Raw genomic sequence first — 72089 nt, forward strand, 5'->3', positions numbered from 1 at the left:
TAATTTGTTTCACTTAAGCTTACCTTGTTCAAGGCACTATGAGGAGTTGTGCGAAATGTACAATTGAATGAGAAACAATTCCTGTCATTTTAGAAGGAAAATCCCAAAATGATAAGTATACAATTATTTATAGCAATCCCAATACCCAACACACCACACACACACACCCTCTCTCCCTCACACACACACACACACACACAAAATTAATTATTCTCCAAATGCATTAAGCATTTTTATGTCTAGTGTTTCTGCATAGCCATTCTAACTCTCAAAGCACCCTTCCTCCAATTCTCTGCTCTTGAAATGCTACTTAGCCTTCAAGATTTAGTTTCCCAGGAACTTGCGGGTTTCTCCAATGAACATTAATCCCTCCTTCCCTATTTTTGCAAATGAACTATTTTACTACTTATATGTACATGTCTGCTCACCCCATCAGATTGTGAACACATTGAAGATAGGTATTGTATCTTACAATGCTTTAAATCCCCTCAGTGTCTAGCCAAGTGCCATACCCATAAGAGTGTAATATAGTTTTGTAGAACTAAATTGTTTCATTGATCATCAGCCTGAGAAAGCTCAATCAAGGACAAAAAGCCTACATAATTGTTGGGATCCTAGTAATGTTGGATAGAATTTATTAATCTATGCCAGGAACTATGCTAAGAGCTACTTATAAAGTACATCTAATCATTACTTTAAACTGTATAACATCCCTTTGGAGATATATTTTACTAAGTCTCTTTTAAAAGTGAGAAAACTGAGGCTCATCAAGATTATCAAGCATTATCAAAACCCCACATTTGCAAAGAGCAGGTCTGAATGTAGTCAAGGTCCAAATCAAACCACAGTTCAGTCTGGTTTTATGTGACCTAAAGTCTGTGTTTCTATCCACTGTACAACTTGCCCTAGCACCACCCCACAGCCATATGCTCCCTGCCATTGTGAGAAACAGGAAGAGCTTGTCATTTATTGAGTGCTTACCCTATGCCAAGCATTGTGCAATTTCTCATCACGTTTTATTTTATTAGATGCTCTCAAAACTTCATAGCATAGACTTAACGAGGCTTAGCGTATACGTTAATTATTCACAATAGCATAATCAGTAGTGGTAGAGCTGAGCTCTCAGGCCTGGACTGTGCTCCTAACCAGATGTTATCATCTACCTTTCAGATATGAAGGTCTGCTTGAGCCAGGGCCCTCAAAGCTCACTGAAACCCTTTGTCTTCCCAAGTTATTTTCATTGCTCCTGACGCCACCCCTTCATCTCTTTCTTCTTTCTGTTTCTAAGAGAAGTGAAGTTTCCAAACCGTTATATCAATAAGCTATAGCCTGTCCTTTCCACCTCCCTTCCCATAGCCCAGGATTCCTCTTTTCTGCAACAGGGAGGCTTGTCCCGCAGGGACATCCCAGGCACACAAGAGAGAACCTCTGGGAGATTCAACCCAGAGGATGTAGTCCCTCTTGGGCACATACTTCTGTCTCCTCTCTACTCCAAGTCAAAAAGAAACTGAAACTTTCTTCCCGCCTCTCTTTCCGAAAATTCCCCACCCTCTGTTTATGTTGTTCCTCCACTCTATCCATTTCCTTTATGTTGAGTATTTCAGCTTTTACTCTTGCAATATTTATCAGATCGAGTTGGCAGATGCTCCTCTCCCACTGTATGTTTTTCTTGATGAAGACAAGTGGACAACAAGAATGGGAAGTAAAGGGAAGTGAGGAATCAGTGTCCTTGACCAACATAAGAAGTGTAGTCACTTCCCATAACTGCCTAGAGAGGACGGAGAATGTGAGGGCTAATTTTGATACCTCAGATCAGGAAAGGTTGGATGAAGGGAAGGTTTGATCAGACAACAAAAGAAGAAGATTTCAGACTGGGTGATGGGGGCCTTAGAGGGTAGAGTGAGCCTGGAGTAATGAGATAACACAGGGACAAAAAAAAGGATGAGTCCCTATTTGCTACTTGTGAAGTTGATGACAGAGGCAATGGCATGATATGAATAAAGCTAAGAGAGAAATGAACAGACTGATATTAAAAAGCACTGAAGGCCAAGATGCTTGTGTTTGAGAGAGTGTTCTTTGCACCCTCTCTAGTGTCCAGACAAGGAATTTAAAACATTTTTCCAAAATAATTCACAATATCACAAAAGGAAGTTCAAAGAGCAAAACACATCTAGAACAATTTGTGTAGTTCCCAGTCATTTAATTGGTTACATTATTAAATCATACATTGACAGAGAATCACTCATTAATGAGTCTTTATAAAAACCTTTCTTGAACTGAAAACTAATTGAGGTATTTAAATATTAAGACAGAGTCTAATCAAAAGGCAAAACGCAAAACAAGTTAGCTCCAAATGACCTCATTTCAAAACGTGAACAAATGAGCAGCACATTGAGCTTCCAGGCAGGCTACATGTTAAGCAATTGTATTGCACGACTAGGTGTGGTGGTTCACGCCTGTAATACCAGCACTTTGGGAGGCCAATGTGGGCGGATCACAAGGTCAAGAGATTGCGACCATCTTGACTAACATGGTGAAACCCCGTCCCTACTAAAAACTGAGCATGGTGGTGCACTCCTGCAGTCCCAGCTACTAGGGAGGCTGAGACAGGAGAATCACTTGAACCCAGGAAGCGGAGGTTGCAGTGAGCCGAGATTGTGCCACTGTACTCCAGCCTGGCAACAGAGCTGGAGTACTCCATCTCAAGGGGGAAAAAAAAAGGAAAGAAATTATATTGCTTATCATTTATATGAAAGATTACCTTCTTTACTCCTATTCTTAATCATTTGCCTTTTTTTTTTCTTGCTTTACAGACACACAGTTTGAGCTTTCAAAAAAATTAATGATTTTCTGTAGTATGATTTCTCCTTTCAGTTAGATGAGCTTCTTTGGAATTAACATTATAGAACGTCTAGTAAGTAAGGGGTGTTTCAGTCACTGGCAACTCTTCAGACAGCACTTGCCTATATGTTTAAGGCTTAGCAGTGTTTTTCACTGTTCTTGCTTCTCACAGCTCAAAATATAATTCTCTTTCCTCTTGATCCTGTAGTTCCCTATATTTCAGTTCATTTTTTCCTGTGATGACTCAGAAATAAAATTCAGCTGTCTTTGTGCTGCTGCTATCTTTCTTCCTTTGTACTGTGCTTCAATTGCGTTGCTCAAAGTTCCATGGGGAGGTCCCTCTCTCTGAAGCACTGTAGGTTTTTCTATAAGAGCACTTAGTTTAATTATCTGCTATGTAATTTTATGTTAATTTGTGTCTTTTATCCAGTAGACCAGGAGTCCCCTAAGAGCAGAAACTGAATCTTTCATCCTTGTATACTCTATAACTAGAACAGTGCCTGTCTCACAGCAGGTACTCCATAAATACTTACAGGGTAAATGTAAGAATCTGGAGCAAGAGGACTCAGATTGAGTTGACGTCCTGCAATTTCCTCATATGTTGAATATAATAATAACTTTCTCTTCCAATAATTTTATTAACTGAGATGAAGCTGTGTAAAATGCTTTATATATTATAAGGCATACATGCATGCCTATGTTACTGTGTTAACCCAACGGTTTGCTGTAGAAAATGTTATGGAGGATGGTTCTCAATCTAGGGTAATTTTGCCCCCCAGGGAGATATTTGGCAATGTCAGGAGACATGTTTGGTTGTCACATCTGTTGGAGGAGGGGTTGGATACTGGCATCTAGTGGATAGAGACCAGCCATGCCATATGTGTACTATACGTCATTCAATGCACAGCAAAGCACCATACAACAAGGAATTATCTGGCTCAAATTGTCAGTGGTTCCAACATTGAGAAACCCTGACTCAAACTTAAAAATACATGATAGGTAAAACATTTTCATTAGTATATTTGCCACTAGACAATTATCTGAGTTTTAGCTTTTTTGTACATAAACAGGGGTCATCATAATAATTTACTTGTAACCATTAGAGTAACACCTTATCTTTCACAATATAAATGTATTTTCTTACTCTCTGTTTAGCCAGCAGAGACACTTGGTTTCCACTCCTTGCAGGCCTGCAGTAAACTTATACATCCCTATACCCCATATATGTGGACAGATCTTCATGACTAGTTTTAACCAGTGTCTTGCATATATAAATGATGTGCATTACTTATCGGCCAAAACACTTAAATGGCTGGTGCAACCTGTCCAGTCCTTTCTTGCCCTGGCCTAGTGATTATAGACACAGCAGTTGAGACAGTGACACCACAGGATGGAAGTAGCCTGGATTCCACACCATCATATGGTACACAGCTGCCTAGAGTTATGCCCAAACCTATACTAGATTTCACAAGATTGAAAATAAACCTTTTCCAGGTAAAGCAACTGTAATTTGAGGATTATTTGTTAATGAAGTTTAATGTAGATTTATCTGATTACTATATTACCTTAAAGGGACAACAATTTTGGTTTTATTGAGCACTTTATACTCTAGTTGAACAATTTGTGGGACAGAACAGGTGTTCAGAAATAGTTTAGTACCAAATTGGTAAAAGGAAAAGGGAATTAACTCAGTTTATTTTCTTTTCAGAATATATCTGTCCAGTTATGACTAGTATGCTGGGTATTGCCTCAGGGTTTTAAAACTGACCCAAGTGTCCCATGGAACTAATGGTTTATTTTGAATAAGCATAAAAATTGACCCTCCTGCTCTTGAAACTTGAGATCAAGGTACATTTGCTGTGTCTGAGTTCCTTCCTTAGGAACCAACAATCAGGCCTCCCATATAGTATCAAGAACTGAAACTTAACAGATCACTGCATCTGGACACTAAAAGGTCAGGTGCCTTACCCATCATGATTGCCTGACTACTTGATTCCTTTTAACCAACTCCTCTTCCTTACCCCTTCCTAATTCCTGTTTTCCTACACACGCTTACAATTCTTCCCTGCAATATAAACCCTAATTTTAGTCAGTCAGGGAGATGGATTTGAGATTGATCTCCCATCTCCTTAACTATAGCACCTGATTAAAGCCTTCTTTCCTGGCAATACTTGTCTCAGTGGCTACTTTTCTGTGCAGCAAGCAACAGGACCTCGACCTAGACTGACTTGGTAACAGTTTTGTTTTCCAAAGGTCAGAGTCTGGAAATTTTGACTATGGCATTTTGTGATGTATAATCCTTCAACACACATTTAAATAATGTGTATCAAATCTTGAAATGCCCTTGATATTCTCACTGACCCAAAATGCCATAACCACATACACTGGGCAATACACTGTGGACACTTCGTGTTGTTTTGCTGCAAGGAAATTCCTAGGTAAATTAGTTATGAGTTCCAGGACATTTGCTGTCACTGCTCAGCAGGCTTGCATTTGCAAAGCTTGCCCTCTTGAGGCCAAACAATTCCAATATATAAATTGTCATGCCTGGATAATAAAGATTAGTTTGCATATCTCTTTTAAGCTACTGACTGATGAAGGCCAGAATCTGCCGCATTGCAGACTGGTGAAGAGCAAGGACTCTAGAACAGGATGTCTGGGTTTGTATCCAGGATTTACCACCTCTTGTCAGTGTCATCATTAATTTCCTTTATCCATAAAATACAGATAATAAAAGTACCCATGTTACAGTGATGTTCAATTAAGTGTATTAATGCATGTATAGGGCTTAAAATAATATTTACCACTCAAGTGTTTAAATAAAATCAACTAATATTATCTACAGTGACACTAAACTAGTATCCAGACATGATTTACTCATAGGGCCATATTCATTTACTAGACAAGCAGCTGCTATTCTTTTTTTTTTTTTTTTTTTTTTTTTTTGACAGAGTCTTGCTCTGTCATCAGGCTGGAGTGCAGTGGCGTGACCTCAGCTCACTGCAACCTCCACCTCCTGGGTTTAAGCGATTCTCCTGCCTCAGCCTCCTGAGTAGCTGGGACTACAGGTGTGCACCACCACACCCAGCAGCTGCTATTCTTAAAGGGGCTACATGCTTTATCCACTAACATTTCAAAATGTATTTGAAACAGATGAAACTAAAAGTTTCAACACATGATTATAATCTGTGTTGAAATGTGCCTTCCAAGTCATATAATTCTATACAAAACTCCATAAAGCCATGAAGACATTCATACATGACAGTCTAAGATGTGTAAATATTCACATCCCAAATTATATTATTGAATGATTTAGAGAGAAAAGAGGCATTTATTAAATATTCTTTCTCCCATTTTTTCTATTTCCTTTCAAAAAGTCCAGGCAATCGAATAAACATCGCAATGACCAGTTTAGACATGAAAATCATATTGCAGATAAATAAAATACATTTATTTAAAAATGGCCTTTGGCAGATCCAAAAAGTATATTATTAAATATATAATATTAAATCAATATAAGAATAAGTTGTAAAATTGACTTTTGTGCATTCTCTGGAAGATTTGGTCAACTACCTCTGTGAATAAATAATTTAAAAAAATGCATCCTGCCTGCACACCACCATGTGGCTGCCCAAAAAGCATGCAATATAAAATATAATATCCTAAACTGAAAAGAGATTATAATCATATTTGGCTGTCTGATATCATGAATATAAAATTCTCCTGCACAATGTAGAAACATAAGGCAATAAACAGAATTGTCCATACTGGCTAGAATTTCATTTATATTTTGCCAAGCTTTTCTACATTACTTGTGGCAAATTATATGAAATGAACATAGAATTACAATGAAAATAGCTAAATAATAATACATAATCTATCAAAAATTACTGTAAAATGTAATTGCTGCCTTAAATATTTAAAAATATTTAAAATATTTAAGATATTTATAATTACTTAAAATCATGTTACTAATAGGGGCACTTTTCTGCTTTTGTTCTTAATCACATTACTATAGAAACCTAAGAAACATGAGAAGTTGATAATTCAAACAGAAGGTATTGAGAAAACACACACATACACAGCAATGAACTCTGCAGGGCACAGAGTAAGTATTCAATAGCTTCTTAAAGTAAGATTAATTTTTGCTTACTTCTTAAAGTAAGATTATATTTCACACATCTGCATGTTTACAAATATTATCTGTATATCACTTTGTGCAGAAATCAGGGCATATATTTTAACTGCAGTTAAAGCATAGACATTAAAAAAAAAAAAAAGATAAAGAAGAAAATCCTACTGTTTACAACAACATGGATGAATTTAGAGGACACCATGGTGGGTAACATAACACAGTCACAGAAGGACAAATACTGCATGATTCTACTTATATGAGGTATATGAAATAATCAAATTAATAGATTCAGAGAGTAGAATGGTGGTTGCTACAAGCTGGGGTATGGAAAAATGGAGAATTGTTGCTCAGTGAGTATAAAGTCTCAATTGTACAAGATAAATATGTCTAGAGATCTTCTGTCCTGAGAAGATTTAAACAGGGTTGAGGCACGATTTGATTTTAATTTTATAAGTATTATTCGGATTTCTGTTAAATATGGCAAGTTGAACACGTGTGTTTATCATCATTTGCTTCAAAAATTCCGGTAACATGACAAGAGATTAATTTAAAAAGTTGCAAACTCAAAGGATCAAATTAGGCCAGGAGATGGAACAACAGGAAATAAGAAATAGCTACACATACTTTGAAGGTGGAAAGCATACAGATAGTGGTAACTGACACACAGATGAGACTGCAGAAGTCTAGTCATTCTTGAGGGGGACACTTATAAGAAACAAAGGAATTGGATTTGTCTGTTATCACACTACAAATAAAGACATACCCGAGAATGGATAATTTATAAAGGAAAGAGGTTTAATTGACTCACAGTTCCACATGCCTGGGGAGGCCTCACGATGAGGAGCAAAGTCACGTCTTACATGGAAGCAGGCAAGAGAACTTGTGCACAGGAGCTCCCGTTTATAAAACCATGAGATCTCGTGAGACTTACTCACTATTATGAAAACAGCATGGGAAAAACCTGCCCCCATGATTCAATTATCTCTACCCAACCCCCACCCTTGACATGTGTGGATTACTACAATTAAAGGTGAGATTTGCATGGGGACACAGCCAAACCATATCAGGAATTTGTAGTGCAAACCTAGAAAAGCTCAGGAACTGAATATACAGATTCTAATGAAGGCAAATGGAGACTAGACTGCAAGGTGGACTCTCAACAGTTTAAAGTCACTATTATGTTCAATTACTTGCTGAGACCTTTTCTGCATTCTTGTACAACAGACTACTACCCATCCACACTCCTGAAAAATACATGAGGTTATTATTAGGGAGAATTACACTGGAGAGGACATCAAGCAGGATGCAATGAAGGGCAAAGTACCATACTGACAGAGGGTGAGTGGGTGAAAGTCTGTGTACTGAACATTGAGAATTCCATGCCCTGTAGTTAGACACCAGGCTTATTTCTCTCATATAGGAGACTGGAAGATTCTTTCCTGGAGAAATTGAGCAGCCAAAGAGAAAAGATCTATAGATGCTGACATGGAATGGGGCAACAAAGTAGCTGAGTCTCCCTTCCAATTATCCTACAGTGAAACTTACCAGTCAATAATCCCTTGCCACATTTACAGAACTTTCAGTTAATGATAGTGCTTCACTCTTGAATCAATGTAATACTGGGCATTTAAGGATAGCCTACCATATATAAGATGGAGACTTAATGAAGAGAAAAAAACTCTAAGAAACAGACAAGCATAGAAAGCAGAAAACCTGGAAAAAGAGAGAAAGAGAAAGCAATCAATGGTTCAGTTAAATATGAGAAACTATTTCTTTGTTTGAAAATAAAACACACTGTTTGAAAAAAGAACTATCAAAGAACAAAGAAGAGTTCTTAGAAATAAAAAATATGATTGCAAAAATGAAAAATCAACAGGAAATCATATAGATAGAACCCAAAAATGGGGGGAAAAAAAAAAAAGAAAAAAATGTAACACAGCTGAAATAAATTCCATAATTTTTCAGAAAATATTTTTTCCTCTTCCCTGCAAGGTGGAGGATATTTTCTTACTTCATTGAGGATGGGCTAGGGACACCAAGTCCTACTTGTGTGTAGAAAGGATAGTGTGCTGGCTCTAAACCAAAGTTGTAAGAGGCACGTGAGTTTCTGTTCGCTTAATTAAACATCTGTCATTCAAGAAGCCAGTGGTCCAAGAAAGATGACAAAGACATGGGGGAAATGTCTCCAACCAAGTTCAGCTGACTCTAGCCAATCTTTGCAGAGCTGCAACCAAGTGCAGACTGATGAGCAAGAAAATAAATGCATGTTATTGTATGATACTGAACTAGGCAGTACAATACAGCATTATTGTAACAATAACTAATTTAAGACAAAAATTAAAAATCTGAAACAAATACAAAGAAGCAACCCAGAAGTTGAAACAACTGGCTAATATAGTTTCAGAAAGAATCAAGAAAATTAAGGGGAAAAATTTATGAAAGAAATAATGTAAGAAAAACTTTCAGAATTGGGTGACATAAATTTCCATATTCAAGGAGTCCAGTGATTACAAAATGATATACACCAAGGTATATCTTATGGAATTTCAGAATATCAAGGGTAAAGAAGGACAAAAACTTATTATAGACAAAATATGATCAGACTGGCATTGGACTTATGAGAACAATGCTGAAAGTGAAAAATTAGTAAATAAATGTCTTTGAAATTAAAATTGAGAGCATAAAAATTCTGATATAATTTTATATAGCTATTCAAAAGTTAAGTCAAATGTGAGGGTGGAGTAATGGTATTTTCAAGCATATAAGGACTCAAAAATATTTACTTTCAAAGCATATTTTCTCAGGAAGTTATTAAAGAATATGGTCTAGTAAGATGAGGTAGACTGGAGATCCAAGAAGTCAGAGATTCAGAAGAGAGGTGAAGAAAAATCTAGAGTGATGGGTAAGAAAATATCCAGAACAATAGCTGTGTAAGCCAGCCTAAGAGCTTTCAGTCCCAATTAGAGTAGGACACTGAAAGGCTGTAGGAGGAATATCTCCACAAAAACATGGTATTTCATTAATTTTACCTCCTGTATATTATCTCACTATATAAATAAATCACTTTCTTCATTCCTCTTGACTGAGGAATGATCAAGTTTCTGCTTTTTCCCTATTATAATCAATAATGCAATTAATACATGACTTCTTGTGAACAATTATAAGAAGCTGGTTTTTGTTTTTAGTGTAGGTATTGAATTATTGAGTGTGATGATAATTTTGTGTTTTAACTTGGTTAGTCCAAGGTACTCGGATATTTGGTCAAACACTTTTCAGTATTGCTGTCAAGGTATTTTTAAGATGAGATTAATGTTTGTCTTAATCCTTTTGTGCTGCCATAATATAACACCTGAAACTGGGTAATTTATAATGAACAGAAATATCTTGGTTCACAGTTCTGCTGGTTGAGAAGTCCAATATCAAAGCATCTGATGAGGACCTTCTTGCTGCATTATCCCACAGCAGAAGGTGAGACAGCAAGACAGCAAGAGGGGACAATACTTATCCTTCTATAATCACATTAATCCCACTGATGAGGCCAGAGCCTTCATGCCTTAATCACCTCTTAAAGTTCCCACTCCTTAATACTGTCAATGGCAATTAAATTTCAACATGAGTTTTTGCGGGGACAAACATTCAAACTATAGTAATATTTAAATCAGTAGACTTTGAGTAAAGTAAATTACCCTTCATAATATGGTGGGCATCGTTTAATCAGCTGAAAGCCATAAGGAAAAGACTGACTTCCCATGAAGAAGAAAGATTTCTGCCAGACAACTGCCTTCAGTCTTTTGCTATAATGTCCTTTTTTTTTTTTTTTCCCTGGGTTCCAGCCTGCCAATTTACCTTGCAGATTCTGGATCTGCGGATTTTGGAGTTGCTAGCCTCTACAATTACATGAGCCAATTCCTTAAAATATCTTTCTCTACCTTCCAATAGGATGTATATATAACCAATAGGAAACACACACACACACACACACACATACACACACACACACACACACCCCCTATCGCTTCTTTCTCTAGAGATGCTAATACATCAGATATGTGCACATACAATTTCACTAGATATTGGCAAAATGTATAAAACATTCTAGAATTTTTATATTCCCATCAACAGTGATGAAAATGTTCATTTCTCCATATTGTCACCAGCATGTAATTTTGTAACAGTATAATATTTTGGACCAATGTGATAGTTGCTAAGTTTTTTCTTATTTTAATTTGTATTTTTTCATTATGATTACTAGTTGGTTTAAAAATTTTTCATGTATTCATTTGACCATTCATATACATGCTTCTAGGAAATGCCCATTTTAATATTTTTCTAAATAAACATTTTCATTAGTGTGTAATTTACATAGAGAAAAGCATACAAGTCATGAGTGTACAACTTGGTAAAGTATTACAAAATAAACACCTCCAATATAACCATCATCTAGCACCTAGATCTTACATCCAAAAATCTAACATTGCTGGAACTCTAGAATGTCCAAGCAAGTCCCCTTCCAAACACTACATCCTCTTTTTTTCCACAAAGAGAAACACTATCCTGAATGATAACACCATAGATTATTCTTGCCACTTCAAGTAAGTGGATCAAACTATACAGAATATATTGTGTCTAGTTTCTTTTCCTCTATATGTTTGTGAGAGTAGTAATTTTCACTGCTGCAAAATAGTTCATTGCATGACTATGCAATAATTTATCTACTTCGTGTTTATTAAAATATGATGCTGTTATAAACTTTTTAATGCATGTTTTTCAGTGTGCATAAGTATGTGCCTAGGAATGTAAATGTTTGTCTTCAACTTTGGAGGATAATGGCAGTTCTCCAGTTGGGTACACAGATTTATACCCCTACGTGTAGTGCACATCAACTCTAATGGCTCCACATCTTTGTCAACAATTGGTATTGTCAGCACTTTTTAATTTTAGCCAATCTAGAAAGTGTGAAAAAAACCACTGATTTGTGGCTTAAATTAGCATTTCTTTGATGACTAATGAGATTGATCATATTTACATGTTTGTGGGCAATGGGGATATCCTCTTTTGTAAAGTATCTTTTCACAACTTGTTCTCTCATTATATTTTGTTGTATGTATTTTCTTATTGAGTTTTACAAGTTATTTATATATTCCAAATTTGAGCTTTCTGTTTCTGTATGTGTTGCAGATAGATTTCCCTAGTCTGTTAACTTGGCTTCAATTCTCTTGTTGGCTTTTTTTGAGGGAGAAATGTCTAAGTTGTATTGTCTACTTTTGCATATTTCCTTTATAGTTTATGTTTTTTGTGACTGTTTTAAATATTCTAACTTATCCTAAAATCATAAAGATATCCTCCTCTGTCATGTTCTATAACAGCACTCTGTTACAAATTTCTGCAATAATAGACATATTTTATATCTGTGCTAGCCCACATAGTAGCCACTAGATACAAGTTGCTACTGAACACTTAAAGTATGGTTGGTGTGACTGAGGAGATATTTTAACATTTTTATTTGATTTTAATTAACTTAAATTTACATTGCCATATGTGGCAATTGCTAGTGGCAATTTAAATCGCTAGCGGCCAACAGATTAGATAAAAATCATTCAATTACGTTCTCAGACCACAATATAATTAAAGTAGAAATCAGTAACAGAAAGATAGCTGGGAAATTCCAAAATATTTGGAAAGTAGCACACTTCCAAATTATCCACGGTCAAAAACAATCAACATAAATTTAACATTTTTGAATCAAATAGAAGGAAAAATAAAATGTATCAAAATGTGTGTGATGCACTGATAGCAGTGCTTAGATTAAAATGTTTAGCATTAAATTCACGTGTTCAAAAAGAAGAAAAATCTAAAATTTCACCCTCCACCTTAAGAAACTAGAGTAAGAAAAGTCAATTAGGCCTGCCTGAAATAGATCAGATCCTTAAAAGAAACTGCTGAAACACACACAAGGAGAAATGGATAAACTTATTATCCATTTATTTATTATAGAAATTTGATCACTATTTAATAAACTTACAAAAATAAAGCACCATATTCAAATGGTTTCACTGGTAAATTCACTAAACATTTAAGGAGAAAATAATACCAAGTTTCCACAATTTCTTCCAGAAAATGGAAGCCGTGAAAACACTGTGTATATTATTCTATAAGGCCAGCATTACCCTAATGTCAATTCCAGAGAAGGACCTTGCAAGAAACAAAAACTACATTCCAGTCCCTCTCATTAACATAGACATAGGAATCCTTAACAAAATATTCACAAATTGAACCCAACAAGTATAACAGGAATTATACACCATGGCTGAGTAGAATTTATTTCAGGTACTCAGGGCTCGTTCAAAATTTAAAAATCAATCAGTGTAATTCATCACATCAAAACACTAAATAAGAAAAACCATATGATATATCAATTGATACAGAAAAAGCATTTAACAAAATATAGAACCCATGCATGATAAAAGCTCTCAGAGAATTAGGAATAAAGGGAAATTCTCAACCTGATAAAGAACATCTATAAATCTACAGCCAACATCTTAATTGTAAGAAACTGGACATAAAGCAAGATTGTCCTCTTATATTAAAAAGTTTATTCAAAGTCCTAGATAGTGCAATAAAACATAAAAAAGAAAAATTATGGAGATTATTTAAAAAGAAAATGATCATATTCACAGATGACGTAATTTTCTATGTAGAATGCTCCAAAATACCTATTTAAAAACTCCTAGAACTAATGCACACACACACACAGTAATACACTTAGTATACACTAATATATAATATAACCTGCTCTCAATATACAAGGTCAACATGCAAAAATCAATTGCTATATCTTTTCTATATCTCAGCAATAAACAATGGGAATTTAAATTTTAAAAAGCAGTATCATTTGCAATAACACTAACAAATTTTAAAGGTGGGGTGTAAATCTAACAAAATATGTACATAACCTTTATGTAGAATATTACAAAACACTGATGAGGAAATAAAGGAAGGTCTAAACAAAATGAATGATATTCTGGGTTTATCGATTGAAGGACTTGATATTATTAAACTGTCTGTTCTGATATATAGACTCAATGCAATCCCAACGAAAATTCCATCAAGATATGTTTTTAGATATTGATGAACAGATTCTACAATTTATATGGAAAGGCAAAAGACTCAAAATAGCCAACACAATATGAAAGAAAGAAAGTCAGAGAGCTGACACTACATAACTTCAATATTTATTATAAAGCTACAGTAATCAAGATAGCATGGTATTAGCAAAAATATAAGCATATGAATGAGAAAAGAGAATACAGAGTCCATTAATAGACCCACACAAACATAAAAAAGAATCTTTGATGAAAGAGTAAAGGCTATTCAACTGAGAAAAACAGTCCTTCACACAAATTGGACACATGCAATTTGGACATCCATGCAAAAAGAACAATTGGACATCCATGCAAAAAGTGAACTTAGACACAGACATTATGCCTTTCATAAGAAACTCAAAATAAATAATAGACATAAATAAAAATACAGAAATTATAAAACTTATTGAAGAAAACATAGGGTAAGCTATAGATGATTTTGGATTTAAGAATGAATATTTAAATACAAGAGTAGCAAAATACATGAAAAATGAATAGGTTGAATTTTATACATATTAAAATTTGTTCTACAAAAGACATTGTTAAAAGAATGAAAAGACACAGATTAGAAAAAATACTTGCAAGACAGCTATATAATAATTATATCCGAAATATGCAATACACAAAAAAATCCTTAAAAGCCAACAAGAAAACAAAATAAAAATGAGTAGACGATCTGAACAGATGCCTCGCCAAAGAATATATGTCGTACAAGTGACACATATTGACATACAAGTGAATATATGTCATACAAGTGACCAAATAAGCATATTAAAAACTGCTTATTTCCATTTTTTGTTAGGGAAATATAAATTAAAACAACATTCCATTAAAAAGTCAAAACTACAAAGAGAGTAAACAAATCAATGGTGGCTAGGGATTCTGAGGGGAGAAGTAAATAGATGAAGCACACAGGATTTTTTAGAGCAGTGACACTGTTGAGTATGATACTATACTGGCAGATATATGATTCTCTGCATTTCTGAAAACCATAGAACTTTACACCATGAAGAGTGGAGCTTAATGTTTGAAAATTAAACAAACATTTAGGAGATAAGAGGATCCTAGGATGAAATGCAGGCTATGATTTATTTTAAAAAAAAAGCAACTGTATTACAAATGTATGAAATAATCTTGCTAAAGAGGATGGAGAAAAGATACTTAGTTAGTATCTTTAGAAATAAGTAGAGTCTATAACACTGAAGATAAAAAGAACCTTACATAAGCTCTGTATTCTAGTTGATACAATTGTTTCCCACAGGGATATGGGTCAATAATTCTGAAATTACTATACCTGTATATTAGAAATGCACAATTAAGTAAATAGCTGGGTAATGACAGAAGCCAGGTTTCTCACTGTTGGAGTGAGAGGTTACACATAAACAGGTGGAGAATGCCAGAAGGATCCATGTGATCATTGATCAGAATGGGAGACAATAGTATGAACTCATGTTTAGCTTAAAATACATACTCTTAGATACATACAGAAATATTTATAAATATGCATATATACATGAGTTAGTACACACGCGTACTTCCTTCTTTCAGCTGAGAGGGTCTTGAGCAACAAGACAGTACCAGTGAGCACACCTAGCTCAAAGATATTAGTTTTTGATTCCATTCTCCAATGAAAGGATGCTAGACTCATTGCACAAATGACCAATTTGGGTCTGTGGCATGAAATAATGATCTTGCAGCATCTTGTAGTGCCAGAAAGGAAGAAAAAACTAAAATATAAAACCCACAAAACCCACAGTGACAGGAAAATATCAAAGAGACATTGGAGCCAACTGAAAGAGCTTCCAATGGCCAAAGCTGGCACAACATGAGCAACTAAATAAGGTTATATTGGGATGTAAGCCAAAGCAGAAAAGAAGTATCAATGAGTTCATACTAGCATCATAAATGTTTGGATATATAAATGAATAGGGGAGGAGATCTAAATCTACTGTGCAGAGTTCAGAACATTTTATGAGAGATTATCTCTCAGAGAGAGAGAGAGTATTAACCCAACTCCTTAAATGTTGGCTGTGGCTAGTGACTTCATTCTAAAGAAAACAATATGGAAAAGGGGAAAACTTTACAGTGCAGAAATCTGACAAACATTACCTTAGTCAAACAATCAAGATTAACATCAATAATGACAAGTCATATTGATGACATGTACCTTTGATGTAATTTATGAGAATGGCACTTCACCTGTGTAGTCTTTCTCCTCAAACCCCGAAGTTCTAGTATAATTTGGAGGAAAACATCAGACAATCCCCACTGAGGCACATTCTTCAGAATACCTAGCCTGTACTCTGAGAAACTGTCCCCGCCAAAAAGAACCTAGGGAGACATGTTGGCTAAGAGTAATGTGTATCCTGAATGGGACCCTGGAAGAGAAAAAGGTCAGTAGACCAAAACTAAGGAAATATGAATAAAGCATAGACTTTAGTTAATGGTATCAATATCAGTTCATTAATTATAACAACTGTTCCATACTAATTTAAGATGTCAACAACAGGGGAAACTAGATGTAAGTACATAGGAACTCTCTGTACTACCCTTGCAACTTTTCTGTAAACCTAACACAATTGTAAAATGAGAACTTGATTAAAATAAATTAATAGTGATATGCTGAAATTTTTACCTCTAAAACTAGCATCTCTAGTATCTCCATTTTTATTCAAAATTATATTAGAAGCCCTAGCCAGTGAAATAAGTTATGAGAAAGGAATAAAAAAGGATAGAAAAGTTTTTCTTTTTTTAAAGAAAATGTATACATAGAAAATGTAATCCTACAAGTAAACCTTTAGAATTATCAGGGTCATTGAATCAATTCATTATACACAAATTAATTTAATTTTAATGTTACATACTAGCTACAGAAATTTTAAGATGTCTTAAAAGTATTGAAATATGTTGACCTACATAAATGATGGATATACCATGTCAATATTTTTGAATACTCAATGTTGTATAATTTCCAATTCTTCTCAAATTGATCTATAGATTCACTGTAATGACAATAAATGTCCCAGCAGGTGTGTTTCTGAAAATTGAGATGCTGAGATTAAAATTATATGGAAACATAAAGGAACCAGAATGGTTAAGGGAAACTTGAAGAATTACAGAATGATAGAATTTGATTTACCAGAAAAGACTTAGAGCATAGTTACAATCACAAAATAAGAATCGGTTACAAGTAAAGACCATAGACTAATTAAGACAAGAGACAGCAGAAACAGACCCATTCCTCCAGGATCACTTGAATTACGACAAAGGTGGCACGCTGGAGGAATAGAAAAAGCATGGTTTTTCAGTGAATAGTCCTGAGTCAATAGTCCTGAGTCAATTAGTTGTCCATCTGGGAACCAAATGAAACCTGACATTTGCTTTTCCTATTTCTTTTGGGGTAGGCCTGCTGGTTTGTGTGGTTTGTATTCATCATTCAATGAGTCTCGTTAAATACCATTTTCCTATTTTATTTTTCATGAACTGTATAACTATATCAAATTATCTCATTTATTTGATTGCTTTTTTTCCTGTTCCCACTACAATATAAAGTCCCTGAGAACAATAATTTATCTATGCTGCTAATCATTGTAGGTAAAATATCTAAAATATTTCAAGGTATAATTATAAGCTTTTGAATAAATAAATGAATATATAAATCTGCCAGGAAAATGAGGAGTGAAAATAACATAATCCTTTGATCTAGCACAGGAAGGATGAGGACAGCTTGAGAGCCTGGGATGGGGTAATGGTTTGGAACATTCTAAATCAAAGGCATAGCAAATGCAGAAAGCATAATACATGTTTAGGGGAACATCACAGGGTGACTTTCTGAGTGGGCTATTTTTATATGTAGTAAATGGAAATGTCTGTTTAAAATAAAGGCAGTTGTATTTATTCAGTGACAAGTCTCAGATTACTTGTATTATGTTCTCTTTATTTCATGTGTAGAAAGAAAACTTGTTTTCCTCTAAAATACCAGCTCAGGATTCTAACACTTATCCATTCTCCTGCAACCTTCTCCAGTTCAGGGCTGTACAAGCAGATATTGTCCAACACTTACGTATAGTACTTGGTATTATGTACGTCTGGTTTCTTAAGTGTGTGCATCATACTTATCTAGGTTTGTTTATGTTTTAATACAGATTCCTGGGATCCTCTTCTAAAACATTAAAACAGAAGGTCTGGGCTAATTAACTAGCTAGCTCCCTAAGTGAGTCAGATACACAGCAGATGTGGGAACTACTGAATTCTAATCTGAACCCGTGTGTATTAGTCAGGGTTCTCTAGAGGGAGAACGATAGATGTATATATAAAAGGGAGTTCATTAAGGAGTATTCATTCACAAGCTCACAAGGTGAAGCCTCACAGTAGGCCATCTGCAAGACGAAGAGCAAGGAAGCCAGTCTGAGTCCTTGAACCTCAAAAGTAGGGAAGCCAACAGCACAGCTGCTAGTCTGTGGTTGAAGGCCCAAGAGCCCCTGGCAAACCACTGGTGTAAATCCAAAAGTGCAAAAGCTGAAGAACTTGGAGTCTGATGTTGGAGGGCAGGAAGTACTCAGCACAGGAAAAAGATGAAGACTGGAAGACTAGTCCTTTCACATTCCTCTGCCTGCTTTAATTCTAGCCACGCTGGCAGCTGAATAGATGGTGCTCACTGAGGTTGAGGGTGGGTCTGCCTCTCCCAGTCCACTGACTCAAATGTTAATCTCCTCTGATAACACCCTCACAGACACACCCAGGAACAACACCTTGCATCCTTCAATCCAATCAAGTTGACACTCAGTATTAACCATCACACCCTGCTAACCAAAGTGTGGTCTACCAACAGCATTGACATCACCTAGAAACTTGTTAGAAAATTTGAATTTCAGGTTCCATCCCAGATATGCTGAATCAGAATCTAAACTTTTATAAGATCCTACATAATTTATATGAGCTTTAATAATTGTAGTAAGAACACAACATAAAATTTACTTTCTTAAATGTTTAAGTGTGCAAGACTATTGTTAACTGTAGGCACAATGTGGTGCAGATCTCTAGAACTTATTCCTCTGGCATAATTGAAACTTACATCCATTCATTGGCAATTTCCCTTTTCTCCCTGACTCCAGACCCTGAAAATCACCATTCTCCTTCCTGATTTTCTGAGTTTGGCTGTTTTAGATACCTTACGTAATTGGAATCATGCAGAATTCATCCTATTATGACTGGCTTATTTCACTCGGCATAACGTCTTTGAGGTTCATCCATGTTGTTGCATATTATGGGAATTCCTTATATTTAAGGTGGAATAATATTCCATTGTATGAAGATGGCTATTGTGTTTTTAAAAAGACAACAAGTGTTGGTAGAGATGTAGAGAAAATTGAATTCTTGTATACTGGTGATGAGAATGCAAAATGGTGCAGCCACTATAGAAAACAGTATGGAGATTTCTCAAAAAATTAAAAATGGAACCACCATATAATCCAGCAATCCCACTTCCAGGTGTTTCTCCAAAAGAATGGAAATCAGAATCTTGAAGAGATATTAGCACCCAAATGTTCAATACAGCACAACTGACAATAGTCAAAGTGTGGAAGCAATCTAAATATCTATGGAAGGATAAATGGATACAAAAAAATGTGGTATATATTACTAGACACATATGAACTTTTAAATTCGAGAAGTGAATTCTGATCCAAACCACTGTGCTCCTAGATCCTTAGCAGCAACATCTCCTGGGAACTTTTTAGAAATGCAAATTATTTGCCTCACCCTAGATCTGAATCAGAACACCTCTGTTTTAACAAACCTTGAACACTCAAGTTTGAAAAACATTCATCTAAACTATTATCCTGTCTTTGAATCATTGATCCACAACTTTACCCTGCGTTTAGCATTGACCTTTTCTAATTTTAAACACCACCCCAGTTCTACTTCTAAAGTCAGTGGAAATTCGGGAGGGCCAGAGAAGGACGAATAATAATAATAATAAATCTATTGTATTACATACATACGGAACAAAATGCTACACTTTGTCCAATTTTGGAGGATTTCCATTTTTTTTCTCCCAAACTGTACATGGGTTTGGAAGGGCTAATTGGGTAGATATAAAAGCCATGTACTGGTTGGCCATACTTCCTTAGAGGCACATCTGTGGTTTTTCAATAGCTATTCTAGAAAAAGGTTTTACTCCCACCTTGACTTCTAAATTTTAAAATGCCTCCATCTCTGAAAAACACTTTTCAATAATTGTCAATTAGAGTGAGGATAGTACAGTAAGCAGCTGCTTTAGTTTATTCAAGGAAGCGGCCAGAGGATGTCAGGTCCAGGTGTTTCTAAATATTAAAGGTAATGGGGTGCATCCCTCAACTTTATAAATGGAGAAAGCAATGGGCCGTCCTCCATGTTTCTTCTTTAAAATAAAAACCCACAAGGCTACTACTTTCCAATTGATTTCCTAGGATTTATCTTAGAACATTTACATCTAATCCAAACACTACCAGATGAAGGCTGAAAAGGATTGTTAGGGAAGTAAAATAAGATGGCTTCAGAGTCCCTGTGTCTTCTTTCTCAAACTCCTTCCATATTTTAAATGCTAAAGCATGATTAGCTTTTAAATAGACTATTGTGTGCCTGTGTGTATGTGTTTGTGTATCTAAGGTATACAACATGATGTTTTAATATAGTGAAATAGTTACTAGGGTTAAGCAAATTAACATGTCCATCATCTCACATAGTTACACAACTCTTTTTCTTTTTTTCTTTTTCTTTTTTTTTTTGAGATGATCTTGCTCTGTCGCCCATGTGGAATACAGTGGTGCGACTAAGCTCCCTGAAGCCTGGACCTCCCAGGTTGAGGTAATCGTCCCACCTCAGCCTCCTGGGTAGTTGGGACTACAGGTGGGTGCTACCACACCGAGCTGCAATTTTTTTTTTTTTTTTAATGGTAACAGCACTTATAGTCTACTCTCTTAGCAAATTTCTAGTCTACAATACAATTGTTTTTTTTTGTTTTGTTTTGTTTTTTTTGTGTGTGCGTGTGACGGAGTCTTGCAAGCTCCGCCTCCCGGGTTCCCGCCATTCTCCTGCCTCAGCCTCCAGAGTAGCTGGGACTACAGGCGCCCGCCACCTCACCCGGCTAGTTTTTTGTATTTTTTAGTAGAGACGGGGTTTCACCGTGTTAGCCAGGATGGTCTCGATCTCCTGACCTCGTGATCCGCCCATCTCGGCCTCCCAAAGTGCTGGGATTACAGGCTTGAGCCACCGCTCCCGGCCCAATATTTTTAACTATAACGGTCATGCTACATTAGATCTTTAGGACTTACTCATCCTATATAACTGCAACTTTGTACACTTTGACCTGAATCATTCCGTTTCTTCCCTGCCCCTGGTAACCACCACTGTTTCCATGTATTCTCTCTCTCTCTCTCTCTCTCTCTGTGTGTGTATGTGTAAGATTCCACATATAAGTGATATGGCACAGTAGTTTTCTTTTTGTGTCTGGCTTATTTCGCTTAGCATAATGTCTTCCAGGTTTATACATGTTGTTGCAAATGTCAGGGTCGCCTTCTAAAGGCTGACATTCCATTGTGTGTGTGTCTGTGCGTCCATGAATACGCACACGTGCATGCATATGTATATATCACAATTTATTTATCCATTAATCGTTAACAGACACTTTGGTTGTTTCCAAATCTTCACAACTGTGAATAATGCTGCATGAACTTGAAAGTGATTTCTATGAGATCCTGATTTCATTTCCTTTGGGTATACACCCAGAAGACGGATGGCTGGGTCACTGGCTTTAGCAACGATTTTTGCGATATCACACCAAAAGCCCAGGCAACCAAAGCAAACCTAGATAAATGGGACTTCATCCAACTAAAATACTTCTGCACCGCATAGGAAATAATCAACAAAATGAAAAAAAAAAAAAAAAAAAAAAAAAAAAAAACAGCCTAGAGATTGGGAGAAAATATTTGTGAGCCATATATCTGATAAGGGGTTAATATTCAAAATACATTAAGTTCACACAACTTAGCCAAAATAAATAAATTAATTAATAAAACACCTAATTAACTAGTGGGCAAAGGATCTGAATGGACATTTTCAGACGAAGTACAAATGACCAACAGGTATAAGAAAAGGTGCTCAAAATCACTAATGAACAGGGAAATGCAAACCAGAGCCACTAGGTATCTCCTCACATCTGCTAGGATGACTTATAAAAAAGATAAGCGATAAGTGTCGGTGATGCGCGGAGCAAAGGGAACCCTATACACTGGTGATGGGAATGTGCTCTGGAACAGCCATTACGGAAAACCCTACAGAGGTTCACTCAAAAAGTTAAAAACAGAACTACCAGGCCAGTGTTACCCGTCCTTTGTTAAGTTCAAAGTCACGGTGCCACTTCCTTTCCCATCTAAAGGGGACTGCTGGTGACCCAAGGCAAGGCCCGCAGGTGTGGCTCTCCCTGCGGGGACAGTAGGACAGGATGTGGATTTCCAGGCCAGCGGCTTCCAGGTTGGGGCCAGACCCCAGGCCGACCCAGGCCCCGGGTGGGCTCAGCGGCCTCCGCTCCTCCTCAGGTCCCCAGTGAACCTCCGACGCCCACGAAGGCTCCAGGCTGGCTCCCTGGAGGCCCACCAGCGGGCGGCTGGGGCCTCCCTCCGCGCCGCGACCGCCAGGAGGCGCCGCCCGGGAGAGGAAGTCCAGTTGGGCCTGGCCGGGCTTGGGGGGCGCAGGGAGTGGCAGGAGTCACCTCGCGCAGGGTCCTCCCCAGGCTGGCGCCAGGCCCTTCCCCCGTCCGGACCCGTCCGGCCCCTCCCAGGTCGCGAGCACTGGCAGGTTCCGGGTCCTGTGACTGGTCAGGCGGCGTCAGCGGGCGCGGCGGAGGGCGGGCCGGCCTCGGGGGAGTTTCCGCGGCCGCCGGGGGCGGGGCGGGAGAGCGCGAGGCCGGGCGGGAGGCCAGACTCGGAGCCCTGGCGCGCCGGACAGCCGCAGGGCTCATGGCGGGCGGGGGAGCTGGGGACCCTGGCCTGGGGGCGGCTGCCGCCCCGGCGCCCGAGACCCGCGAGCACCTCTTCAAGGTGCTGGTGATCGGCGAGCTTGGAGTGGGCAAGACCAGCATCATCAAGCGCTACGTCCACCAGCTCTTCTCCCAGCACTACCGGGCCACCATTGGGGTGGACTTCGCCCTCAAGGTCCTCAACTGGGACAGCAGGACTCTGGTGCGCCTGCAGCTGTGGGACATCGCGGGTAAGCGCGGCTGCTAGTTTCCCACTCCAGAGCCCAGCCGGGCCGTCCGGCTCCTATCTGCCTCTTTACTTTTTCTTCTCTGCCTGAACTCGTCTGCCTGGGTACATTTAGAAGAGAGAGGCCGAATCCAAGGGCGAGATGCGATGGACGCGGTCGGCTGGACTCGGTGGGGCCCGGAGGATGGGATGGGCAGTAGGAGCTGGAGCAGGTCCTGCACGCCAGAGGGAGGCGAGGAGGCCAGGGGGCCTTTTCCAGAAGTTTGAACTCTGAATAATGCAAGTGTATCATAGATACACCAGGACTAGTTGGGAAGGCTGCCTTGAAGCGGGCCGCGGCCTCCTCAGCCTCAACTCAAGTTCAGAGGGATTGGGTGACTTACCTGAAGCTGCACTCCTAGTTAGTGACACCACCAAGACCAAAAGTCAGGTTCCTTTCCAGATCATTTTCCACCACCCGCCTTGGCTCTGAGACTGGCCTTTGTGAGGAAAACTCCATTCCTCAAATACTTTGCTCTCATCGGAAGCCCAGGACAGACACTCCGTGAAGATTTGGGAAACCTTTTCTGAAACTTTACACTCACCCCTTCCTCTCGTCCTAAACCAACACCTAGTCCCATCCCTGGTGCCCTCGCCTCCCTCACTCCTTAGTACACTGTTTCTCTGCCATTTGCTTTCACTTGTTCTGTTTGAGGGGGTACATTTCCCTCTGCTCTGATTTATGAACACTGGAACTTTGCCTGGTGTAGTGGTTGGGAGTAGGGGTTTTAAGATGATGTTAACTATTGGAAAGTTCATAGAAATGGTACCAATCCAAGCGCCAGTGGCTCACGCCTGCAATCCCAGCACTTTGGAAGGCCTAGGCTGGAGGATCACTTGAACACAGGAGTTCGAGACCAGCCTGAGCTGTTAGTGAGACCCTATCTCTACAAAATACATACATACATACATACATACAAAAAATTAACCAGGCGTGGTCATGCGTGCCTGTAGTCCCAGCTACTCAGGAGCCTGAGGCAGGAGGATCACTTGAACCTAAGAGAGGTCAAGGCTTTGGTGAGCTGTGTTCTCGGCACTGTACCCCAGCCTGGTCAACAGAGTGAGACCCTATCTCAGAAATAAATAAGTAAATAAATAAAGTGCCAAAATTACTCTGTTCAATCATTATAGGTGTTAAGAAACTCAGTATGCAATAGAGCATTAGAATGGGAGCTCCTTTAGGGTTAGAGGATGCCTGAGGCGACCCTTCATTCTATAGTCCATAGAAGCCCATACAGGGTACAGCTACCTGGTTGATAGCAGAGTTGGGGGGTGCAGATCACAGGTCTGTCTGTCTGCCAGGTATAGCTTGTTACTTAAGAAAAAGTATTAAATAATTGTAACCTATAACTCATTCATTTAAGAGCACATTTCTCTCCCTCAGATAGAATACATGTATGCATCTCAGTCCCTCAGAGAAAAGGAGTAATCAGCCGGGGACTCAACTTTTTGTTGTTGTTTGTTACCAAAAGCCAAAAGTTCGTTTGAAAAGTCATCTTTGAAGCCAGAGACTTTTTCGAAACACTTCCTGCTGTTGCACAGAACCCTAATGAGCAGTATTTCTGCTTCTTGACAAAGTCATGGATTCTAAAGGTTGCCTTACCATGTGACGGTCATTCTCCAGGAATCTGCAGCATAGCTGAGGATTTTCACAAAGATGGTTTTAAAACTTTGCTTAGAAGGGTGATTGAACTTGCCTTACTCTTTATGTAAATTATGGCATTTTGTTATTAAATGATAATTGGGTCCTACTGCTAGTAAATTAGTATGAGTAACTAGATTTTTAAGAGTTTATAGTTAGAGACTTGAGAAAGTAAAAGCAGGAGTAAGATATAAATTTTCTTTCTGGTGTCACCTCTTCTTTTTTTTATTAGTCACAGACCTCGAATGACAGGAAGGGGTCATATCCAGTTTTTGTCACACTCTGATACGTCTGCCTAGATGGGATATCCTTGCACTTTTCACTAAATCCAAAGCTTGAGTTTTACCAGGAAGGAAAACAGAAGTTTAAGATCTCCAAAAGGGATTTCTGGATGTTAGATATTGTTTCAACAGGTATTGTAGTTCCATACAGCAAGTACAGACCAGCAATTTACAAAATTAGAGGTAAATTTATAGAAATGATTAGGCTCACATTATAAGTAAGATTTTCAGAGATAGAATTTTAATATAAGGAAAGTGAGGGAGAAAAATAGCTTAGTGAGAGACCAAAAAACAAACAAAAAAACTGTTTTAGAGACCAAAAAAAGCAAAACAAAAAAACTTAAGCCTAAAGTTTGGAGAACTATATTACTAACTGTTTGGTTTGAATATTTGAGCTACTAGTGAATCTCAGCTCATACCATTTGAATTAAGTAATGATGATGTCATGAAGGCAAAGTGAAGGCTGCTCCACAAACTTCCCCCATGGCTAAGCATACTTGCCTTATGTAGTAACAAAGTTGGATCATATTTAATTCTCAAATAATAGAAATATTCTTTGATTGCAAAATAGTAGGTAGAACCAGTTACTTGCCATAACTAAGTTAAGGTGTGGTGTTTTTACTAGTTATGTCTTTTTTTTTTTTTTTTTTTTTTTTTTTTTTTTTTTTTGGTTGCTTTAGTGAGAGGGCAAGATAGTAAAGAAATGACAAATCTCTATCCTTGAAAGCTTTGGCAAGTACGATAGGTTGGAATTATCAAATGTTTTCTATACATGTAGCCAAGCAAGTTCAGATGAACTCTTCAAGTTAAGAACCATCGTGATCCTCAGATACATGAATCTGTTCTTACGGCATTGAAGGAATCTGGCTTTAAAATACAGATGCAGTTTAGTGCAGTTTTTGTGTAAGACCATTGCAGTCTCTTAACTCACACATGCTTTGGGACTGCTGCTCAAAGCATAACTGAAATACACTGAAATCTTGAAGTCTTTGATAACACTTTGCAGAGATCTTAATAAATGCACACTCAAGATATAGCAAGAGATGTCTCTGATCTTCTTTTAATTCCCAGTATAGGTAAAGTAGTATTTGGTTTACTATTATATGGTTATTGCTTATTAATCACTATAGAATTTTTCAGGCAAATTGAATGACTGGTCTAGGTTAAATCTTAAAAGAACAAGTTTGTCCATTTAGATCTAGTGTACTTTAGCCTTCATGTATTGACTGAGTGATTTGCTTTTTAGGATCAACATTTTTTAGTAAAAATCTGAATGAGTAACTCTCCTTTGGGACAAAGGACAAATTGGGAACAGTATGCTCTGAAGTTCATATAAATGATATTTACCCAAGCATAAAATGCATGCTTGGAAGATATAAACTGTATAATCTATGCCTAAACTTATTTTCCATCGTTTTGATTCCCATCCAAAATAGAACGTGGATCCTGATTGCCTTGCTCTATCTTATACTTTGTCAGTTAGTATACCTAGTAATCTCCCTTTGTCTTTTTTTTCATAACTCTCTTATAATCCTTCATGAGCAAGAATCTGGAATATTACCTCTTGACACTTTACTGATTTTAAAGGTAGTTTTCAGTCACATATACACATATTTCTAATTATAAAGAAGCCGTGCTTTGAGGAATTAGTCTGTGTAATTATTTGTAGTCTCCATCTTAAACAGATACTGCAGTTAAGTTTCCAGTGTTTATTGGTGGCTGATTACATACCAAGTCATTTACAAGGCTTTTTAAAATCTTTGTTACATATGGGTAATCTGGCTCTTGTACAATCTTGCCATCCTCAGCCTTGTTCAAGCCCAATTGTTGTGCTGAATTATAAGCGAAGCCAACTGGCCCATTTACATCTGTAAATCTTTCACTGTTCCTGAGTCCTGAGACACCTGTGAGTGCCGCAGTCTGGGCTATCCATTCACAATTGTCCAGGCAGGCAGCTGGTCAGCATAATAACATATTTGTATTACTGCACATGGAAATTCCCCTCATAATGGCAGTCCTGTTGCCCTTCCCTTTTGAATGTGTTACCATCCTTCATTGCCTCAATTAGCCCTCATAAGCTAAAAGATGCTCAGGTTATTAGTAGAGATAGTAGAGCACTGATAGGAAGTTCTACAACTTTCCTTTGCTCTCAGCCATTTGCCATTCTACCTTTTGAGTTGAATGAATTATAGGTTTTAGTGGTCCTGTAATCTAAACACAGAAAGGTATAGTAACTTGTATGGAGACAGGTTTCATGACTCACATATGAAAGCAATACACTTTTAAAAGGATAGCAGAATTTTGGTTTATTGGTGTCAAAACAGCAGCACAAATACTTTTCAAAATTTCCAAATGTTCTGGTTATCATGAAATTAGTCATGTATATGTTATCTTGACCTTCCAATTTTCTTAAGCTTTTGATATGAAATTTTCAGCGAGTCTCATTCTGTAATAAATATACCCAGGATTTTGTTTTTAGTCAGATATGATGGGGACATCAGATCAGGAGATGGATTGCCATTGGAAAGATAGTTTATTATAGTTCCCAAGAGTGGGGGCACATTATGCCACACCACATGAGGCCACAGGGAAAAGCAGCAGGGTTGGTCATGAGAAAGAAGGAGCAAGGAAAATGCATGGGCTGGAGCTTTTACTGTGGCTTTTGCAGGAAGGAACCAGTGAGGTAGGGTAGGCAAGCTGAGCAAGTTGAGGATTGGCTAGTTTGAATAATTTTAGTGTACTCTGGGTGATAGGAGTGGTTTCTAGTTGTCCAGTATTGGTCTATGGGGTGATTTGGGACAGGGGATAGTGTCCCAGACTGCAGGATCCTGGTGCAAGGAGGCAGGTGGTATGGATTTAGGATTGATGGGCTGACTGATATGGTGTGCATGTCAGAGGTGTGCTCCAAGATAGCTCCTTTGCTGTCTCTAGAAATTAGCTAACTGTGGGAGAATCAGTCCCTCTCCAGGCCTGCAATGCCCCAAGTTGTCAAAATGTCATAAAGTATAGAAAAAACACCATTAATACATATTCCTAGGCACTTACTAAAGATTGAGAGATTAAAGTACTCTTCCAAAGAAGGAAAATTTGAAGGTCTCAGATTAAGTATTTCCTTAAAATAATGAGGATTTCACACTAAATCAACACTTAAGTAACAGAGAGTGGGCCACGTCCACAAGTTTAAGTTGTCTTAGGTTTGTAGAGATCTTCTCTTGGATGGTGAAAGAAGTGCATAGATATAAATTTGGGGAGACTTCTGGATGGTGAGACAAAAGAGCAAGGTAAAGTTGCTTTAGAATTCTATTCAATTATATTTTCAAAAGTTTTTTGTGCTTTTTAATAGTTGAGTAGGCTACAAACATCTAGTCTTTTCACTGTTCTTTCACTGACCTTGAGAAAGACTGACTAACGTGAAAATAAATGGATGGCAAGGGTTTAGTTTAAGGCTCCAACAAAGTCTTTCTAACTAACAGATGCCCATGTATTCTCCTCTTCCCCATGATTTTCACTCACTGTTATCCCGATATTTTTCTTAAGCATCATCTGCAGTGGTTTTCCTATTTTTTTCTTCATTCAGTTTTGTTACTCTTTTACTTTACAGATTTATTTAATCTAGGTTTCAAAAGGTGGTAGATGAGCAAAAAAGATACTTTGTACATGATTTAAGTTAGTTTTACAACTGGAGGAACTTAGCTTATCTATGTGTTATAAATCTTTGAAGCAACATAGTTAAATATAAATATAGGTTACACCTACTTAGGTTTTTGGAGAGCAACCCTTAATTTTATGTTACAATTATTATTTTAAATTCATCTTATCTTTTCCCACTCCCTAATTAAACCTCATGTGTTTTGGAAATTTTTGTTTTTTAACTTGCTTTACCATTTCTGAAGCATTAATGGATTAATTAAGAATTTATTAAAAAGAGATTGCAAATTCATTAAAATAGAAAGTATATTTTGCTATTATTTTAGAAAACAAACTGTTTCCCTACATACATGGTATTGGCCTTTTGATGCTGGGTTATTTACATTTTATTCCCATTGCTGTCTGGATTCAGTGATTGTAGAATATATAGAAAATCGGTATAACATTCAAATTATAATATGGGAACCTAAAATATCAATGTTAGAGCCAGGAGGACTTAGTGATCCCTACAGATCCCTGAGACCAGTTGGCATAGTTAAGCCAAAAAAGTTTCTTGCTTGAGGTTGCTTGAATGTTAGGTGCTTGGCATTTTGAATCCCTGGCATAGTTGGAATTTTATCAAGTTTGTTTTTCTCTGCAAACCATTTTTACAATTACAAGATAGAGCACATAATGAGCTAATAGTTTAAAGCTTTCACGTGTTTAATTGGCACCATTTTTAAAAAGAATACTCAGGCTTTCATCGTGCGGTAAACTTGTGGAGCACTCAATAATAGCTGACATTTATGCAGGGCTTACCTGGCATTTTACACTGTCTTGAACTTGAAGTATAACTTAACATGCATAGACCACCTCCACTTCAAGATATAGAATATTCTTAGCCTTCTAAAACAGAAATCAGCTACGTTTTCTATAAAGGGCCTGACAAATATTTTAGGTTTTGTAGGCCATTTCATGTATGTGGCCACTATTCAACTCTGCTATCGTAGGAAAAAAACAGGCATTGATAACATGTAAACAAATAAGGGTAACTGAATTCCAGAAAAAACTTTTTTAGCTGGATTAGGTCATTGGCTGTAGTTCATCAAACTGCCCTGGAAGACTTAGGCAGGGACTAAGTTTAACCCTCTCAGTTACCCTCGAAGGGAGGTATTATTTTGTATACTTTTATGGTGGTATAATTGACATACAATAAGCAGTACAATTTGAAAAGTTTTTACATCACTATAGTCAATATTTCAAATATTTTCATCATCGCAAAAGTGTTTTTCTCTTGCCCCTTTGGAATATATACCCTGCGTTTCCCAAGGCAACCATTTATCTGCTTTCCCTTACTGTATTGTCATAGTTTGCACTTTTTACAATTTGATATGAATGAACTCATGTAACATTACCCACCTGCACTCTGACCTGGCTTCTTTTACAAAGCATAATGATTTTGAGATACATTCATGTTTTTGCTTGTATCCATGGTTTTGTTCCTTTCCTTTCTATTGTTGAGCTGTTATTTCGTTGTATAACTAGATGATAGTTTATCCATTAATCTGTTGATTGACATTTGATTTGGCATCTGTGAACATATGAAAGTGACTTTGAGAGTTCAAGTTGTCCACATCCTGGTCAACACTTGGTGTATTCAGACTTCTTAATTTTAGCCATTCCTGTGGGAGTGAAGTGTCAGGTTGTGATTTAAATTTGCATTTCTCCAGTGACTAATGATGTTGAACATCTTTTCCTGTGCTTATTTTTTTTTCATCACATACATTTTCTGGCAAACTGTTCCAATCTTTTGCTTACATTATTAAGTTTTTTTTCTTTTCTTCTTTGGGAGTCTTGAGAGTTTATATATTCTGGGTATAAGCCCTTTGTCAGATAAACAGTTTGCATTTTTTCTCCCAGCCATTGCCTTTTGTTTTCATTTACTTAACCAAGTAATTGACACTTTTGATTTGCCATATAGTGTGGTTGTTTAAAAAGTACACTCTGGGCCGGGCGCGGTGGCTCAAGCCTGTAATCCCAGCACTTTGGGAGGCCGAGACGGGCGGATCACGAGGTCAGGAGATCGAGACCATCCTTGCTAACATGGTGAAACCCCGTCTCTACTAAAAAAATACAAAAAAAAAAACTAGCCGGGCGAGGTGGTGGGCGCCTGTAGTCCCAGCTACTCGGGAGGCTGAGGCAGGAGAATGGCGTAAACCCAGGAGGTGGAGCTTGCAGTGAGCTGAGATCCGGCCACTGCACTCCAGCCCGGGCGACAGAGTGAGACTCCGTCTCAAAAAAAAAAAAGTACACTCTGATGTCAGGACTGCCACCAAATTTTGAATCCTAATCTTGGGAACTAAAGAAAATTAATATTTTTAAGCCACAGAATCTTCTTCTAAATTACTTGTCATAAACATTTCTGATTTTCTTATGCTTTACCAGAAAGGTTATATGAGTAAATATTTAAATAAGACTCACTAGTAAAAGGAAATACTTGAAATTTAAAGATCATTCCCCTCCCCCCCAAAAAAGATAGTCACTAAAGTTTAACAGCTCTTTGTTAACTTCTAGGTTTCTGACTGCTCTTTTACTAGTTTGACACCCCACTCTCTTTTCTAAGTTAAAGATATAGCCCAAAAGAATACTTTATTACCATGTAATTATCTTGAAATCTTACTTTTTCAATTTCCTAATTTAAGACTATCTTATCTTGTTGCTTAGTCCTTTCATATTCAATAACTAAAATATATGAAAATGGAAGTGGTTGGTAATGTGTGCACTGCATTTGAAATTGGAATCTGAATCATTTCAATGCATATGTAGTATTTCTGCAGAATAGTGATTTTGAACAGTTGGCATATCATCTAAGTTTTTATAAATGTCAGCTTTATAAGCCAATGAACTATATAGTTCGTCAGATTTACATTACAATAATATCTGAACATAATAGTAGGGTTTTTTATGTGACCATTTGTTACAGTAAAATTTAGACCTTTGGACTATTACAATACAGCTTCAGTTAAACCATATGAGGAGTCATCACAAAACAAACCTTAACTTTATCCATTCACATTTGACCATTTTTTTATTCTTCCATTATTCCCTAAAACAATATATAAAATTATATTTCATTGTAGGGTTTGGAGAAGGAAGAATTTTATATTTTGGGGTATCTTTGCATCTGTGCACATGAAATGTATCAATAAAATGTAGATAAAGCCGGTTGCTCATTTGTTTCAAGAGGAAAGTGTCTTCATCATAGAACAGAGTGATACATCTCTGATGTGCATTGATTGCCAATCATTTTTCCTTCACACTGCAGTCAGTAACTAAGTCAAGGCAACTGCAAGATAGTTCAGAAAGGCTAGCATCCCACTTCTATAGGTGTGGGGGAGTCAGAAGACCTGGATTCTAGTCCTGTCTTCTTTAGTCAGTGACACTGTAATCCTGGCCAAGCATCCGTTTGCCTGTTGTTACATCTGTCAGATGAAAAGAAGGATCTTTCCTATTCCAAAAATTAATACAACAGCAGCTAGTAAGAGAACGCTTTGCAAAGTCCTATATAATGTACAAAGCAGATTTTTCCCAAAGTGTTTGGCATAAGTTAAATTATTTTAAAAGTACAATGATATTTGAAGAACCCTGGGATTGATTCTTCTTGTAACAACACAACCAGTTGTGCTTTTTGTTCTGAAATAGATTTTCATGTGTCTGCTACTTACAGGGGTGAAATCTTGCATATTGCATCAGAAGTGGGTATGAGCTAGAGATATGAAGGAGAGATGAGCCAAGAACATGAGCTACTTTATCTCATGTCGAGCCTTAATCTATTGGACTAGCATGTTACCCACTGCACTTATCTCCTTCCTACAGGCTTCATTTCTTCTATTCTTGTCTCTTCTTCCTCTACTTCCAGCTTTGTGTTTTCCTTTAGTGCCTCTCTTCTCTTAAACTAAGGGGAGAGGAGTTGGAATAAATGACAGACTTTGTAGCTTTAAATATTATTATATTGGTTTTATGGAGAATATGTCGTACAGAACATAAAACTAATTCATTATGTACTTAAACCAAATTATCAGACACATCTGCTGTGTGGGTCATCGTCTGTATGGATAGCCTTAATCACACCAGGTTATGCTGCTATGGAATGGAAGATACTTGTTCATAGTATTGCTGTTGGGGTAAAAGGAGTTATACTTAAATGTAAACTCTGTCTGAATTACAAGTTTTTATTTTTTTCCTATATTTATGTCTAGGGCAGGAGCGATTTGGCAACATGACCCGAGTATATTACAAGGAAGCTGTTGGTGCTTTTGTAGTCTTTGATATATCAAGAAGTTCTACATTTGAGGCAGTCTTAAAATGGAAAAGTGATCTGGATAGTAAAGTTCATCTTCCAAATGGCAGCCCTATCCCTGCCGTCCTCTTGGCTAACAAATGTGACCAGAACAAGGACAGTAGCCAGAGTCCTTCCCAGATGGACCAGTTCTGCAAAGAACATGGCTTCGCCGGATGGTTTGAAACCTCTGCAAAGGTGAGATCTGCTTTGCTTATGCGTCTTTTGCTTTCTAGCTCATAAATCTGAGCTGTAACTCTAAAGTATTTAGATGTATTTATGTGAGTGGTGTTTGAAAGTCTGGAAAATGAGAAGTGTAGCATGGATGTGTTATAGCTTCTTTCAATCCACAACAGTACTGCTTTCCAAATTGACTAATGGCTAATAGAAGGGCAGATTTTCCATAAAAACAAAAAGTTATTTAGAGCAAAAAGCAAATGACATTTTCTGTGAGTTTGAGTTTTTAACTGAGGTACTTCTCATGCAACTGGAGTGGATGGGGGTATTGTCAAGCACAAGAATTTTTGATTTTTGCAAAAGGCTAAATGAATAGGAAGATGCCTCTGGTGAAGATGTGTGTCACATGCAGGACCATGTGAAAAGATCAGAGAGGAGATTTATTCAGATGATGTTTGAAGAGTTTTAGGTTAACTGTGTATGAAAGATTTGAAACAGTCGGAAAGTATCAACATTTGTGGTATGCTTCATAAATAGAGTGAGAATTTTTTCTTTTGTCTATTATGGAAAGCTGAATAAAATATTTTCTGAAGGAAAAAATAAAACAGTAAGTTGGCTTTCAAAAATTTTAACAGTCTAGTGACCGGGCATGCTGGCTCATGCCTGTTTCCTAGCACTCTGGGAGGCCGAGGCAGGCGGATCGGGCAGATGACTCGAACTGGGAGTTCGAGACCAGCCTGGGCAACATGGCAAAACCCCGTCTCTACCAAAAAATACAAAAAGTAGCTGAGCATGGTGGTGCATGCCTATGGTCCTAGCTTCTCGGGAGGCTGAGGCGGGATGATCACTTGAGTCTGGGAGGCAGAGTTTGCAGTGAGCCGAGATCACACCACTGCATTCCAGCCTGGGTGACAAAGTGAGACCCCATCTCAAAAAAAAATAATAATAATTCTTAACAGTCTGGATATAGAAAAAAGGTGAAAATAATACATATATGAAATGTTTGGAGGGGAGTTGCGTGCATTGGAAGTTTCACATAAGGGGGTTAGTGACAGTCCGATTTATGTAAGAATGATGAAATGTTTGAAAAATTCTGTGATGACAGATAAACATTATACCATAAATTTGTTGAAATCTTAACACAGTTTAGCTTTTAGTTTATGTTCTGTGGATTTCATGTATGTGTTTATGTGTGTTTTTATATACGTTTGTACGTATGTATGTATCATTGTTCCTCCAAATCACTCACCTCATTCTGGGTATTTATTATCAGATTAGGTTTAGCTCTACTAGAAACTTACCCTTAGAGTAAAAAAACTACTTGATGCCCATCATGATCTGTGGGATAAAAGCAAAGCAATGAGAGACTGTGCAAGAGAGAGACTGCTCCAAAAATATTGAGCAATGATCGAGTCACTGGGAAGAAAAAAAGACTGTCTACTGGAGGCAGAAATGTATACTCCTAAGCTAGAGGCTAATTGTTTGAATAAATATAGCATCTTAAAATTTCCTTTTATAAATAAAACAGTGATAGAAGAAAAATGAAACCCAGGGGTGCGATGTGAACACTTAACCTGACATGAAGAAGAAAATCACAGAAAGACAGCCTTGTTACAGAGAAGGTACCTCAGCCTCCCAAGAAGCTAGGACCACAGGCATGTGCCACCATGCCCAGCTACTTTTTGTATTTTTGGTAGAGACAGAGTTTTGCCATGTTGCCCAGGCTGGACTCGAACTACTGAGCTGGAGCAGTCTGCCCACCTCAGCCCCGCAAAGCGCTAGGATTACAGATATGTTCTTCTGGACACGCATGCCCTCTGTCTGCTCTGTATGCGTATTGGGTGATTTGCTCTGCTTCCCAGCTTTGCTGTAAAAAGACCAAAAAAAAAAAAAAAACAGCAGTAAATGTAACTGCTTATGCGAGTGTGCATTTTGGTAGAGGAGTTTTATAACTTATAGACAAAATTCTCCTTTAGGCTTTATTTAATCTTTCGGGTAATAAATCCAGATTTGCCCCCAGATGTAAGACGTCATGTGACTAGTAGCTTGTGACTGTGTAAGTCATCGGTTTCATTTTATTTATGGATAGGATTACACACAGAGGTGAAAGGTGAAGCACTGTTTAAGAGTAAAAGTTTCGGCCGGGCGCGGTGGCTCAAGCCTGTAATCCCAGCACTTTGGGAGGCCAACACGGGCGGATCACGAGGTCAGGAGATCGAGACCATCCTGGCTAACACGGTGAAACCCCGTCTCTACTAAAAAATACAAAAAACTAGCCGGGCGAGGTGGCAGGCGCCTGTAGTCCCAGCCACTCGGGAGGCTGAGGCAGGAGAATGGCGTAAACCTGGGAGGTGGAGCTTGCAGTGAGCTGAGATCCGGCCACTGCACTCCAGCCTGGGCGACAGACCAAGACTCCGTCTCAGGAAAAAAAAAAAAAAAGAGTAAAAGTTTCAAATTTGCTCTGTGTTTCCCTACAAATATAGTAGAAGCAGCTTCTGTAGAATTTCTTTAGCAGTAAACCAGGGGTGTTCCAAGAGAGTAACAGTAATAAAAAAATTTAGGTTAAAAATCTTAGATTTAAGGCTTATAGTACTGCCTAAATGTCACTAGTAGGTACACTTCTGAGCTGGCCAGCAGCTGACTTCAGATCTGACTTTTGCTTGAATTGCAGTCATCTGAATTTCACTAGGAACAGAGGCAAAAGATAACTTTTGCAAATACATTTCATCAGTTCACCTTTATGGAAAATAATGGATTTCTAATATAAAACTTTAATAATGTTAACATATAGGAATTACATTAACGTGACTACACTGACATTGGAATTTTAACCAGTTGCTTCCACATACAGTTAGAGAATTTTATAATTATTTGCTATAATGGGGATAGCTGAGACTGAATGTCACTTAGACATTCAAAAGATCAATACTTGAATTAAAGTTAACACTTATCTTGGGGCTGAAGGCAAAAAATAACTAAAAAGCTGGTTTCAGTGCTGTGAAAGGTGCCTGTACGTAGCACAGCTCTTTTAGGTTCCTTGTTGTCTGATGAAGGCTTTACAAATAAGGGAAAAGGCTGCAGTGAACCTTGTAGCATTGGATGGGATTAGACATTAATATGAGCTTCAGGTTTCATATGTGTATGTGTGTGTGTGTGTGTAAGAGTATCTGCATATATATGTGAGTGGGTGTAGGTGTATGTATGTACACACACATATGTGTAAACAGATGAAGTTGATATAGATGCATGTGTGTACCATACTAGCTAGCCATACCTGCTGAGAGGGCTTAAAAGCAATGACACCACGGAACCAATTAACTTACCGAGTGCTCAAAATTCGGTTTTTAAATATCATTCTCCAGTAAAAAGAATGGGAATCCCTGGAGTAATGCCTGATTTCAGGGCGGGTGGGACAAGGAAAGTAAAGATGTGCCTGTGATATTTTGTTGTGCAAGAAACTAAGGAAGTGCTCACGAAATGATGGAGACATGTCACAAAGATACAGGATACTTCCATAGAAGCTCCAAACATGTAAGACAATTTGAGCAACAAAGTAAATACTTTCTGTAATTGGTTCAACTTACAGAGTAAACTAATAATCCATGATAGAAATGAACAAATGAATAAATAAATGAGGGAGAAGGGAACCTCTTTTTAACAGAATTCCAGCTAATAAATGTAGAAGGAATGGCAGAAATAAGAAGTCACCATTTAACACCACAGTGATGACTGGTGTAGGGAGGAATTAATTGATGCTAACATTAATGGGGGAAAGTGTGGTGAGAAACAGGATATTGACATATTTGCACTAAGTACAAAGGGAAAAATAGTAACTTTTCTGTGGAGAAACCTGGCAAAAACAACTTTAAGCAGTGTGCTTCCTGATAAACTGTGCAGGGTACATCACTTGTGTTTTATTTCTGCCAAAAATATATAAGTTGAATTTAATGATAAGGAAACATCAAACATCGCAGATGGAGGTATATTCACCAGTCAGTGCTCTCTGAGAGTGTCAAGGTCATGAAAAGCAAGGAGACTGAGGAACTGTTCCAGAGTAAAAGAGACCCCGGGGTGACAACAGTGAAGTACAGCCTGTGATCCTGCATCTGAAATAGGGCATTGAAATAATTTACACAATTTGAGTAAGCTTGTTAGACTAACACTGATACTACACTATTGTATAATTTCCTGATTTTGATAGTTGTATTCTGGTTATCTAAGATGTTAACATTTAAGAAATATGTGTGAATGGTAGGAATGTTCACTATTTTTGCAATGTTTTTGTAAATCCAAAATTATTTAAAAATGAACAGTTAAATATTTTTAAAAATAAGCACAGTTTTTTCAATGTGTTACTACTTACTGTGTGTTTAATGATAACTTATAATTCAGTCACACAAATGCTGTGACAGCTAATAATTCCTTAGGGTGTCCTTAGCGGACGTTGCACTGACAACATTGTTTCAGGCTAATTTATACATGACAACAAAAAGGAATAATTTGTACTTAGAGATGGAGAAGTGACATGATACATTTATCATATTTTAATGTGGTTTGAGCCCTTTCAATTTTTTTTCACAGTGTATCCTGACTGCTTGAATTAGATATTCAAGGGCCGGAATTTTTTTTATTTGGAATGGCTTCATTATATGAATTGCAGCCCAGAGCAAAGATTCATTTTCAACTATCGAGATAGCTCATTGAACCTCAGTGGCAAAGGTTTAAGATAGGAACATCAAAAAAGGTGTCCTTCATAAAAATAAGGGAATTCTTTCCATCACCACATTATTCTTTAACATTCTGCTCTAAATGGGCACACACTTTAGTTTTAAAGGAAAGTAGCTGTGCACTTGCAATGCCACCTCTAACAAATTTTTCTGGTCCCATTCATACTGTTAATGCTTTACTCTAAGAATTAATCCTAAAATTTAATCCCGTTCTTCCTTTCTGCATTACAGGATAACATAAACATAGAGGAAGCTGCCCGGTTCCTAGTGGAGAAGATTCTTGCAAACCACCAAAGCTTTCCTAATGAAGAAAACGATGTGGGCAAAATTAAGCTAGATCAAGAGACCTTGAGAGCAGAGAGCAAATCCCAGTGTTGTTGATAGGGCTTCTGCTTCTCTTGTGTGTGCCTCAGCTCTGAAGAAGTTCCTGAGAATGGGTTACGGATGTCATGTTAGCTGTGAGTCTTCCCACAGGTGGCACTTCAAAAGGCAGCACCACTGGGTGCCTGCACTTATTTGAAAATGGAACTTTGGGAGAAGTATCCCTGCCAATGGCTCTGTAACTTAACAGATGACAATTAGGCTTTTGTCATTGTCGCCATCATATGGAAGATAATGTTTACATCCTTTTAAACATCTTTTTATATGACAGTTCCTTAGGATTTGGTAAGCCTTCCAAGTTGTAGCTTTTAATGTAAGTGCTGGGGTGGTAATAAAATGTTACCTCCAGTCTTACGGTCATTTTGAGTCTATATTTTTGCCATCTTATTGCATCCTCACTTTTTAGGGGTGGGGGGGTTAGATTCTATTAGCCACAAAGGCTTGAGGTTTCTCTTTAGCAATTTTCTATTCAAAACTTTGGAAAGGCCAGGTATGGTGGCTCATGCCTATAATCCCAGCACTTTAAGAAGGTGAGGCAGGAAGATCACTTGAGCCCAGGAGTTTGAGGTCACAGTGAGCTATGATTGTACCATGGCACTCCAGCCTGAGCAACAGAGTGAGAACCTCTTTCTTAAAACAAGACAAACCTTTTGAAACTTTGTGTAAAATTATTTTCCTTACATATAATTTAACCATTCATAGCTGGTGTGGCATGTGGTCACTCTTCTTAAATACATTAAAATGACCTTCTTAATGACTGAAAAAGTACTCACAGCACATCTGTATTATGGATGTTTCCTTCTGGATATGGTTACTACCCCTTGGAAACTATATAAATGAGCATTTCTTCTTTTCTCTCCCTAGTCCTTTCTCTCTTCTCTTTTTCCTGTGTGTTTATGTTCATAACTGAAGGCCTATGTGATATGATGGTTGCAATTCTTTCTCAAGTTTGTGATAGCAATAGTCAAGGACAGAATGTATTTCAAAGCATATACAATTAAATCTGAGCTTCTATAGTATGAATTGTGAAAGACACTAGGTCGTGTATGGTTTTGTATAAGGGTTGGGACATTTAAAGTATAATATCTAAGAAACTTAAGGCAGACTCACAATATTTGCATTACCATTTAAGCTAATTAAGGAAAATAATAAATATTTTGACTGAAGTCTTACTTTTGAATTACTATAGTTCTATAATAGAAAGGTAATATGGGATGTACTTTTCTGCCTTAGAAAACTTTGTTCACTTTTGCCTTTTATTTTTAAGGGACTTACTTCTATCATGTCCAACTTACTGATTTAAGAAAGGTCCAAACTTACTTCTTTCAAAGAAAATGTTAAGAGTTTTGTGGCACAATCCAAAGCTAATGCAAAATGAGACCTTGACCAAATTTGTTTTATACACTAAGTGAACTTGGATGGGAAAGACTCATTCATTTATTGCAAACGAAACAAAACAAAGGCCTAGGCTTGGCAAGATCTAATCCCAACACTTTGGGAGGTCAAGGAGGGAGAATCTCTTGAGCCCAGGAGTTCAAGACCAGCCCTAGCAACATAGAGGGACCTTGTCTCTACAAAAATCAAAAACAAAAACAAAACACCAAAAAACACAGCAAGAAGTGCATTTGCTTTGACAGCTATGTTCTGGGAATAAATAATAGTTGTCATGAACCATAAAAAATGTAGCTCTCTTTTCATTAAACCTGACTTTTGCCTAGAAATCACATCTATTTTTATACACTATATATTTAAGTAAGAAAAAAAAACCCTTTTGACCTCTTTGGATATGTATTCTACATATCTGCATAGCACCAGATTTTCTGAAGTGAAAAAGTAAAAGACCCTGATTTAAGTAATATATATCATTTAATGACTTATAACACCTGTTTTTTTTTTAATGTTGAATTAAATCTATCTTTCTAAAACATGTTTCATACTCCTTTTTTTCTACTCTAGGTACAACTTTTCAACCTTTTTTATATTTCAAAGTCCAATAGTATTAAGTATGAAATGGTGCTTAACCTCAAATGTTAGAAATATAAAGCTTATGCTAAGTAGTTTCTGAAAAAGATTGCAGTCTGCTTGGAATTTTCTTTTTTATATATTAATTTTCATTTTTACAAGAAATCCATTGTGCTTAAATTCCCCCAACAGTACATTCAAAATCAGGAGTATTACACTCTCATTGCCCATCTTTACAATTGTTAATAACTTCTCAGGGTAATTTTAACATTGGTAATACCTTAAGTAAATTCTTTTTTGTGAACACTTAGGATTCTTTTTCGTGTGAGATAGTTTATTGTATGTTTACCATTTCCTATGGTTTAGAAATAAAACTGAGTAACTATTTCACGTTACTTTTAAAGTCTTGCCACTATTTGTTTTTATAACTTAAACATAAAATTTGAATTTAGGGTGAGCTGCATAAATAGCCAAAAGAAAGAAGAGAATACTCTTACTTTGAAAAATCAATTGCATACACGTGTGTATATATACATACACACACACAGATATACATAAACACACACACACTGGATGAGACACGGGCAAGAAGTACAGAATACCTCATTAAAGGGATTTTTTTTGCATGTGCCTCAGCTATCAAAAATGTACCAATATTCTAATCATGTAATTTATATATGTACGTATAAATTGAGTTACATTATATTTTATATGTGTATATGTATACATATATGTGTACTTATGTGTCCGGAATTGGTGGGTTCTTGGTCTCACTGACTTCAAGAATGAAGCCGCAGACCCTCGTGGTGAGTGTTACAGCTCTTAAAGGCAGTGAGTCTGGAGTTGTTCCTTTTTCCCCTGTGGGTTCCTGGTCTTGCTGGCTTCAGGAGTGAAGCTGCAGACCTTGGGTTCGTGGTCTCGCTGGCTTCAGGAGTGAAGCTGCAGACTTGTGCAGTGAGTGTTACAGCTCATAACTGCAGCGTGGACCCAAAGACTGAGCAGCAGCAAGATTTATTGCAAAGAGCAAAACAACTAAGCTTCCACAGTGTCAAAGGAGACCCCAGAGGGTTGCTGCTGGCTGGCTGGGCAGCCTGCTTTTATTCCCTTATCTGGCCCCACCCACATCCTGCTGATTGGTCCATTTTACAGAGAGCTGATTGGTCCGTTTTGACAGAGTGTGGATTGGTACCTTTAGAATCCTTGAGCTAGACACAGAGTCACAGAGTGTTAGTTAGCTAGATACAGAGTTAGCTAGATACAGAGTACCAATTGGTACATTTACAAACCTTGAGCTAGATACAGAGTACTGATTGGTGTATTTACAAACCTTCAGCTAGACACAGAGTGCTTATTGGTGCATTTACAATCCTTGAGCTAGACACAGAGTCACAGAGTGCTAGTCCTCCAAGTCTCCACTAGGTTAGCTAGATACAGAGTACCAATTGGTGTATTCACAAACCATGAACTAGACACAGAGTGCTGATTGGTGCATTTACAATCCTTGAGCTAGACAGAGTCACAAAGTGCTAGTCCTCCAAGTCTCCACTAGGTTAGCTAGATACAGAGTGCTGATTGGTGCACATAGGATCCTCCAGCTAGATATAAAAGTTCTCCAAGTTCCCATCCAGTTCAGGAGCCCAGCTGGCTTCACCCAGTGGATCCTGCACCAGGGCTGCAGGCGGAGCTGCCTGCCAGTCCCTAGCGTCGCCTGCACTCTTCAGCCCTTGGGCTGTAGATGGGACCAGGCGCCACGGAGCAGGGGGCAGCGGCAGGTCGGGTTCAGGCCATGAGGGAGCCCACTGCAGGGGGGGAGCTCAGACATGGCGGGCTGCAGGTCCCAAGCCCTGCCCCACGGGGAAGCAGCTAAACCTGGCGAGAATTTGAGTGCAGCGCTGGCTGGGCACTGCTGGGGGACCCAGCGCAACCTCCACAGCTGCTGGCCCCGGTGCTAAACCCCTCACTGCCCTGGGCCAGCGGCGCCGGCTGGCTGCTCCGTGTGCGGGGCCTGTGGCACCCGCGCCGGCGCCCGCTGGAACTCACTCTGCCCAGGGAGCCTGGCGCGCAGCCCTGGTTCCTGCCCAGGCAGCCCTGGTTCCCGACCGCACCTCTCCCTCCACACCTCAGGCAAGCAGAGGGAGGAGGCTCCGGCCTCAGCCAGCCCACAGAGGGGCTCCCACGGTGCAGTGGCCAGAGGCTGAGGAGGTGCTGAGAAGAGGTGCCAAGAGCAAGGGCTGCCAGCACACTGTCACTTCTCACTTATATATATGTACATATAAATATGTATATATATGTATATACAATACATATATAAATATAAGTGTATTTACAAATGTGTGTATATACATATAAATTTATATGTATAAATATGTACATATACATATGTGTAATGTGTACATATACCTGTGTAGTATGTATATACACATATATGTGACACGTGTGTATACACGTATATGCATTTTTATGTGTGTATGCATACATACTATATATACATACATAAAATACATATGTACATATATGTATATTTATAAAGTACATATATATGCATAGGTATGTAACTCAATAAGATTTCTAAAAGTGATTGTTATCATGAGCTGTGACTTTTCAAAATGTTGTTTGGTTTCCTGAAATATGTACATAAAAGCATCCAATTTGCTTACTGAAAAATTCTGAGCCTTACTTCAGACTGACTGACTTGTGTAGGGATGAGACTCAGAAATCTGCTTTTACAAAAATCTGATGTTCATTTTGGAAAACCTCCTAAATACCAGTAGTTACAGTGTTAATTCAGTTTGAAATCTATCGTATTATTCAAAACTTGAACACTCTTAAATTATAGCAGTTTTAATCCCATTTGTAAATCATTGTTATTAAAAAGACTGAATATCCGGAGCTTGTAGTGAGCCGAGATCATGCCACTGCACTCCAGTCTGGGCGACAGTGCAAGACTTGATCTTATAAAAAAAAAAAAAAAAAAAAAAAAAACCCTGAATATCTTAAACCATGGACAGACAGTATAAATTTGCTTCAATCCACTGAAGAAAACAGAAGCTAAAGGGTTCTGATAGGCTGGACTAATCTACAAATATTGTTGCTAAAGCTGGCTAGCCATTTGGAATAAAAAAATCACATTTCTATCTCACTGCTTCCCAAAATGATAAAATATGGAAAATAGCATAAATGTAAAAACAAGAAATAAAGCTACAAAAAAATTAGCATAGATGGGAAAAAATTGATATTGGGCTAAGAAAATCCAAATTATCACATGCTGGAAGCAAGGCGGAAAAGATAGATATGTTTGATTACAACAAAATATCTGGTATAGCAAGATGATATAAACAAAATTATAACAAGCAACAGACAAAATATTTGTAACCTACTTAATTTTGTGAGGGCTAAGAAGGGGTGTTAAAACATGTAAAACAAGTATTTTATAGAAGAGGCAAGTCTTAGGAAACGTTTTAAGAACTCTAAAGTAAGGTGTTATTAGATTCACAAAGAATGTATAAGGTTGATTATATCTCTGATATTCGTGAACATATATAGAAAAATAGGTATTCATAATCTACCATTAGACTAAATTTATTTTAATAATTTCTACCAAGATTCCCTGCAAAATTACTATTTGGTTTTCACTCTTAGTGCATGTCTTGCTAAGAAGAGGAACTGTTACTATGGGGAAATAGAATTTAAAATAAAATCCCTTTCCAATACATAAAACTTCTTCACAAAGACAGAATAGAAAGGAAGTGTTTTTATTATTGAATAAGTACTAAACCAGAATGTGATATGCACTACAGGGAATACTGTTAAGACACTGCAAAGATGGAAATCTTACTCTTTTAATGACACACAGATTCAATACATTACATACATGTTGTCAAGCTAATCTAGTGCTTAATCAAATAACAGTCATTTTGTATAGAGTTCATTTTAAATTCACTTGGTAATTGAGATGACGATCTATGTTAGCCAATTGGCTTTATCTAAAGGAAAACTCAACTTCTTATATCTTTATGCCAGGTAGTAGATTTGCAACTTGGTGCCAGGTGCCCAGCAAAGTTAGGCTCCTAACCTCCTACAGAAACTGGGAGATAGGGTCACTGTCTTCCTACATTTCAAAGAGATGATACTCCAAGATTCCAGAGAAAGCTAGAGAGAGGGTAATTTAGTTTTTTAAAAGATGTGCATGCATTTCAAAGAGACAAAGAACTTGAAAGGTTCTAATGTAGATATTCTCAGAAAAGGGTGAGTGAGGGTTGGGATGGGCAGCTGAGAGAATCTCTTTTCTTATTGTCACCAGAGGGAATTAAGCCTCTTATTTTTTATATGTATTTGCCCTTACTGTCAACTCTACATACATGTCTGTGTGTACAAGAAAGAGGATAGAGAAGTCTGTTCACTGCAGCATTGCTTGTATATACCTCATGCAAAACTAAAACTTAGAAAGAACTAAATGCTCATGTATAGGGGAGAAATAAAGTGAGCAATTACATATCCATACTAGGAGATACTATGCAGCAGTATAATAACATTTATATAAAAATTTGTATAAGAATTTAAAGGCTTTATAAGCCATTTGGAAAGACACATACCAAATTTCCGATGGCTATTGTAGAGGACTGGAATTGGGAATGTTGGTCAAGGCCAACTTTAGCTTTTTAGATAAAGTTTACATATTATGGCAATGTATTATAGTTGACAATTCATTTTACACTGGTCACTGTGTTTGCTACACTGTACTGAAAAGGAGAATTCCCATTTAGAACATGATGCTTTATAAAAATAACTGGTTTGAATTATCTTACATTTTATTACATTTAATGACATCAATGATTTTGTGCTTTTTCGATTTTGCATACATCAGTTTATTTAATATCAGTTAACTTCTTTAAGATAAATAGCTGGAATTATCAGCTCAGTAAAAATGTCCATCTACATTTGCATGGTTGAATTTGTTGTTGCTCACCGTAGTCATTGTTTAAGAATAGATAACTGTGCAATTTAAAGAACAGGCTTTATATACATATAAAATCATATCAGCTACCCATTTCTTCTACATAGATTTCTGTTTTGAAAAATGAGCATATAACAGCATGATTCTTCTTATTTCTAATTCATCAACTAATGTGTGTATGTGGAAGGAGGAGAAGGAATTATGAGTATGGATGATAGAGTTTACAGTTACATATAAAGTATTGCTGATACTTTTTGTATATTAGTTATTCAATCTGCTGCCTCTGAAAAGTCACTTGAACACCACCTAGTATTTTTCCACAAGCCCATCAGCATTTTCCAAATCAAATCCATTATCTTTCAATCTTTCCACTGCTAAATATGCCCTAGAGGATTAAGTGTTTATATATTATAATTTGAATAAATTATGAGTCTATTCACTCCAAGATAACATATAATGCTATATTCTAATGGTATAATTATTTTGCTGAATTTTTTGAACCACAGTAAATTTATAGCTGCCATTTCCCTCCCTTTATAAAAACTTTGATTTTGAGTCTTTGGTATATCATTAGTCATGCTGTTAAATTGTGACATGGGAGCCTACAAAACTTTGAAGGAATAAAGGAAGTGTTTTAGATAAAGTCTTTTAATAATGTTGGTGGACTCTTGCTTCAATTTTAATTCAACACACTGTTTCATTTGTCTTCTGGGGTTAAAGAACAATATCTGTGGATTTCTTTATTTTATTGATTATAAGCTTTTAGATAACCTCCAAAAACTTTTCTCTTATAGAAATTTTGTGCTATAAAGTACTACGGTGCTCTTGTGCTGGTGACTCAGAATAATTTTAATAGCTTGGAGTAGAATCCAGTTTTTCATAGCATAACACCTTTAAAAATTGAATATATACTCTAGACTGTTTGTGTGGTACCACCTGAGAATATTTCTATCCAATCCTGTTTACCAGGATGATGATTTAATGATAAATTCAATACACATTGCTAACAATGTAGAATATGTACAGTAATTGACCTTATACAGGAAGCAGTTATGGTTAAAATAAAAATTTGATGACAGGATACATATGTCAGTCACTCCTCAGGTACATACAATGCTAAGTACATGACATTATATACTTAGTAATATAATGCCATTATACTTGACCATTACTCAAGTAATGGTCACTGCTACCCCAAAATCAGCTTATGTTCAAACATTTAACAAAGCATTTCAGTAGATTAAGGTTGATTGGGCCAGGCGTGGTGGCTCACACCTGTAATCAAGCACTTTGGGAGGCTGAGGTGGGTGGATCATGAGGTCAGGAGATTGATACCATCTTGGCCAACATGGTGAAACTCCGTCTCTATTAAAAATACAAAAATTAGCCAGGCGTGGTGGCATGCACCTGTAGTCCCAGCTACTCAGGAGGCTGAAGCAGGAGAATCTCTTGAACCCAGAACCTGGGAGGCAGATGTTGCAGTGAGCAGAGATTGTGCTACTGCACTCTGGCCTGGGCGACAGAGCAAGACTCTGTCCCTGCCCCCTACCCCAAAAAAGACTAAAGCGGATTGCTGAATCAATGCTAAGTTTAATATATTCAAATATTTGTCATGCATTTATATATTAAAACATTCATTTTTTTCCACTCTACATTTTTACTACAAAGGGAGCATGAAATAAATACTTCACTCTGTAGCAGACTTTTCAGGTATTTCACAGCTTAATGAAAGTCCCCAAAGATGAATTTATTCCATGTATATTTTAAGATAGCTCTAGATGGATTGAGCTAAGCTGAATTCTGAGTACATGAAATCCATTACTATACCCAGCTCCTTTAATTCATTGTTATTTATTGCTGTCCTGACTTGTGAGTGCAGACAGAGTCTGATGTGATAACTTCTCTTCTAAGCTGTGGACATTAATGGACATGAACTACCACTGAAATATCATCACCCAAATGCTGTACTTGCAATTCAGAGAAGACAACTAAATGTTTATTTTCTCCTTTAATGCACCATGCAATAAGTGAAATCAATAGAGAAAGAGGAGAAGTTAATACCTTCTTTTCTCAGTAATGAGTTGGACAAGCTTCCAAATGACTACCTCTAGTAGTGATATTTTTGGAACTGCATATAATGAGAGTCTGTCTTTTAACCTTTACTAAATGACATATTTGTAAGTACATGTTTAAAGCTGTCTTGTTCTTCTAAAATCAAGGTTAATCATGAACTTGAAGGTAAAAAGAAACATCATCTGTCAAATGAAGTTGTCTATAAGTGTCACCCACTCAAGTTGCTTATGTTAGAGAAAAAATTTTAGTCAGATCCCGTTAAGTATTTAGATGCAATGTTTCATTCCCTTCCCAGCCCCCATGTTGTAAGTGAAATATCCAATCTGTCATGGCTGGTTAATTCTTCTCTAACCATTGTTTTAGGTGTCACTTTTAATGTAGGAATTCGGCATTTCTAAAACAGAATTTGTATCTTAGTCCATTTTCTTCTGGCTTATAACAAAATACCCCAAACTGGGTACTTTACAAGAAAAAAATTATTTCTTACAATTCTGGAGTCTGGGAAGTCCAGGGTCAAGGGGCTGCATCTGGTTCGGGTCTTCTTGCTAGCGAGGACTCTCCGTGGGGTCCTGTGGTAGTGAAGGATATCACATAGCAAGGGAGCTGAGCATGCTAGTCCAGGCCTCTCTTCCTCTTCTTATAAACCACCAGTCCCACTCCTGTGATAACTCATTAATACATTAATCCATGAATCACCTCTTAAAGGCCCATCTCTCAATACTAACACTTTGGGGATTAAGTTTCAACATGAATTTTGGAGATGACAAACATTCAAACTATAGCAATTATTATATACCTTCAATATTGGTCTGTTCAGCATACCAAAAAAAGCACAAAAACCAATACACAGGATCAAAACAAAAATTCAGTTTTTTGAAATAATAAACAAAATTGATAGATCACTAGCTAGACTGAACAAAAAGAAGATTTAAATAAGCACAATTAGAAATGATAAAAGTGACATTACAACTGATACTATAGAAATAGAAAAGATCATTGGAGACTACTGTAAGTATATCTACACACAAACTAGAAAACCTAGAGGAAATTGATAAATTCCTGGAAACCTACAACCTCTCAAGATTGAATTTTGTTAATGAAACAATTATTTAAAAAAGATATTTGCCAGAATCAGGAGCATAGAGCAGATCCACCTTGTTATGGATTGAATTGTGTTCCCCTAAAAGACATGTTGAAGTCTGATATGGTTTGGCTGTGCCTCCACCCAAAGCTCATCTTGAATTGTAGTTCCCATAATTCCTATGTGTTGCAGGAGGTACCCTGTGGGAGATAATTGAATCATGGGAGTGGCTTCCCCCATACTGTTTTTGTAGTAGTGAATAAGTCTCAAAAGATCTGATGATTTTATAAGAGGAAACCCTTTTCATTTGATTTTAATTCTGCCCTGCCTGCTGCCATGTAACAGGTGCCTTTTGCCTTTCACCATGATTGTGAGGGCTCCCCAGCCACGTGGAATTGAATCCATTATTTCTTTATAAATCACCCAGTCTTGGACTTGTCTTTCTCAGCAACACGAAAACAGACTAATAGAAAGTCCCAACCCCCTGTACCCCAGAATGTGATCTTTTTTGAATATAGGGTGGTTGCAGATGTAATTAGACAAGATGAGGTCATACTCAACGTAGCTTGGCCTGCTAATACAATATGACTGATGTCCTTACTAAAAGGTAGCTATTTGAAGACACAGATAGGGAGAACATGTGAAGACAGAGGATTAGAGTGATTCAGCGACAAACCAATGAGCACAGATTGCTGACAAACCACCAAAACCTAAGAAAAGGCAAGGATAAATTTTTCTACAGATTTTTGGGGAAGGCTAGTCTTGCTGACATCCTTTGTCTTGGACTTCTAGCCTCCAGAACTTTGAGACAATACATTTCTGTTGTGATACTTTGTTGCAGGAGCCCTAGAGAATGCATACACCGCCAACGCCAACACCAGCTCTGCTTCTTTTATAGATCAGGAAAAATGTTGAAATGGAAAAATATATCACCACAACTAAGGTTAAATTAGAAGCAGTACAAAAGAGAATAGACTATTGAAAACACAGTAAGTTATATATATGGAATGGTGCTATAGCTTGAATGTCTCCTCTAACATTCACATTGAAATTTAATTTCCAATGTAACTGTATTGGTAAGCGAGGCCTTTAAGAGGTGATTAGTTCATGATGGCTTGTCATCATCATGGGATGGGTTAGTTATTGCAACACTAAATTTGTTATAAAACAGAGTTTGTCCTGATTTATTTATTTATTTATTTATTTATTTATTTATTTATTTATTTTCTTCTTTTCTTTCTTTCTTTCTTTCTTTCTTTCTTTCTTTCTTTCTTTCTTTTCTCTTTCTCTCTCTCTCTCACACACACACACGCACACACACAAACACACACACACACACACACACCCTGACTGACTTCTGCCTTCTACCCTTTGGCCATGGGATGATGCTTCTCTCTCTTCTCTCTCTCTCTCTCTCTCTCTCTCTCTCTCTCTCTCTCACACACACACACACACACACACACACACACACACACACACTTGCTTCTGTCATCCACCCTTTGGCCATGGGATAATGCTCATCATGCTCATAGGTTTCCCACACTTTAAAACTCTGATCCAAATAAACTTCTATCGTTTATAAATTACCCAGTCTGTGGTATTCTATTGCAGCAGTAGAAAACAAACTAAAACAGATGAAAAAGGACACAGTCGTGCAATGCAAACAAACCAAAAAAAGTACAGATATTAAACAAGGAGGATAGCAAAGACTTGGAACCAACCCAAATGACCATCAATGACAGATTGGATAACAAAAATGCATCACATATATATCATGGAATACTATGCAGCCATAAAAAAGAATGAGTTCATGTCCTTTGAAGGGACATGGATGAAGCTGGAAACCATCATTCTTAACAAACTAACACAGGAACAGAAAACCAAACACTGCATGTTGTCACTCATAATTGGGAGTTGAACAATGAGAACATATGGGCACAGGGAGGGGAACATCACACATTGGGGCCTGTTGGGGATTAGGGGGTAAGGGGAGGGATAGCAATAAGAGAAATACCTAATGTAGATGACGGGTGGATGGGTGTAGCAAACCACCATGGCACATGTATACCTATGTAACAAACCTGCACATTCTGCACATGTATCCCCAGAACTTTAAGAATAATAAAAATTTTTTTTAAATTAAAAAAAAAACACTGATGAAAGAAATTTAAGCAGGCGTCAATAAATGGAAAGCTATCTCATGATCATGGAATGAAACAATATTGCTAAAATGTTCGTACTACACAAAGCAATTGACAGATTCAATGCAATCCCCATCAAAATTAAGATAGCTTTTTTTTTTTCTTTTTTTTTTTTTTTTTACAGAGGTAGAAATAACAATCCTAAAATTCATTTGGAACTCTGAAACATCCCAAATAGCCAAAGGAATCTTGAGAAATCAGAGAGCAAAGCTGGAGACAGCATCTTTTCTGATTTCAAAATTGAAACAGCATGGTACTGGGATAAAGACAGACACATAGACCAGTGGAACAGAATCAACAGCCTCAGTGAAGTCAGCAAGATGGCAACCTAGAGTTAGCCAGGACTCACCCTCCCACAAAAAGAAACTGAAGTAACAAATAAACAACTGTATTTTGACTAGACTCGCTGAAGAATTATGCTGGAGAGCACCAAGGGAGTGTCAACATTTCTGTGGAGCACAGATGCCCAGGATAGCACCAGAGAGAGGAGAGTGAGGCCTTCTGCCCCTGCCTCACTGTCTCTCCCATCAAAACCAACTTAGAGTCAGGAGGGAGTTCTTACTGGGAAAAGCTGAGCTATGGGTGTCCGGCAGCCCCTGTTGCCACCAAATGCCAGCTATCCTTGTTAGAGTAAAGTCCCCCAATCTTCACAGGCACCAAATCCATTTTGCAGATTAACCAGGAGCTCAGGCAGATACTTTGTCTCAGAGTAGAAGCCTACATTGAGCACTCATCGCCCTTGTGACCTAAGCTTCTATAGCTTGGTGCCATCCTAAAACTGCACCCATTACTAAAGTGCACCCTTTTCTAGGAGCTGCTAGCAACTGATTGTTTATCTGTCCCGGAGGCCTCACTATCATTCCACCATGTTTACACAGGTTCCTGCAGCACCATGACCCCAGCTGTCCAGAGCCTAGGCCTGAAGGAATAATCCAGACCCTGGTATCCAAACCCATTTGCCTGTCTCGAAGGAACAGGCAAATCTGCCCAGTATGGGAGCCACCAAACAGCAGGTCAGCTACTTTGTCCATACACACCCATGACCCACAGCCAGATGGCCTGCCAAGAATGTGTGCACCTGTACCTGGCCCATAATGGGTCCTATGGAAGACCTGCCCCCCAACAGATTGCCACAGAGCCTCCCAGCACTGCCATGCCTATGCATACCTAGCCTGACATCCAGTCTAGCTGCAGCCTTGCCTGTTTGGAGAAAGAACCACACAGCATCCCAGTTGGCCACACTCTTGTGCCCCCAAGCATAGCCTGACAGGTATCTGGCAGCAGCCACCAACTCTCCAGAGAGCCCGATGAAAGGCCAGTCAGTCTTCTGTGCCCACATGCAACCAGCCTGACAATGGGCCCAGAGCCTCTACCCAGCGAAACCACTCTACTGTCATCAAAAATTCCTACAGCCTAGACCACTGAGGCAGTTGCAAACATTGCTGACAGGGATTACAGCAGAAGAAAAATTGATGGAAAACACACTATCCACCCAAAAACAAAGCCATTACACCATATTAAACCAACACTCATAGTCCCATCTACAAAAAAAAAAAAAAAAAAGTTTTCCACCATGAAAACTACTATATAAAATTAATAAGAGTGACTATTCCACTAGATATGCAGATATCTACATAGGAGCATAAGAAATATAAAAAACCTTGGAAACATGACAACCCCCAAAGAAAGACATAAGTCTCAAGTAACAGGCCCCAGAGAAAACAACTTTTACCAAATGCCCGAAAAAGAATTCTAAATAATAATTTTAAGTAAGCTAAGTGAGCTATAAGAGAACACAAAAAATTCAATAAAATAAGGAAAATATGATCTGAGTGAGAAATTCAACAGAGATAGACATTTAAAAAAAGATACAAACAGAAATTTTGGGGCCAAAGAATTTAATGAATGAAATAAAAAAATACAATTGAGAGATTTAATAGACTACATCAAGCAAAAAAAAAGAATTTCTGAACTTGAAAACCATCTTTTGAAATAGAGGAACAAATTGAAGTAGAAATAAAAATAATAAAGAAAACCTATGGGACTTGTGAGACATCATTATGCAAATAAATTTTGCATAATAGCATTTCCAGAGATAGAAGAGATGGGAAAAGTCACAGAAGACCTTTTTAATGAAATAATAGCTGAAAACTTTCCAAGTATTGAGAGATATATGAACATTCATATTCAGAAATCTCAAGGGTCCCCAATTAAATTCAATTTCAAAAAAACCCTGCTAAGGCCCATTATAATAAAATTGTCAAAAGTCAAAGACAGAATTTTAAAAGCTGTAAGATAAAAGTGTCTAGTCACCTTTAAGGGAATTTTCATTGGACTATTAGCAGATTACCCAGCAGAAGAGTGAATAGGATGTTATATTCAAAGTGCTGAAAATTAAAAAAAAAAAAAAACTGTCAGCTAAGATATTATATTCAACAAAGCTATTCTTCAGAAATGGAGGAAAAATAGACATTCCCAGACAAGCAAATCTGAGGGAATTCATCACCAATAGACTGGCCTTTCAAGAAATACTTAAGGAAGTGCTACACGTGGAAACAAAAGAATGATAATTCCTATCATTAAAGCATGTGAAAGTATGTTACAGGGTAAGGAATAAAAACAAAACATAAAAGTATAAAATTCACCATGAGAGGTAAATTAATAAATCAAATTGATAATACACCAGTGATATAATGGTGCTGTGTAAATCTCTCAATCCTCTAGTATGAAGGTTTAAAGTCAAAATGGTCAAAAATAACACAAGTTACAGTTAGTGGCTAAGGAAATAATAAATTAAGATAACAAAAATATATATTGTAGGGGTAGTAAAAACTCTAGAGTATTTTTATGATAAAAAATTAAGCAGTGATCAGCTTAAAATAGTCTAGTATAACTGCAGGAGTCTTTGTGTTAACCTCATGGCGATCATAAAGAAAGAAATTACAGCAACAAACCAGACAAAGGAAAGAAAGCATAGCAGCACAGAAAACCACCAAACTTGAGAGCTAAACAAGAAAAGATGGTATAATTCATCTATAAGACAGCCAGGAAACAACTTTTAAAATGTCAGGTTAAATCCTTACCTGTCAAAAATTACCTGGGGTAAATGAATTAAATTGTATAGTTAAAAGATATAGAGTGACTGAATGGATTAAAAACAAACAGGACCCAAATACTTGCTAGCTTCAAGAGACTACTTCACCGTTAAAGACAAACATTAAAGACTTAAAGTGAAGGGATGGAAAAAGACATTCCATGCAAAAGTGAACAAAAAGTGAGAAAAGATAGGCATACCTTCATAAGATAAAACAGCCTTGAAGTCAAAACTGTAAAAAGAGACAAGGTCATTATATAAGGATAATGACCTTACATAAAGGGATCAATTCAACAAGAGGATATAACAATTATAAAAAGATATATGCACTCAATACTGGAGGATCCAGATATATAAAGCAAATATTATTAGATCTAAAAGGAGAGATAGATTGCAATACAATAATAGCAGGGGACTTTGAGACCCTACTTTAACAATGGACAAACAGATCACCTAGACAAAAAAATCGACTACAGAACGTCAGAGTTAAACTACACTCTAGATTAAATGGATCTAACAGACATTTATATAACATTTCCTCCAACTGCTGCAGAATGCACATTTTTCTCAACATTCTCCATGTTAAATAACATGTTAGGTCACAAAGCAAATCATTACAAGTTTAAGAAAATAGAGATTGTATCAAATATCTTTTATGACCACAATGACATAAAGCTGAACAATAACAATTTTGGAAAATTCACAAATACATGGAAATTAAACAACATGGCTACTAAAGAACCAATGGGTTGATGAAAAAAATTAAAGAGAAATTAAAAATTTATTTGAGACAGAAAACAATGGAAACAAATTATACCAAAACCTATGAGACAACAAAAGCAGTTTTAAGAGATAAGTTTACAGCAATAAATGCCTCTATCTATCTATCTATCTATCTATCTATCTATCTATCTATCTATCTTTTAATAAGCAACCTAACATTACACCTCAAGAAACTAGAAAAACAACAACAAACTAAATGCAACATTGGTAGAATTTTTAAAAAAAAGCTTAGAGAAGAAATAAAATAGAGACAAAAAAACAATTCAAATATCAATGAAATAAAGAGTTAGTTTTTTTTTTTTTTGAAAAGATAAAGCAATTGACAAACATTTACCTAGACTAAAAGAAAAGACAGAGAAACTCAAATAAAATCAAAGATAAAAAGGAGACATTGCAACTGATGGCACAGAAATACAGAGGATCATAAGAGACTTATATAATACTATACACCAACAAATTTGATAACATAGAAGAAACGAACAAATTCCTGGACACATACAGACTACCAAGATTAAATTATGAAGAAATAGAAAATCTGAACAAAGCAATAATGCTTAAGGAAACTGAATCATTAATAAAAAGCCTTCCATCAAAGAAAAGTCCAGGACTTAATAGCTTCACAGCTGAATTCTATCAAACATTTAAAAGAGAACTAATATCCATTCTTCTCAAACTATTCCAGATTATTTAAGAGGAGGGAATATTTCCAAACTTATTTTATGAGGTCAGAATTAACTTTATTTCAAAACTGGACGAGGACACAATGAAAAAGAAAACCTACAGGCCAATATCCCTGATGAACATAAATGCAAAAATTCTGGATAAGACCTAGCAAATTGAATATAACAGTACATTAAAAAGATCATTTATGGAGGGTGGAGCAAGATGGCTGAATAGGAACAGCTCCAGTCTCCAGCTCCCAGTGCCAGCGACAGAAAAGACAGGTGATTTCTGCATTTTCAACTGAGGTACTGGGTACATCTCACTAGGGAGTGCCAGACAATTGGTGCTGGTCAGCTGCTGCAGTCAGACCAGCAAGAGCTGAAGCAGGGTGAGGTATTGCCTCAGCTGGGAAGCGCAAGAGGAAAAGGAATCCCTTTTCCTAGCCAGGGGAACTGAGACACACAACACCTGGAAAATCGGGTAACTCCCACCCCAATACTGTGCTTTACCAAGGCTCTTAGCAAACGGGCACACCAGGAGATTTTATCCCACACCTGGCCGGGAGGGTCCCATGCCCATGGAGCCTCTCTCATTGCTAGCACAGCAATCTGCGATCTAACGGCAAGACAGCAGCGAGGCTGGGGGAGGGGCACCCGCCATTGCTGAGGCTTAAGTAGGTAAACAAAGCTGCTCAGAAGCTCCAACTGGGTGGAGCTCACAGCAGCTCAAAGAGGCCTGCCTGTCTCTGTAGACTCCACCTATAGGGACAGGGCACAGCTAAACAACAACAATAACAACAACAACAGAGCAGCAGAAACCTCTGCAGATGCAAATGACTCTGTCTGAAAGCTTTGAAGAGAGCAGTGGATCTCCCAACCGGGAGGTTGAGATCTGAGAAGGGACAGACTGCCTGCTCAAGTGGGTCCCTGATGCCTGAGTAGTCTAACTGGGAGACATCCCCCACAAGGGGCAGAACAACACCCCACACCTCACAGGGTGGAGTACACCCCTGAGAGGAAGCTTCCAAAGCAAGAATCAGACAGGTACACTCACTGTTCAGCAATATTCTATCTTCTGCAGCCTCTGCTGCTGACACCCAGGCAAACAGAGTCTGGAGTGGACCTCAAGCAATCTCCGACAGACCTACAGCTGAGGGTCCTGATTGTTAGAAGGAAAACTAACAAACAGGAAGGAAATCCACACCAAAACCCCATCAGTAAGTCACCATCATCAAAGACTAGAGGCAGATAAAAACCACAAAGATGGGGAAAAAGCAGGGCAGAAAAGCTGGAAATTAAAAAAATAAGAGCACATCTCCAGCTCCAAAGGAACACAGCTCAGCGCCAGCAACGCATCAAAGCTGGTCAGAGAATGACTTTGACGAGATGAGAGAAGAAGGATTCAGTCCATCAAACTTCTCAGAGGTAAAGGAGGAATTACGTACCCAGCACAAAGAAACTAAAAATCTTGAAAAAAGAGTGGAAGAATTGATAACTAGAATAATTAATGCAGAGAAGGCCATAAACAAAATGACAGAGATGAAAACCATGACACTAGAAATATGTGACAAATGCACAAGCTTCAGTAACCGACTCAATCAACTGGAAGAAAGAGTATCAGTGATTGAGGATCAAATGAATGAAATGAAGCGAGAAGAGAAACCAAAAGAAAAAAGAAGAAAAAGAAATGAACAAAGCCTGCAAGAAGTATGGGATTATGTAAAAAGACCAAATCTACGTCTGATTGGGGTTCCTGAAAGTGAGGGGGAAAATGAAACCATGTTGGAAAACACTCTTCAGGATATCATCCAGGAGAACTTCCCCAACCTAGTAGGGCAGGCCAACATCCAAATTCAGGAAATACAGAGAATGCCACAAAGATACTCCTCGAGAAGAGCAACTCCAAGACACATAATTGCCAGATTCACCAAAGTTGAAATGAAGGAAAAAATCTGAAGGGCGGCCAGAAAGAAAGGTTGGGTTACTCACAAAGGGAAGCCTATCAGACTAACAGCAGATCTCTCGGCAAAAACTCTACAAGCCAGAAGAGAGTGGGGGCCAATATTCAACATTCTTAAAGAAAAGAATTTTAAACCCAGAATTGCATATCCAGCCAAACTAAGTTTCATCAGTGAAGGAGAAATAAAATCATTTACAGATAAGCAAATGCTTAGCGATGTTGTTATCACCAGACCTGCCTTACAAGAGACCCTGAAAGAAGCACTAAACATGGAAAGGAACAACTGGTACCAGTCATTGCAAAAACTTGCCAAAATGTAAAGACCATCGAGGCTAGGAAGAAACTGCATCATCTAATAAGCAAAATAACCAGTTAATATCATAATGGCAGGATCAAGTTCACACATAACAATATTAACCTTAACTGTAAATGGACTAAATGGTCCAATTAAAAGACACAGACTAGCAAACTGGATAAAGAGTCAAGACCCATCAGTCTGCTGTATTCAGGAGACCCATCTCACATGCAGAGACATACATAGGCTCAAAATAAAGGGATGGAGGAAGATCTACCAAGCAAATGGAGAACAAAAAAAAGCAGGGGTTGCAATCCTAGTCTCTGATAAAACAGACTTTAAACCATCAAAGGTCAAAAGAGACAGAGAAGGCCATTACATAATGGTAAAGGGATCAATTCAACAGGAAGAGCTAACTATCCTAAATATATATGCACCCAATACAGGAACACCCAGATTCATAAAGCAAGTCCTTAGAGAGGTACACAGAGACTTAGACTCCCATAAAATAATAATGGGAGACTTCAACACCCCACTGTCAACATTAGACAGATCGACGAGACAGAAAGTTAACAAGGATATCCAGGAATTGAACTCATCTCTGCAGCAAGCAGACCTAATAGACATCTACAGAACTCCCCACCCCAAATCAACAGAATATACATTCTTCTCAGCACCACATCACACTTATTCCAAAATTGACCACATAATTGGAAGTAAAGCACTCCTCAGCAAATGTAAAAGAACAGAAATTATAACAAACTGTCTCTCTGACCACAGTGCAATCAAACTAGAACTCAGGACTAAGAAACTCAATCAAAACCGCTCAACTACATGGAAACTGAACAACCTGCTCCTGAATGACTACTGAGTACATAACGAAATGAAGGCAGAAATAAAGATGTTCTTTGAAACCAATGAGAACAAAGATACAACATACCAGAATCTCTGGGACACATTTAAAGCAGTGTGTAGAGGGAAATTTATAGCACTAAATGCTCACAAGAGAAAGCTGGAAAGATCTAAAATTGACACTCTAACATCACAATTAAAAAAAACTAGAGAAGCAAGAACAAACACATTCAAGAGCTAGCAGAAGGCAAGGAAGATCAGAGCAGAACCGAAGGAGATAGAGACACAAAAAACCCTCCAAAAAATCAATGAATCCAGGAGTTGGTTTTTTGAAAAGATCAACAAAATTGACAGACCGCTAGCAAGACTAATAAAGAAGAAAAGAGAGAAGAATCAAATAGAAGCAATAAAAAATGATAAAGGGGATATCACCACCGACCCCACAGAAATACAAACTACCATCAGAGAATACTATAAATACCTTTACGCAAATCAACTAGAAAATCTAGAAGAAATGGATAATTTCCTGGACACTTACACTCTTCCAAGACTAAACCAGGAAGAAGCTGAATCCATGAATAGACCAATAGCAGGCTCTGAAATTGAGGCAATAATTAATAGCCTACCAACCAAAGAAAGTCCAGAACCAGATGGATTCACAGCTGAATTCTACCAGAGGTACAAGGAGGAGCTGGTACCATTCCTTCTGAAACTATTCCAATCAATAGAAAAAGAGGGAATCCTCCCTAACTCATTTTATGAGGCCAACATCATCCTGATACCAAAGCCTGGCAGAGACACAACAAAAAAAGAGAATTTTAGACCAATATCCCTGATGAACATTGATGCAAAAATCCTCAATAAAATACTGACAAACCAGATCAAGCAGCACATCAAAAATCTTATCCACCATGATCAAGTGGGCTTCATCCCTGGGATGTAAGGCTGGTTCAACATATGCAAATCAATAAATATAATCCAGCATATAAACAGAACCAAAACAAAAACCACATGATTATCTCAATAGATGCAGAAAAGGCCTTTGACAAAATTCAACAGCCCTTCATGGTAAAAACTCTCAATAAATTCGGTATTGATGGAACGTATCTCAAAATAATAAGAGCTATTTATGACAAACCCACAGCCAATATCATACTGAATGGGCAAAAACTGGAAAAATTCCCTTTGAAAACTGGCACAAGACAGGGATGCCCTCTCTCACCACTCCTATTCAACATAGTGTTGGAAGTTCTGGCTAGGGCAATCAGGCAAGAGAAAGAAATCAAGGGTATTCAGTTAGGAAAAGAAGAAGTCAAATTGTCCCTGTTTGCAGATGACATGATTGAATATTTAGAAAACCCCATCGTCTCAGCCCAAAATCTCCTTAAGCTGATAAGAAACTTCAGCAAAGTTTCAGGATACAAAATTAATGTGCAAAAATCACAAGCATTCTTATACACCAGTAACAGCCAAACAGAGGGCCAAATCATGAATGAACTTCCATTCACAATTGCTTCAAAGAGAATCAAATACCTAGGAATCCAACTTACAAGGGATGTAAAGGATCTCTTCAAGGAGAACTACAAACCACTGCTCAGTGAAATAAAAGAGGACACAAACAAATGGAAGAACATACCATGCTCATGGATAGGAAGAATCAATATCGTGAAAATGGTCATATTGCCCAAGGTAATTTATGGATTCAATGCCATCCCCATCAAGCTACCAATGAGTTTCTTCACAGAATTGGAAAAAACTGCTTTAAAGTTCATATGGAATCAAAAAAGAGCCTGCATTGCCAAGACAATCCTAAGTCAAAAGAACAAAGCTGGAGGCATCACGCTACCTGACTTCAAACTATACTACAGGGCTACAGTAACCAAAACAGCATGGTACTGGTACCAAAACAGAGATATAGACCAATGGAACAGAACAGAGCCCTCAGAAATAATACCACACATCTACAGCCATCTGATCTTTGACAAACCTGAGAAAAACAAGAAATGGGGAAAGGATTCCCTATTTAATAAATGGTGCTGGGAAAATTGGCTAGCCATAAGTAGAAAGCTGAAACTGGATCCTTTCCTTACTCCTTATATGAAAATTAATTCAAGATGGATTAGAGACTTAACTGTTAGACCTAATACCATAAAAACCCTAGAAGAAAACCTAGGTAATACCATTCAGGACGTAGGCATGGGCAAGAACTTCATGTCTAAAACGCCAAAAGCAATTGCAACAGAAGCCAAAATTGACAAATGGGATCTAATTAAACTAAAGAGCTTCTGCACAGCAAAAGAAACTACCAACAGAGTAAACAGGCAACCCACAGAGTGGAAGAAAATTTTTGCAATCTACTCATCTGACAAAGGGCTAATATCCAGAACCTACAAAGAACTCAAACAAATTTACAAGAAAAAAACAAACAACCCCATCAAAAAGTGGGCAAAGGGTATGAACAGACATTTCTCAAAAGAAGACATTCATACAGCCAACAAACGCATGAGAAAATGCTTGTCATCACTGGCCATCAGAGAAATGCAAATCAAAACCACAATGAGATACCGTCTCACACCAGTTAGAGCGGCAATCATTAAAAAGTCAGGAAAAAACAGGTGCTGGAGAGGATGTGGAGAAATAGGAACACTTTTACACTGTTGGTGGGATTGTAAACTAGTTCAACCATTATGGAAAACAGTATGGCAATTCCTCAAGGATCTAGAACTAGAAGTACCATATGACCCAGCCATCCCATTACTGGGTATATACTGAAAGGATTATAAATCATGCTGCTATAAAGACACATGCACATGTATGTTTATTGCAGCACTATTCACAATAGCAAAGACTTGGAATCAATCCAAATGTCCATCAGTGACAGACTGGATTAAGAAAATGTGGCACATATACACCATGGAATACTATGCAGCCATAAAAGAAGGATGAGTTCGTGTCCTTTGTAGGGACATGGATGCAGCTGGAAACCATCATTCTCAGCAAACTATCGCAAGAACAGAAAACCACACACCGCATGTTCTCACTCATAGTTGGGAACTGAACAATGAGATCACCTGGACTCGGGAAGGGGAACATCACACATTGGGGCCTATCATGGGGAGGGGGGAGTGGGGAGGGATTGCACTGGGAGTTGTACCTGATATAAATGACGAGTTGATGGGTGCTGACGAGTTGATGGGTGCAGCACACCAACATGGCACATGTATACATATGTAACAAACCTGCACGTTATGCACATGTATGCTAGAACTTAAAGATGATTAATAATAATAATAATAATAATAATAATAATAAATTGATATGGAACCCAAAAGGGACCCTGAATAGCCAAGGCAATCCTAAACAAAAAGAACAAAGCTGGAGCCATCATATTACCCATGTCAAAATATACTACAGGGCTGTAGTCACCAAAACAGGGTGGTACTGGTACAAAAACTGACACATAGACCAATGGAACAGAGTGAAGAGCCTGGAAATAATGCCATACACTTACAACCATCTGATCTTCAGTAAGGCTGACAAAAACAAACAATAGGGAAAGGACTCCCCAGTCAATAAATGGTGCTGGAATAACTGGCTAGTCATATGCAGAAGATTGAAACTGGACCCCCTAGGTTACACTACATACAAACACCAACATAACATGGATTAAAGGCTTAAATGTAAAACCTAAAACTATAAAAACCCTGGAAGGTAACCTAGGAAATACCATTCTGGACACAGAACTTGGCAAAGATTTCATGATGAAGACAACAAAAGCAATTGCAACAAAAACAAAAATTGACAAATAGGATCTAATTAAATTGAAGAGCTTTGCACAACAAAAGAAACTATCAACAGAGTAAATAGACAGCCTACAGAATGGGAGAAAACATTTGCAAACTATGCATCCAACAAAGGTCTAATATCCAGAATCTATAAGGAACTTAAATTTATAAGCATAAACAAACAACCCCATTAAAAAGTGGGCAAAGGACATGAACAGACACTTTTCAAAAGAAGACATATATGTGGCTAGCAAGCGTATAAAAAATGCTCAACATCACTAATCATTAGAGAAATGCAAATTAAAACCCCAGTGAAACACCATCCCACACCGGTCAGAATAGCTATTATTATAAAGTTGAAAAATAATAGGTGCTAGCAAGGTTGTGGAGAAAAGGGAACACTTACACACCACTGGTAGGAATGTAAATTAGTTCAGCCACTGTGGAAAGCAGTGAGTGATTCCTTAAAGAACTTAAAACGGAGTTACTATCCAACCTAGCAATCCCATTATTGGATATAATCCAAAGGAATATAAATTGTTCTATCATAAAGACACATGCATATGTATATTCATTGCAGCACTGTTCACAATAAGAAAGATATGGAATCAACCTATATGCCCATCAGTGGTAGACTGGATAAAGAAAATGTAGTACATATACACCACGGAATACTATGCAGCTGTAAAAAAGAATGAGATCATGTCCTGTGCAGCAACATGGATGGATCTGGAAGCCATTATCCTAAGCAAACTAACACAGGAACAGAAAGCCAAATATGGCATGTTCTCACAAGTGGAAGCTAAACAACAAGAACACATGGATATTAGAAGGGTAACAGTAGATATTGGGGCCTATTTGAGGGTGGAAAGTGGGAGGAATGAGAGGATTAGAAAAATACCTATTGGGTGCTATGTTTATTACCTGGATGGCAAAATTATCTGTTCACCAAACCCCTGTGACATGCAGTTTACCTGTATAACAAACCTGCACATGTACCCCTGAGCCTAAAATAAAAGTTAAAAAAAAAAAGAAAAAAAAAAAAAAAGATCATTTACTATGATCAAATGGGATTCATTCCAGAGATGCAGGGATGTTTGAATACATACAAATCAATAAATATGATATACCACATTAACAGAAAGACCAAAACCATATGATCAATTCAATACATGAAAAAAAAAAAAAAAGCATTTCACAAAATTCAACGTCTCTTCATGATAAAAACTCTTAACAAATTAGGTATAGATGGTATGTAACTCAACACAATAAATGCCATATATGACAAACCCACAACTAACATTACACTGAACAGGAAAAAACTGAAAGCTTTTTCTCTAGGATGAGGAACAAAAGAATGCCCACTTTTACCACTTTTATTAAACATATTAATGGAAGTTCTAGCCAGAGAAGTCAGGCAAGAGAAAGAAATAAAGGCATCCAAATTGAAAATGAGGAAGTCAAATTGTCCCTGTTTGCAGATTACGCTATCTTAAATGCAGAAAACTCTAAGGAATCCACCAAAAACTGTTAAAACTAATAAACAAATTTAGTAAAGTTATAGTATACAAAATCAGCATTTAAAAATTATTAGCCAGGTGCAGCGGCTTATTCCTGTAAACCCAGCACTTTGTGAGGTCAAGGCAGGAGGATCACTTGAGGCCAGGAATTTGAGACTAGCTTGGGCAGCATAGCAATACCCTATCCCTACAGAATTGTTTTTAATTAAAAAGAATTTTAAAAACATTAATAGTATTTCTATATGCTAATAGTGAGTTATTTGAAAAAGGAATAAAAAAGATAATTATATTTATAACACGTATAAATAAGATAGCTAGGAATAAACTCAACGAAGGAGGTGAAAACTATAACATTTTGATGAAAGAAACTGAAGAGGACACAAATAAATGGAAAGATATCCCAAACTGATGGATTGAAAGAATTAACATTGTTAATATGCCCATACTAGCCAAATACATCTACAGATTTAATGTAATCTCCTTCAAAATACCAATGACATTCTTCACAGAAATAGAAAAAAAAAAATCCTAAAATTCATATGGAACCATTAAACTCTAAATATCCAAGAAATACTGAGAAAAAAGAATAAAGCTGGAGGCATCACACTACTTGACTTCAAACTATATGTCAAAGCTATAGTAACCAAAACAGTAGGGTACTGGAATAAAAACAGAAAAATAGGCCAATGGAACAGAATGGAGACCTCGGAAACAAATGTATGCACCTATAGCCAACTCATTTTTCACAAAGGTGCCAAGAGCACACATTAGGGAAAAGGCAGTCTCTTCAATAAACGTTGCTGGTAAAATTGGATATCCACATGCAGAAGCATGAGACTAGACCTCTATCTCTCACCTCATACAAAAATCAACCCAAAATGAATTAAAAACTTAAATGAGAAACTTGAAAATATGAAACTACCAGAAGAAAACTAGGTGAAACACTTCATGATATTGGGTTGGTCAACAATATTTATTTTATTTATTTATTTTTGAGACAGGATCTCACTCCTGTTGCTTAAGCTGGAGTGTAGTGGAACAATCATGGCTTGCTGCAGCCTTGACTTCTCAGGCTCAAATGATCCTCCTGCCTCAGCCTCCCAAGTATCTGAGACTACAGTTACATGCCACCACCCCTGGTTAATTTTTTTGTATTTTTATTAGAGACAAGGTTTAGTCATGTTGCTCAGGCTGGTCTCTAACTCCTGTGTTGAAGTGATTCACCTGCTGTGGCAGTGGGATTCAGTTCTGGGATTACAGGTGTGAGCCACCATGCCCAGCCAAGAATGTTTAAATAATACATATTCCTGGGCTCTGTATTCTGTTACATCGGTCTGTTTTTATGCCAGTTCCAAACCGTTTTGATTACTAGAACTTTGTACCATATTTTGAAATCAGGTAGTGCGATGCAGCTTTGTTCTTTTCGCTCAATATTGCTTTGGTATTTGAAGTTTTTAGGGGCACTCTATGAATTAAAATTGTTTTTATTTCTATTTCTGTGAAGAATATCATTGGTATTTTGACGGAGATTGCATTAAATCTGTAGATCTCTTTGTGTACTATGGCTGTTTTATAATATTAATTCTTTGAATCCATGAATATGAAGTACCTTTCCACTTATTTGTGTCCTCTTCAATTTCTTGCATCAAAGTTTTATAATTTTCAGTGTACATATCATTCACCTCCTTAGCTGAGGTTATTTCTGACTATCATTTTTTGTGCTTACAGGCAACAAAAGAAAAAATAGACAAATTGAATTACTTCAAACTGAAAAGATTTTTCATAGAAAATGAATCCATTAATCAAGTGAAGAGACAACTTACATCTTTGCCAACTATACATCTGACAAGAGATTAATATCTAGAATATATAAAGAACTTAACAACAATGACAACAAAATAGCCTGATTTTAGAAATAAATGGAATACATTATTACATATTTTGGAGATGACATATAAATGGCCAACAGGTATATGAAAAATTGTTCAACATTGCTAATTATCAGAAAGATCTAAATCAAAACCATGAGGAGATACAACCTCACCCCAATTACAATGGCTATTTTCAAAAAGACAAAAGGAAACAATGTGGGTGAAGATGCAGTGAAAAAGGAACCCTTACACACTGCTAGTGGGATTGTAAGCTAGTAAAACCACTATGGAAACCAGTATTGAGGTTCTTTTAGAAATTAAAGAACTACCATATCAGCCATCCCACTAATTGGTATGTATTTAAAAGAAATGAAATCAATATATAGAAGAGATAACTGCATTCCCATGTTTATTGCAGTGGTATTTACAATAAGCAATACATGGAATCAACCTGTGTCCAACAACAGATTAATGGTTACAGAAAATGTGGTATATATACACAATGGAATAGTATTCAGCTGTCAAATAATAAAAGCTCATCATTTGCAATAACATGAATGAACTTGTAGTACATATCATATGATATCACTCACATGTGGAATCTAAAAAATAATACGTTGATATAGTAGAGGCAGAGAGGAAAACAATGGTTACCAGAGACTGAAGAGAGGAGGGAGGAGGGGAGAATTGGGAGTGCTGTCAGTTGTAATTAGATAGAAATAAATTCTGGTGTTCTAGTGTTCCGTAGCATTACTATGGTTAACAGTGAAACAGTGTGTATTACAAAATAGTTAAAGGAGAGGCTTTTGAATGTTCTCACCCCAAAGAAATGATAAATGCAGGAGGTGGTGGATATACCAACTACCCTGATGGATTATTATACAGCATTAATATGTATAAAAATCACATACCCCATAAATATGTGCAGTTACAAAATGTCAATTAAAACAATAAATAAATTAATTCATTTAATAGCCCAGAAATAAACCTATGCATATACAGTCAACTAATCTTTGACAAGGGTGTCAAGAACACACAATGGAGAAAAGATAGTGTCTTCAATGCATGGTGTTGGTAAAACTGTATATTCACATGCAAAAGAATAAAATTGGACCCTTCCCTTACATCATTCTAAAAAATCAACTCAAAATCCATTAGAGACTTAAACAGAAGACATGACACTGTAAAACTACTCAAAAAATAGGGAGAAAGGGTGTTGACATTAGTGTTGGCGATAATTTCTTGAACTTGACACAAAAGCGCAGGCAACAAAACCAAAATAAGCAAGTAGGACTTGTCAAGCTAAACTACATTTTCTGCAAACAACCATTGATTATAAACAAAAGTTAGGTTATATAACAGTTAAGAATGTATGAATTGATGGGTGCTGACGAGTTGATGGGTGCAGCACACCAACATGGCACATGTATACATATGTAACCTGCACGTTATGCACATGTACCCTAGAACTTAAAGTATAATAAAAAAAATAAAAATTTAAAAAAAAAAGAATGTTTATGGTTTTTATTCAGCTTCCTTTTTTAGTATATACTTTCTTCTATTTTATCTTTTTAAAAATATCTCGTAATAATGATTGTGAAAGCAATTTTATATACAAAAACAGTTGTTAGTAAATATCCTCTAGTCAAATATAAAAATAGATTGACAGTTAATACAAACATTAAGAGAGTAGATATAAGCAGTTCTTTTAAAAATAATAAGTACTTGTAAAAATGGCAGAATATTGTTTGTAAGGCAGAATAATTATTAATATGAAGTTTATCAAAATTAAATATAAGACCAACTAGATTGTTGGAAGCAAAGGTACAACTTCTGTGGTAGCCTTTTTTTCCAGCCTTAGTGACACTGCATTTCATTCCCGGTCAAATACTCCTTAAAACACGAACGCGGGAAATTATTTAGGAGTGCGCCTATACCAGATCCAAGATAACTCAGAATCAGGCTGAGGACTAATGCACTAAATCAAGCAACTGTGCTTCATTGTCCATATTCTTCAGGAAGTAAGGAACAACAAGCATTGATGTAGCAGCCTCATTCAAGTTTGGGTTAGAGCCTATGTAAAGTACATAAGAGGGGCCACATGACTTAGTGTGAATCAAAACTGAAGGGGCTGTCTTAGGCAAGATGGTGCTTATTCAAGATGGTTCTTACTCAGCCACCTTTCTCAGGATCTTGTGAGTACTGAGTGACGAGGGTATTGAAAACTGTACCTGGGAATTACAAGACAATTGCAGTGCTTTTGTAAACATTCTGTGTTGTTACTTCTCTTAAAGTTAGATAAGCTTGATGCCAAATAAAACCTATTTTGTCTCATGATTTGCCTATCTGAACATAGTTAATAGTAGAGGTGATTTCACAAATTCAAATTTCTAATGAACATAGTTAATAGTAGAGGTGATTTCACAAATTCAAATTTCTAATGATTGCAGACTTATTTAATGAACTAGTTAATGTTCATAACATTAACCAATTATTCTTTAAAAGCTGAATTTAAATTTTAGTTGTTTGATTCAATTTAGTACAAGGGTATCTCAAAAAAAAAGTCTCATTTGGGAAATCTTAAGTAAATTAAAATGAGAATGTTCATTTTGCCTCTCAAGGGAGCAACACGACAGACTCTAAAATCTTGTAAAAGAACATCTGTGATAGATAATCGTCAAGCCAGATATAATAATCTAAATAATAAGAAAAAATGTTTTGGTGAAAAATTAAGTATTCATAACACTTTTTTTATTAATTAAACTTCTCAACCAAAGTCTTAGCTAGAATGCCATGTTACATCTCTAACAAGGCAATTGGTCTAGTTTTGAGTCTATGGAAACAGAATTTAAAGGATAATCTGAAGATTGCTATGAGATTCCACCATTTTCAGTAATTCAAGAAGATAATTTTTTTTAAGTTTTTAAGCTATGCATTGTTGCAAAACATCCTTTTATTTATTTATTTATTGTTATACTTTAAGTTCTGGGATACATGTGCAGAACATACCAGTTTTTTACATAGGTATACACCTGTCATGGTGGTTTGTTGCACCCGTCCACCCATCATCTACACTAGGCATTTCTCCTAATGGTATCCCTCCACTAGCCCCCCACCCCACAACAGGCCCCGATGTGTGATGTTCCCTTCCCTGTGCCCATGTGTTCTCATTGTTCAGCTCCCACTTATGAGTGAGAATATGCGATGTTTGGTTTTCTGTTCCTGTGTTAGTTTGCTGAGAATGATGGTTTCCAGCTTCATCCATGTCCTTGCAAAGGACATGAACTCATTCTTTTTATAGTTGCATAGTATTCCATGGTGTATATGTGCCGCATTTTCTTTATCCAGTCTATCATTGATGGGCATTTGGGTTGGTTCCAAGTCTTTGTTATTGTGAATAGTACTGCAATAAACTTACGTGTGCATGTGTCTTTATAGTAGAATGATTTATAATCCTTGGTTATATACCCAGTAATGAGAATGCTCGGTCAAATGGTATTTCTGGTTCTAGATCCCTGAGGAATCGCCACACTGTCTTCCACTGTCATTGAACGAATTTACACTCCCACCAACAGTGTAAAAGTGTTCCTATTTCTCCACATCCTTTCCAGCATCTGCTGTTTCCTGACTTTTTAATGATTGCCATTCTAACTGGCATGAAATGGTATCTCATTGTGGTTTTGATTTGCATTTCTCTAATGACCAGTGATGATGAGCTTTTTTTCATATTTTTGGCCACATAAATGTCTTCTTTTGAGAAATGTCTGTTCATATCCTTCACCCACTTTTTGATGGGGTTGTTTGTTTTTTTCTTGTAAATTTGTTGGAGTTCTTTGTAGATTCAGGATGCATGGATAGATTGCAAAAATTTTCTCCAATTCTGTAGGTTGCCTGTTCACTCTGAATGCCCATAGAAGAAAGGGGGAAAGATCTAAAATAGACACCCTAACATCACAATTAAAAGAACTAGAGAAGCAAGAGCAAACAAATTGTAAAGCTAGCAGAAAGCAACAAGTAACTAAGATCAGAGCAGAACTGAAGGAGATAGAGACACGAAAAAACCTTCAAAAAATTAATGAACCCAGGAGCTGGTTTTTTGAAAAAACTGACAAAATGGATAGACTGCTAGCTAGACTAATAAAGAAGAAAATAGAGAAGAATCAAATAGACACAATAAAAAGTGACAAACGGGATATCACCACTGATCCCACCGAAATACAAACTACCATCAGAGAATACTATAAACATTCCTTTTAGAAGACACTACTGAAAATGTAATTTTTCCTTGACTTATATTCTGCTTTGCAAAACTTTAAAATATATATTTGTGATGTTAAGCATACTACTCTGAGTCTCGTATTTCAGGCATTTGGACATGCAGGAACAATGTTTGACAGCATGGCATGTTAATAATAAATTCAGTAATCCTTCTGTTTCACTTACTAGCAGAGAGATTTCTAGGTCTCATCAAGAAATCAACATGTTGAAAGGACTGAAGACATATTTAGAGAACAGAAAACTGTAAAGAAAAGTGACATGAAATTATCGTTGACAATAAAACAAGTATGTTGGAGGCCATGAAAAGTTTAGCATTTTGTTAACACTTCTTACATGCAGAAAGTAATTATAGTCCTGAGTAAAATAATATTTACTTGCTAGAAGCAGAAAACCAGTGAGGAAAGAGAAGTGATAAAGTGATAATATCACTTCTCTTTAGTGGAAAAGAAATATGACTTAAAAGAGATTTAGGACTGCCAATTCTGAACATGTAAGAGATGTTAAAGCAGAGTAGGAAAGAAGATACTGTGTGTAAAAAGGGAATGTGAATGAAGACCAAAAAAAAAAAATCTTAATTATTAAGTAACATGAGATATGTTAATAATCAATAATTGCTTGCAGATGATGCAATTAGTTGGCTAAAAACTACTGATGAGGTAACTGAGCTAATATGCCTAACAGTGCATACATTTTTTACATGATATTTATTATAACATTATTTGATCAACTCCAGGGAAAATGCTCATTTTGTTGAAAAACCAATGTTAACTGAAATACAGATAAAAATTAAGAGAAAATTTTATTATCTTAAAACATATTACTCATTGATCCATTTCCAGGTTCATAGTTTAAGGATACAATTTTTTCAAATAATAATGTGAAATGGGAATGCAAGAAAATATTAGCAATAAACATTTACTTAATGGCAGCAATCTACATCTCCTAGAATTCTACTAAAAATATTCTGAAATCATCTTCTTTGAGCAGGATGTGAAATGAACTCTCATAATACGTGAAAAATAAATTTGGCTCATCTAGGAATATACCTGTTCTGAGACTTGAACCACTCATCTTTATGGAAAAAAAGGTATTATTATTATTATTTTGCAATTTGCAGAGCTCAGTATTAAACTGCAAATATTACATGTAGCTTCTTTCTGTTGCTATGGGTAAGTTACTTGAATGACTTCAACAGATTCTTGAACTGAGCAGAAATTGCTTCCCACTCAGTTATAATTTTACCATGAAGAGGCTAGAAATTGGGAATAAATAATGAAAGAGGTCATTCTGGTTCACATTTAATGCTCTGTGTGGGATGTAGCTGATGATTGGAGAGAAAAACATGACCTGGTGGTAGAGAGGTGTTGCTTTATGATTCAAAAGAAATTCAGGCAGCTCTGACTTTAATTTCACATAAGTAAATGGAGAAAAAAAAAAAAAAACCTGTCACGAAGGAACAAATATGATTGGTAAAGTTTTACTTTTAAAGTTGTACCCTACAGAAAGAAGTAAATAATTACCATTAAAGAAAATCATGGAATGTGGATTTCTTACAATCCAATCATACCTGTGGAATCATTTGTCATTTGTTATTGAGGTAAACATTGAAGAAATTAAAGACATAAACTACATTTTTCCCAAAAGCAATTTGTATGAGATCTATAGCTTTGTTTATTGATAAAAAATTTGGAGGGTGTATTAGTCAGTTCAAGATAACAAAATACTATAGACTGGGTGGCCTAGACATTTATTTCTCACATTTATGGAAGCTAGAAAGTCAAATATCAGGGTGCCAGCATTATAGGATTCTGGTGAGAGCCCTCTTCTTGGCTTGCAGATGATTATCTTCTTGCTGGGTCCTCACTCTGTCCTCACATGGAAGGGAGAGAAAGAGTGCCCATTCTGGTGTTTCTTCTTATAAAGGCACCAATCACACCATGACGGCCCCACCCTATGACCTCATCTAAACCTAACTGCCTCCCAAAGGCGCCATCTCCAAATGCCATAAAATTAGGAGTTAGGATTTCATACGAATTTTGTTGAGGACACAATTAAGTCCATAGCAGTGGATTAAAGATGACCACAATTTATTTTAACTTTCCTTTTTGGGCAGTGATATTTATTTTCCTTTAGCTAGAATCTAAT

General features: G+C 37.1%; 1 protein-coding gene across 1 annotated transcript; it reads left to right on the forward strand.

Moving 5' to 3' along the window:
* Window positions 1-22941: 22941 nt before the first annotated feature.
* On the forward strand, window positions 22942-38921 carry RAB32 (RAB32, member RAS oncogene family). The gene is made up of 3 exons (XM_023194782.3): window positions 22942-23364; window positions 33209-33486; window positions 38424-38921. Exons 1-3 carry the CDS (start codon window positions 23115-23117, stop codon window positions 38571-38573), a joined length of 678 nt encoding a protein of 225 aa, XP_023050550.1. The 5' UTR covers window positions 22942-23114; the 3' UTR covers window positions 38574-38921.
* Window positions 38922-72089: the final 33168 nt, after the last annotated feature.

This window comes from Piliocolobus tephrosceles, chromosome 5, assembly GCF_002776525.5.
Source record: "Piliocolobus tephrosceles isolate RC106 chromosome 5, ASM277652v3, whole genome shotgun sequence".
In the NCBI taxonomy this organism is placed as follows: domain Eukaryota; kingdom Metazoa; phylum Chordata; class Mammalia; order Primates; family Cercopithecidae; genus Piliocolobus; species Piliocolobus tephrosceles.

Excerpts from the sequence above, each read along its gene's own strand:
- RAB32 (XM_023194782.3), top strand. The coding sequence starts at position 23,115 with ATGGCGGGCGGGGGAGCTGGGGACCCTGGCCTGGGGGCGGCTGCCGCC. Across the intron at positions 23,365-33,208 it reads GCAGCTGTGGGACATCGCGG|GGCAGGAGCGATTTGGCAAC; the intron begins GTAAGCGCGGCT and ends ATTTATGTCTAG. Across the intron at positions 33,487-38,423 it reads GGTTTGAAACCTCTGCAAAG|GATAACATAAACATAGAGGA; the intron begins GTGAGATCTGCT and ends TCTGCATTACAG.